The following is a 60,948-nucleotide window of genomic DNA, read 5'->3' on the forward strand; positions in this document are numbered from 1 at the left end:
CAGCCTTCCAGCGCTTGCCTAATTACACCCCTTTCTCTCACTCTGAGTCCCGCACGCACCCCAGCACCTTATCTCCCTCCCCCCAAATAAAAAGCGATGAAGGAGCCCCCAAACCCAGGCAAAGACCCTTAAACTCTTATATACACGCTGAGCGATTAACAAGGGTCTGGCCTCTCCCACAGAACATCCAAAGTGCTTGTTCAGCAAACAGGGGCAGAATATGCAATTTCCTCAAGTTAAGGCTCCAGTAAATTGATATTTTTTTTTTTTTGCTCTGCCTGACACTGTTCATCCTGAAAAGAGGCCAGATTATCTAGTGGTCTTTCTTCTCCTTCCCCAAGATCATCACGAGTCAAACGCAGAAGTCCAGGCCAGTTAGAGGGACGACAAACAGGGGCTTTACTCACCTCTCTATTCTCCAGTTATGCCTAAAGTGGCAGACAAAAGAGTCAGATCTGCAAAAACATGTATTATTATCATAGATTCGCTTGTACTTTCTACACTATGCCTGGTCTTCTCAGCGCAATCCAGATCAATGTGATTGTTCTGAGGAAATGGCTTAAGAAAGTAAGATTGGGGGGAGGCTGAAAGTATAAATGCCAGTCGCATTAATGACGAGGGGGGGGGCAAAGTTATATAAATGCTTGTTGGATTTGCCACTGTGAAATCTGGGAAACAGCTAGGATGTGATTGACAGCTGAGACAGAAATGACAGTCAGATTGGGAATGGAACATCGGGACAGGGATGACAGTCGGATTGGGAATGGAACATCGGGACAGGGATGACAGCTAGGGTGGGAATGACAGGACCGGGAATAACAGCTGAGGGAGGTAATGACATCTGGGCCAGGAACAGCCAGAACGGGAATGATAGTTGGGGGAGGGAGTGACTGCTGGGACAGGAATGACAGCCGGATTGGGAATGGAACATTGGGATGGGAATGACAGCCAGGATGGGAGTGACAGTGAGGGCAAGACTGGGAAACATGTGTCAGCTCAGGCCTCAGTGCATTTTTTTGAGCTGTTGCTACAGAATTCTGTGGAATAAATTATCTGACGTTCTTTGCACTGTTACCATTTAATGTCATATATTAATTATTGTTGTTGTCTATTAAGTCTGGGTATCTTTTTCACTGTTTGATTTGAATGAATCAGCACTTGTTTTTCCCCTTTTTCCTGTTATCAATTTACATACTTACAATATATGCATGTGTATAAATTCCCCATCCATCCATCCATCCATCCATCCATCCATCTTCCAACCATTTCACTGAGACATGGTCATGGAGGGCCTGGAGCCTATTTCAGGCAACACAGGGCACAAGTCCAGGGGACAGTATACTAATTGAATTATCTAAAGTATATTTCACTCATAATTACAATTACTATAATTACTGGAACCAAATAAATAAGTAAAGTACCACTGCAATAGTTATGTGATGTGAAGATGATTAAAATAAAAATATTAAGTGTGTGTATGTGTGTGTGAGATTAGGTTTATATATATATTTGGTCCCCACAATGTAAGAAAAATCTGTCATTTTGACATTGTGGGGACCATTTCTCAGGTCCCCACAAAAATCTGTGAATGCGATCAAAAAAGCAAAAATGTCAAAAGTCTCGTATTTGGTTTGGTTATTTATGGTTAAGGTTAGGGCTGGGTGGGGGTTAAGGTCGTCATGTTGGGATTAGAGTTCTCCCCAAAGTAACGAATAGAGAGTCCCCACAAAGATGCGTGTGTGTGTGTGTGTGTGTGGTGGAGGTTGAGGTGTGTATGGGGTAGCCTGAGTCTGGGGGTCTGGAGGATTCTGGGAATTACAATCTCTTTCTCTCAGTGTAATGCTTCAAATTGTACATCCACTTTAAACATTTATGTCATTATAAGCCAAGAAAAGCCTATTCATCAGTTTAATTTCTCATCCTCTCCTACAACAGTACAATTAAGGAGATAGCAGATTAGCATCAGAAAGTGATACAGATTGAAATATCGTGCCTCTCTCTCCTGGTGCTAAGAGAACTCTCCCCGGTTTGTTTCGTCATTTCAGACCCATTTGGGGAGCGTGTGGACCCACAAGACACACGCTGCGTTTCCCAGCAGTAACTGTACCCATTTTAAAATCACTCACTAATATTGCAGAGCCAAGAAATAATACAGGCCCAGCACTGGAGTGTGAATGTAAATGTAGGTCACTCTCCAGGTTAGCCCAGGGATCTCTGATTGAGTGTGAATCCCGTTAGAATGTAAAAATGTGGATATTCAGAGGAGGTGTGTTTGAAGGTGTTTTACCGCCTTGCAGGAGATGAGAATAAAGGTAGTTAAAAAACCTGGGGTCCAGCTTTGGAATGACTTAAATATCTCCGACGTCAGCATTATGTAAACTTTCCTGAATAATGTGCACTTTCAAGTCTTCTCCTTCATAATGACTTTCCTCTAAGTGAAACAAAAAAATAGCAATTTAAGGCCTTTGTAAGAGAATGATATGTTTGTAGGAAGAGTTGTAGGCAGGATTTAAATTAAGCTCCCGACTTTACATATAACAGGATGGATTTTATTTTATTCTGGGGTGTTTATAGTCCTTAGGAAATTAGGCAGACGCGTTTTCCCTGGGAAGTCTGCAATACTAACAATATCTCCGAACGGCTATTTCTGATTTCCATGTGGGACAGTTTTTATATCCTTTGATCTCTTATTGATTTTAAAGCTCCATGTTTAGTTGAATTTACACGTCCATGGCAGTGAAGAAGCATCATTTCATTTATAGTCACACCTTTTGTTTACGTGAATCACGGCACATTTTACTGATACTGTAAAAACACCAGAAAATGTCCGAGCAGAACCGCTGCAGTAACCCTTCTAACAATTAACTCCCTTTCTATGGCAGACATATAAATCTGGGACATGCTGCCTCCTATTGATAAACCTGACGAAAATTTGTCGCTCTAAAGTGATTATTACTAGTGGAGGGTCCTGGGAAAAAATAACCAATGTGAAACAGGCCTTACAGCAGTTTAAAGGAGGGAGGGATTAATTAATCATGCTGCAGAAAGATGGGGCCTGCGCTGGCTTTATTTTTTAATATTACTTCTGCACCGTCCTTTGAACAAAAGAACAAAACTCCCCTTTAATAAGATCACTAATTAAGATCACCAATTTCAAGGGATAGCGATTGCATGTTTTCATTGGGACCAAAATGTAATTTTTCCCTATGACATGTGACTTTAGCTATATTTACGGATGGCAGAACTCTGTATTGGGCTATTTTGGGTCTTAGAATAATCCTTCCCTTTAAATATGATCGTCATAAGAGACCCTCGTACAGCTGCAGAGCCTTAGGAAATGTGTGAAAAGGCAGATAGGGTCCACTGCGATCGTGAACGGTCCGGTGCACAGACACTACCCAACAGTACGCTGCTCCCAGCCACAGAGGAGGTGATCCAACATGCTTAATGACTCACTTTCTGCTTGTGAGTTTGAATCCCAGCCAAGCTGACTAAGGAATCGCTTGCGTTTGAATTAAAAAAAAGTTCAAAATGTGTCATCTACGAAATAACCATCTGTACTTTATTTCTGCAGAGTTCCGTTTATATATCCCGGCTTCGTTGTTAAAACGCAACAAGATTTCCAGCTTCGGAAATTCACAAATCCACTCTTCTCCGTTTATGGGACGGCGGCAGTGATGCCAGTATTCCAGTAGGTGATGGCCATGCTCTCTGATCCCAAATGTGTGACTGTATCACTGAGGGCACAGAGGACTTAATGGAGCGACTCTGTAAATCGCCAGAGTGGTGAAGTGACTCTCTGTAGGTTGGGACAGCAGGAAATCAGAGGCTGTCAATGAAAGCTCATTTGACAGGGAATAAATGATGCCTTGTAAACAAATTGCATTATTGCTTTAATTCATACGAGCTAATTAGATTTGTCAGGAGGGAAATGTGAATGTCAGGGAATGGAGTCTATCGGACACAGAGGTTCAGGATAAATCTGTATAGACGGAGGGGGCTGATGTCTGATGTCTATGACGTACCTGTAACCAGATTATACGTCTCTATTATAACTGGGGATAATGTGCTCTGCACCGAAGCTCATCAACATTTTCTTAACGTTCTGCACATAAATCGAATAACCAATTAAAATCAAGTTTGTCTACCATATTGGTTTGACTTTTCCTGCTGTAATGCAGACAGGGGCAGGTCGAAAAGCAAAAGAGACACATTGAAAGACAGGAGATGTTTAGCTGCCAGCAGAGGGCAGCACTGAGGCTTACTCTCACTACAGTGCCTCTTATCAGAGGTCAGACAGCTTCCAGTAAAACAGAACCATACTAGATCAAAATTGTAATCTTCTGTGGGTAAAATAACCATTTCAGAAATAATGTGATAACAGGTAACATTTTCAGGTCTTTCCATTTGAGCACAGGCTGCCAAAAATGGGACAAGTACCTTGGTTGAAAAAGATTTCAAACACGAGCGAAATAAGTTTGGCAGGAGAAACTAGTAGCAGAATGTTGTGGAAGGAAGGGAAAAAGGATGACCCATAATGCACCAGCCACATCCTCATTAAGCTACAGGCTTAAATGCTTTAAAGCATGAAATTACCTCCATCACAGATTAACCTGGTTTTCAAATGAATGATCCATACCAAGCCATGAGGTGTAGATTATGAAAATAATAGCGAGCATTGAAATGTGCCTGTGCTTGAGTACAATATGAAAGACGCGTGCGTGTCTCAGTGATGGGTTAAGGCTGAGCTTTTTCCCTCACTGTCCCCGATTATTTCCCGGAACCTCACAACTGGGCCTTAAACGTCCATCCCCGGTGCTGTTGAACAATCCCCACTCTCCAGGCTGTCAGACCCATAGCAGCACATTGCTGCCGTTAATCCTGGGTTTGCGGCTGTTTTTGGAGAGACCCTCACATTCACAGCTAGAGTGAATTAAAGGCTGATGGAGAGACTCCATGTGCAGCTCGATTTCTGAGCGCCCGTCTGATCCAATACGCTCTGTCAGAACTCGACTCTTTCAAACAGAGAGGAAAGTGTCTAGGAATTAGGAAAGTTTGGCCCAAATGGCAACTGTCCCCTCCTCTGTCTGCCCAAGTGGAGATGGATGCCCATGGCATTGCTGAGGGCCATTTAATCTTTGACTTACAGGGTTTATCTGAAATTCAAATGGCTGCTTTGGAGAGCTTGGCCACCTCAGTGACGGGGTCATAACTGTCCATCAGGACATTCACAGCTTCTTCTGGGCAATTACACTGGGGGAGGGGGGGGGGGGGCACGCCCTCACCAAGGAACAACAGCGAGACAAAATGAACACCAATCAGAGGCGTTCTTCACTGTGCACAACCAATCATTATAAAGAGCATCGTTTTCAGTTAATTGGATTTTCAGTTAGTGGATTTCTGGGATATTCATACCCTAATTCAGTAGTCAATTTCAATTCTCTTACGAAATTCAGTTGCTTAATTGGTTGTATGCAGGGTGACCCATAATTAGCGGCTACACCTGTTTGATCTTGGGGGTAAATGCAGATGTGTGACAGCTCATGCTGGATTGTTGGTTTATGGCTCAGGGAGTCTCTGATCAATTTAATGATATGATGCTTTAATTATCATTTGTACAAGCACATTGGAATGTGTCAGATTTCATAAATCCCCTCTTTCACCCATCCCATCACAAACAGAGGGTGTTATTGTGCTACGCCAATACCACACCCCCATAAGGGATTATCCTTTGGTTTGAACCCTGAACCTCCAATTATGTAGCCAGCATCTTGCCCACTGCACCACTCTGCCACGGTCAGTGTGTCGCTAGGGTAACCGACAGCTGCCCCACGCTGCCTGGGACGGGCTCCAGGGGCCCCCTGACTCTGAGCAGGATAAGTGGTTGGAAGGTGGGGGTGGCAGCCTGCTACTGCAGGGAGGAGCAGCCAGGAAGTGCTGTGGAGGCAGGTCAGCTAGGAGCAAGGCTGCCTGCAGACAGGCATTGCATGGGGCAGCACATTCTGGGGCCTTCACTCCCCAGGAGGGGGCCCAGTACCACCATTCACTGATGGAAGGTTCTCATTGGTCTTCCTTTTGATTGACACCCACTCGTTGTTTTCTTAATATGATTACGAATAATACTTTTATCGCTTGTGTTACGTTCAGATTTTCGCATATACTGGACTCTAGGAATAGTTCTCAATTATGATTAAAAGTCAGTTTCAGGTTTTAAAATGTGTATCAAACAATGTGCATAGCAAGAAAGAAGGTGGATGTAAAAATGTGTGTGAAGCATTAATCACATCCTCAGCTATCGGGCAACCATATGGCCGAGCAGCATGTGATCCCAGTAAACCTGCTGATTCTCAGTCACTGGGGGCCATTACTAGTAATTCCTGCCTCTCTCTTCATCTCACCTTTGCATTGAAACCAGAAAAGTGCACTGGGGCAGAATCCTTTTTCTGTTTAGTTGAAAATACTGCAAAATTTGAGAAATGAGTGGGAAGTTTTCTTAGCAGCTCTGGGAAGGGAACTTCAGCAAAGAGACCATGAATCCAGCTGTAACCACCTCAGAGAGAACATCTACAAACATCTCTGAAGCCATCAGTACCGGGAAACTCCCACCTTCCACCCGCCTACTTTGGACATTTACGCTACACACACGCACAAAGTCAAACATAGTTTATACACACATACACACACACATATATAAATTTATATGTTGAATTTATATTTATGTGTAGCACCATGGGGTACAGTAGAAACAGCATTTGTATGCTTGAACATGAGTGTGTTGACAATAAAGAACTTTTGAGTCTTATCCATCAGCACTAATGGTCACAGTTTATCTCTGAGTCAAACTGAAGGGCTTCTGCCCTTGTAATGATGAAAAGCTTCCATATTAGCTGAAGTGCAGCATTCACTCTTCTAAATCACCTTTCTGCCTTCGTCTCTACATGCCTGCAGTGCTGCCCTCTCCTAGGTCGGTGCCCCTTTACATTCCCTGAATGTTTTTATGTTGCACTGGGCTTTCAATGGAAGCTCAGCCTAGCTGCACTTATCTCCAGTCGACTCCTTGACAGCCTTATGTTTATACTGTGCTATTTGCCTCATTTGTACGTCCCTTTGGACAAAAGCGTCTGCTAAATATGTAAAATGTATTGTTTGTTTCCTTTTGTTTTTTTTTTTCCCCATTAGAAGCTCCGCCTCCAGCTCACCCCACACCCTTTGGATTTATAATACTGACAGGACTGCATTAATCGTGGAAGGTGGCAGGAACAGCATTTTGGCTTTGCATGTACAGCCCTCTCCATAATGTTTGGGACAAAGACACATTTTTCCTAGATTTACCCCTCAGTTTACCCACAGTTCAAAATTCAGACAATTCTGACGTGATTATAGTGCACATTTCAGACCTTAATTTAAAGCTATTTCCATACATTTTGGTTTCACCATGTAGAAATGGCAACACTTTTTATACATTGTCCTCACATTGCAGGGCACCATGACGTTTGACATGTTACTTTATTTTATACTTTCATCATTATTTTGTTTCTATTTATTATACTATCTCTTTTTTATCCTCCTTTTACATCCCACCATTTATACTTTCATTTTGTAGTTACTTGCACTTCTTCTCATCCCTTATTTATCTTAATCACATTCATTTATCCATCATAACTTTATCTTTTCCTTTTCATTAATTCACCATCGATAATTTTACTCACTACATTTTAACCTGCCTCTGACGTTTCCTCACGCAAAGTTCTGAGATCCATGATAACTTTTCTAAGCTCCCATTTTTGTTGTCAGTTCCGGTTTATATTGTTGCGTCTATTCTTTTATTATTTACTAATTAATCTATTTTTGAACTTATTTATAATTTTCTTTCATGTCCCTTCATTTTACATAGATTGGGTGGGCGTGGCAGTAGGGGAGGGTTGACATTTTGTTATTATGCAAAGTACTTTGTGTTACGTTGTGTTTGTAGGAAAAGTGCTATATAAATAAAGTCTGATTGATTGCTTTATTAGTGCAGGGATAAGACCTAAGCTTGCTTCTACCATTTGGAGTTTGTAGTTGCCGTTGTTAAATATGACAAGAAGAGCTGAAAGTCACAGAAGCCACTATGAGGCTGAAAAACAAGAATAAAGTCATCATAGATATCAGTGAGGATTACCAAAATCACCTGCCCGGGATATCATTAAATAAAGGAAGAATGCACTGGTGAGCTCAGTGATCACAAAGGGACTGGTAGGCTGAGGAAGAAATCCACTGCTGCTGAGCGAGGGATCCTCAAAAAAAACAAAATCCCCAAACACCTGTCCAGCAGATCAGAGGCAGGTCTTCATGCGGCAGGCGGGTCTTTGTCAGAGACTAATACCTGCAGAAGGCTTCATGAACGTAAATATCTGAATCCTTCATGTCACTTTGCCTGCCTCTGCCCCCCTGGTTCCAAGCTCCCCGAGATGCCCGTCAAACCACATAACAGCATAACCTCCTGGCGCCTTGAATCTGCCTCACCATGGCAATAGTGCACAGATGATCGCACCATAGGTCATTACGTGCGATAACTCATCATGACACGATGTTAATGGCTGGCTGATCCCCCCCCCCCCCCCGTGTAATGAGCCGACGCGATTAACTTTATCGCTCGGCTTCAAGCGATATGTACAGACGATTATAAATGACAGGTATGTATCCAGTGCAGTCAAGAACAGGGGGCAATGCAGTGGTGCAGTGGTTAGCACTATTGCCTCACACCTCTGGGACCTGGGTTTGAGTCTCCACCATGGCTTCATGTGTGTGGAGTTTGCAGGTTCTCTCCATGATGTTGTAGATCGATGGATGGATGGATGGATGGATGGTTTAGAACAGGCAACCCCTAGCTCATATATTGGCAATTACAGTTTCTCACTTCATGGTACCCGTGTCTATCCTACAATGATAGAACATAAGATTAATGCAAGAAAAGAAATTGAGTGGTTAAAAGAGAATGCAGACCATAATTATTACTGCATGTGGCTGTATCCAGAGGAATCTCCAGTTAAAATATGATGTCCAAACAAAAGCCTGTCAGGAAAGCAGAGGCCATACTGCCGGAATGGCGAGATGAGCCCCGCAGGCTGCTGCTGCAGTGCATCGAAGGTACTGCGGCTACCTGGGTGCCTGATCGATCGATCGATTGGCTGATCGACGGGTGATCAGGCCCTGGGAGCTGGGAGGATGCCGCTTTCTCATGATGGGGATCAATTGCTTTCGTATCTAACGGCGAAGAGAGTTGAGCTCATTATGCAGGCAGGGCGAAGTGGGGATCTCACCCTGCACCTCCATCGCTCCCGCCAAGGGGCCTCTGGGAATCGGGGGGGGGGGGGGGGGGGGGATGCTCTTTGATGTATCTGTCACTCCTGTCAGCGGCACCTAAATAAGCACGTTTAATAAGGCATCCATCATTTCATTTCCAGCTGTTTTGTTCTTTGCTCTCAGCAATGATACATTTACTTAAATAAACCGCCACATTTCATGCACTTCCATGAATATTTTTTTACGCAGTCAAGCATACCTAAAAATAACTCAACTGAAAATTATTTTCCGCTCTCTCCGAGGCACACGATGGACTCCCAACCAAACGTGTACAGCACTGGAAGGGCAGTGAAGATGTGAACTTTTTGTACATCCGCCTGCTGAATCTGTGACTACAGCAACATGATGCCGTAACTTGACGTTTAATCGAGACCCAGCGCCTCTGACTGTGTTGACGTTCACTATCGCAGTCCATACTCAGTATCTGCTCACACTAAAACTGCGGCCTGGTGTAACTTCCAGCATTTGCAACCCTCCAGTTACAGCTCCCTGGTGTGTGAGTGTGAATGTGTGAGTGTGAGTTTGTGCCTGGTCCAGGAACGTTTCTGTAAGTCAGCAATCAATGCAGATGAGAGCCCAGTTCAAACAGGATAAGGGGCACTGTCTTTAAGATAGGAAAGAAGTCCTAATCGTCCAATTGCACTGTTTTTCAATTGTGTATGAAGAATAATTAATGGTGAAATGTTAATTAAACACCCAGAGTAATTAATTGGAGGATGTAATTAGTATCAAGTGGTTGAATTATTATGAAGGAAGTGGTCCAGGAGACTCGACATGCTGTCCTTCATGAATCCTGTGAGCACGTTAATCACTATAGGGGAGGACACACGGCATTCGACTGGGAAACGTGCTCTGATGGTACTGGTGTGAAGCAAAACTGCTTCACATTTTTAGGCACGTCTACGAACAGCTTGTGAAAACGCCTTACTTAAAAGAACCAACACACATCATGAACACCTATACCACACACACACACGATAAAGTGAAGTTGTATGGGACAACAATGACAGGCGGCTGTTGTTAATGAAGCAGTAACCACTGTGGCAGCTCACCAGACTTGTAGAGAAACATCCCGGGCTGGTCATCCAGGGCCAAGAGTGGGAGTAGCGACAAGATGGTGACCTTCAGCTGCCCAGCAGATCTAAAACTAAATAAACAGAAGAAGCACTGAAGGTTTCAGCCATGGCGGTGTCCCGAACTGCATGGAAATGTTCAATTCAATTTCAATTTCAATGATTACTATTCATCCATTTCCTGAAACTGCTTATCCTATTCAGGGAGACAGAGGGCCTGGGGTCTATAAGTAAAAGGCAAAAAACAACCCAGGATGGGGTAGCAACTCATCACAGAGCACATTCACATACACACACACACACACACACACACACACACACCACATTCAGTCACACAGGCACACCTAGGGGCAATTTGGTAACTCCAATTAATCTCAGTAGGTTTTTGGAATGTAGGGGCAAACTGGAGTATGCAGAGGAGACCCCACAACGACACAGGAAGAACATACTGTACAAACTCCAGTGTTACTTGTTATTACTGCTTACCAAAAAAATAAAATCATAAAAAATTGAATGGCATCATTTGTATAATTATTTACATAGAGGATTAAACAATGTAACAAAGCAGATTTACTGTAACAGGGTCTAGGTGTGTGATGTTAGTACTGATAAAGTTATTCAGTGCTTTATTACATACGAAACACTCTGAATGTACATAACAGAACATATACGCGTCTGACACTAATGTGTAAGATCATCGCTGTAACATCAGTAATTCCATAATAATTTATCTTGTAACAAAATGCAGTTTATGGGGTTTTTACATAGAAGACAGACATTGGCTCAAAGCCCTTCAGCCAGTAAAGTGTCCCCTGAATATTCTGGCTAAGCACATCTTTTTGCTGGCCTGCCAGAGCCAGTGCTGCCCCCTGCAGGCCACTGCCTGGGTTTGTGCCATCACGACGTCAATCCCACAAGTGTAGCTTCTTGGCCCCCGATGACACATCAGGCCACTGCTCTCCAAACAATTTAAAGAGTAACGCCTCCCGGTGGCAGAGGGGAAATCAGCCTGCTCCGCATTTTCTGCTGACGGCAGTGGGGCGGGGGGGCCTCTGCTCAGCTAGCGGCAGCATGCTAATGGGTTGCACCCCCCCGCCTCCCTTTAAACCGCCCATTCCTGGTATATCAAATGTATGTGGAGATATGGCCGCGTACTAGCACTGCAGGGGGCGTATTGCCTTTGGCGAGTCATGATTCCTCTCTGGTGTGCGATTAGGTCACTCTGCTGACGCGGGAAATGCTGACAGCCGCGGAGAGAGACGCGGCGGTATTACGGCAACTGTATTAGACAAGCCATAAGTCTAATATGATGTCTAATATGATGTCTAATATGATGTCCGCGTCCAAACGGCAGAAGCTGTACAGACGGTGCAAGAAACTGCAAATGGGTAACAACGGGTTGCAGTCGGCTGGGAAAACGCGCTCTGATTGTACTGCTGTGAAGCAAAACTGGTTCATATTTTCAGGCACGAACAGCTGGCTAAAATTACTTCCTTAAAAAAAGCTATACCGCACACATGCGGTAACCAATACTGCATGGAAACAGACCTTGCAAAGGCAGTGGAAACTCGCAGTGGAATACTGCATGTGCCATGGAATCTGGTACCACACACAAAAAAACCGTATCGCATATGCGCTGAAACCCACATCACGAATGCTACAAAAACCCGTACCGCACTCAACATGGAAACCTGTACCACACAACGCAGAAAGCCGCACTGCACACCTCAGAAAGCCGTACTGCACACCTCAGAAAGCCGCACTGCACACCTCAGAAAGCCGCACTGCACACCTCAGAAAGTCGCACTGCACACCTCAGAAAGCCGCACTGCACACCTCAGAAAGCCGCACTGCACACCTCAGAAAGCCGCACTGCACACCTCAGAAAGCTACACTGCACGCGCCACAGCAGTACCCTAAGGCAGAACAAGCTGGACAATATTTCACATATGGGGAGCATGTGTTACAGAGGCTAGTGTCAGACTGTCTAATTTTACACGCAGAGCAAGATAACCAGGCCAATATTCACATGATACAGCAACATACAGCACAGCAGTTCATCAAAGGTTCAGTGTAGCACCTGACTTCCATACGGTCCAGATAAATGCTTTTTAAAATCTTTCTCTGTGCTGTTCGTGTTAAAGCTCCACAAACAAAGCCGGTGTATTAATTAGAGGCATCACAGAGGCACATGTCTCCAGCCATGAATATGTAACGCTTTAAAATGAGCCACACTCAGACACAAGGAACCCAGCCACGAATAAATACTCACTATCCATCACGTGTGAAAAATTAATGAGACCCTGGAGCTGCAACTATGGCTTCGGCAGCCAAAGGGCACCGAGAAATGATTATGCTTTATTTTAAGAAGTAGGTCAGAGAGTTCATAAGTTTGTTGGTTAGGAAAAAAGGGCATGGGGGTGGCGCTCTCTCTCCTTCAGAAGAAGGGTGTGGGGTCGGTGCTCTGTCTCATTTAGAGGAAGGGTGTGGTGAAAGGGCTCTCTCCTTCAGAAGAGGGGTGTAGGGTTGGTGCTCTCTCTCCTTCAGAGGAAGGATGTGGGGGCTGCTCTCTCTCCTTCAGAAGAGGGGTGTAGGGTCGGTGCTCTCTCTCCTTCAGAGGAAGGTTGTGGGGTCGGCGTTCTCTCTCCTTCAGAGGAAGGATGTGGGGGCTGCTCTCTCTCCTTCAGAAGAGGGGTGTAGGGTCGGTGCTCTCTCTCCTTCAGAGGAAGGTTGTGGGGTTGGTGCTCTCTCTCCTTCAGAGGAAGGGTGCAGGGGCTGCGCTCTCTCCTTCAGAAGAAGGGTGTAGGGTCGGTGCTCTCTCTCCTTCAGAGGAAGGATGTGGGGGCTGCTCTCTCTCCTTCAGAAGAGGGGTGTAGGGTTGGTGCTCTCTCTCCTTCAGAGGAAGGTTGTGGGGTCGGCGTTCTCTCTCCTTCAGAGGAAGGGTGTGGGGTTGGTGCTCTCTCTCCTTCAGCAAACGAGTATGGGGGCAACGCTCTCTCCTTGAGAGGAATGGTGAGGGAGCGGCACTCTCTCTACTGATAGCATGCAATCAAAGTATACTGCATAGTATACTACAAAATATACTGCAAATTACAGTATTGCATATACTGAAAAAGTATACAGAGCATACTACAAAACAAATATTACAAAGTATAATACAGAGTATAATGCAAAGTATACTACAGATTATGAACTACATAGAATAATATAGATTATTCTCATTTGCAAACTAACCACTGAATGTGAAGTCCAGGATAGAGTCCCCTAGCTCATCACATCAACACATGCACTGTTACAGGCTTCCATCCAGCATGTGTGCATATGGACATGGAGATGACTTTCAGGAAATAATTTAGGAAAACCCTTCATAATATTTATCAAAATTATACACATAATGGCTATATTCTTGATCAGACAACTGCGGTTACGCTGTGTGTGACAGGTACAGTGATACACAGAATGTATACAGATTGATATGAAGCTCACATGGATGCACTGAACTCTATACGCACACTTGACACATTGCCGGCTCTGCATCTTAACTGTGTCTTCAAATAATTTTCAAAATAAGTTTTTATTATACATTTTCAAAACTGGAAAGGTAGGAAGACTGGAATAATTTTACCATAACTTCACTGAGACTTTCAGGGACGACCACACAACTGAGACTTCTGGCCGATGCCAAAAGACATACGCAAAGCCTCCGAAGAAGATCTATCAGATTTCCACCAGAAGGGCAACCTTCCTGTTATCCCTGCCTGATTACATTTTCACAACTTTCAAAACAAAGGGGCTTGGATAAGCAAAGAGATCATAACATATCATAACTTGCGTTTATCTTCTGCACTGTGCCCCTCTCTTTGTTATTTAATCCGAATGTGTCAACTTCCTTCAAGAAAAATCTCACCCAACGTGAGGTGCCACTCCCTTAAATGTATATTATTCCAAGAGTTTTCTTTAAAATGTGATGTTTTTAGATACTCATGTTTCTTCCAGTGTTTATCCACTAGGCCAAGGCATTCGGAGGGCAGCCATAAGACATGTTTGAGATTGAAGCAAACGCAATATTCAGCTCAGACTGGAAACCTGGTGAGAACATAGAAACTCCCCACGCAGAGCAGGGAAGGTTGGATTCCCACCCCTTGGTTCTACTGCATCGCCAGTGAGATGGGTTACCTTTACTGTGCGAGGGAGTGAGGCAGGACCTGCCGTACCCTGTGTCTTCATCACCACGACCACAGTCTACTCAATTAAGTGCAACTGTCCAGGGGATTAAATCCCCCCCCCCCCTCGCACCCATATAAAGGGGCACAATGGTTAGTACTGTTGCCTCACACCTCTGCCCCCACTTTGCAATAATACCACTTACAGCTGACCGTGGAATATCTAGCAGGGAAGAAATTTCACAAACTAACTTATTGCAGAGGTGGCATCCTATGACAGCACCATGCTTAAATTCATTGAGCTCTTCAGAAAGGTACATCCTTTCACAAATATTTGTACACATGACGGCATGGCTAGCTGTTGGATATTATATACCTGTCGTCCATATAGTGTATAAGTCCATTGATGTGGCTCTTTTAATGCATCCTATGTTTGCTGTGTCAAAACCTGAGTGTAATTTTCTAAGTGTTCATTGCATGCAGATATTTAATGTGGATAATAAAAATAATGCGGACACACCTGATTAATAGCAGAATACCAGCGTCAGGCTAAACGAAGCCTCAGGCTTAACGAGTCTCCATGAGGCCTGGCACAGCACCCAGAACCCAGGCTTTCAGATTTATTTCTTCAAGCTATCCGGAAAACCTTTCAACAAATAAAGTTTTGAATGATGTTTTCTTGACTCTGAGAAGAAATACAAATAATCAGTGTGATGAGCTTTTTTATTTTTGGCATTAAAATTTTTCTTAAATACAATACTGCACTCCGTTCCACTGCTACCCTGTGCAGCATATGCATTCAGTCATTTCCGGAAAGACCTTTGTTAAAGCTCGTCTAGGTGTGTTGGTCACAATCTCATCCTCATTCCCCACATCTAATGAGCAGAAGCGTAAAGTAACAGAACATAAATACTTCCTTAATACTTAAGTAGTTTTTTTTTTCATATTTGTATTATATTGTTTTAATTTTTACTTTTATTTCACTAATAATGACATTTTTCTCTGATGCATGCGACCATCATTACCCACCCAATAAATGGAATATTATTTGTGAAAAACCTGAGGCTCACCTATAGGGCCGCACAATTCTGAGAAAAATAGGGATCAAGATTCTCTCTCAATTCTTGATCAATATATTTCAATCTTCATTATTATTTTGCATTACAAATTGTCTTTATGGAGAAGGAACAACCAATATGAGATGCACGATATATCGGTTAACATTAACTGATATTGCTGCCTGATATTTAAACGAAATGAAAATACGTAGTTAGCAGCAGTAGTACTAAAGACACAACTACTGAAATAATGGAGATTATTACATAGGATTACGGAGATGATTACATTGGATTACGGAGATGATTACATTGGATTACGGAGATGATTACATTGAATTGCAGGTTTAAAAACCTCTCATTCTGTGGATCAGAACAGGTCCATGGTCCAGTATTCCAGGGGGGCACCGAACACTGTGGTTTTGTGAAAGGACGAGTTAACTTCCAAAAACAAACTATACATTTGCAATTATGACCCTTAACATTCATGCATTCCGTTTGCATTTGGAAAAAAGTGGAAATGATTAAACTTATGACCCCCCCGCCCACCCCGATTGCCATTTTCCACAGGCATCAAATGTTAGGAACCCTGTGGACAGTCAGCCATTTTCCATAGAGGGTTTTCTTCACCTCATCCCCCGTTCGACCACGGTCTCTCCCCCCACTTACATCCACCCCTGTCACAGAACAGGAAGCAATGTAACATCATTCCTCTAATTTGCTCCAGCAAGCTTGGCAAGTTTCACCGCTTTTTCTAAAGGAAAAGAAAATATCCAGTCTTCCTCTTGTGAATCACTTTTCCTTATTGTACTGCACTGTGACTTTCAGTGCTACAGTATATTCAAACCTGTCTTGAGTTCATTTAAAAGGAGTTAAAAAGGATTTTAACATGTAACACTTCTTACTTTCGATACTTGAGTGCTTTGTTATTTTTTGCAGGCCATTGGAGCTTGGAGACGTATTACAGATGTGTTAAGCAGAGACTCGGATTTAGATATTTATTCACTGGGATGATGGTTTATAATTCTTTGTTTTTTGTAAATAGATGTTGAGTTCATGACTGAGTTAATGGCATCTTCTCACATCTCAGAGATGGAGTTTGGCTGGGTGAGGAGGCAGGGTCCCGTTCTCACATGAGGAGAGGTGTCTTCACTCTGGAACGTCCAGGTGCTCTGACCATCACCTGACACCACGACACCCATCCTAACGTTCTTCATGCACAGGTTCTCCATGAATGTGATTGAAAAGTATCTTCAGCTGTGGTACAGAGCTTAGATATCATCGACCCATTATGTCAATGCTTATCTTAGTGAGGGTCACAACAGAGTTCTATTACACATTTATTGCTTAAATATTAATTATTAACTATGATTTTTGTTCATAAAACCAATCACTTTCCAATATGCTTTCTAACGAACAGCAGACACCCTATTAATAATAATAATAATAACTGCATAATAATAATAATATCACAGATAGATTGTGGATACAGGATGTCTGGACTCAGCCTTAGAGATGTGGTGATGAGCTCAGACATCTGGGAAGAGCTGAAAGCCGAGCTGCTGCTCCTCTGCACCGAAAGGACCCAGCTGAGGTGGTTTGGGGATCTATCTACAGTAAAACGTTTCCTGGACGCCTCCCTGAGGAGGCCCGGGGACAGACCCAAGACATGCTGGAGAGAAAATATCTGTCATCTGGCCTGGAGGTGCCCGGGTATCCCCCCCCCCCCCCAGAGGAGCTGGAGGAGGTGGCTGGGGAGAGTGAGGTCTGCTGTCGCAACCCAGAGCTAGAGAAGCAGTGGAGGATTGATAGATAGATGAGAGGTGTGTATGGAGGCTGCGGGAAGCTGCCATTCCAAGTCAGCTGAGCAGCTTCACCTTTTAGAGGCTGCACGTACTTTTCTCTCATTTCCTCTATGCGTTTATCGATCAGACAAAGACAGAAGCACACAGGCATAGACGCCCAAAGAAGTCCCAGATCTGCACACACACGGACACAGGCTCTGGTACAGAAGAAAGACACAGATAGAGACTCGCTCTGCAGTCGGAATGCCAGACTCTCAAGTTATCTGTTGTATCGTACTCAGGGATGGGGGATCACATGATTCATTGATGTGACAGCAGGAACAGTACAGTGACACTGCTGTAGTTGATGTGGATGCTGTAGAGCTACAGGACGCAACACGCCGCCTGACTCGGAGATTTAGGGCATCACCCGCTGCACTGAGGAGTAACCCTCCATATGCCGAGTCACAGAGGAGTAATCATGGACTCCCAGGCCCCCCGTTCTCTCCGGATGGCTTCGCCTCCTTTGCCTCCAGCTGCTTGCCCTCTGGGGGTTGTTGGCTGTGCAGGATCCCGTTCCTGAGACATTCGGTTCTTCCAGACTTTCTACTGAATGTTTCTCCTGCTGTTTGTGGGGCCTTGAGCCAGCTGGCAAGTCACTGTGCTCAAGTAAAACAATTATAATGACTCAGGCACAGAGCAGAAATTTACAAATACTGCAATTAATTAAATAAGCAAAGTGGAACCACAGCTTTCAGAAAATGCAACGCTAGCACAGGCCTAGTAAACATCCAGCACAGAGCCGGCACAGAGTCAGCACAGGCCTAGTAAACATCCAGCACAGAGTCAGCACAGAGTATGCACAGAGCTAGCACAGAGTCGGTACAGAGTCAACACAGAGTTGGCACAGAGCTGAAAAATATCCTGCATAGAGCATACACAGAGCTTACACAGAGTGATCACAGAGCAAGCACACATTTGGCACAGAGCTTGCACAGAAGCAGCACAGAGTCAGCACAGAGCCGGCACAAAACTAGCACAGAGCAAGCACACAGCTGGCACAGAGCCAGTGTCTCTCCCATAATGCAATGTTTAGAGGCAGCACAGTGATTTTAATAGAATGAATGAAGAACTAGAGAATCTTATATCAACCATGATGAAATGTTAAAATAATGGCTGTAACAGCTTGATTTGCCTTCCAGTAGTCAGTGATGGCAACCTCTCCATGTAATAAACCATAAATATAAAAGTGCAGCTGATGATGTCACAGGCAGAGGTGAGATCATAAGGCCTTTCTGAAGCGACCTACCCTTCACCTACCCCCCCATCACATCCCGGGCGGCGCAGGGCAGGGGTCTCTCCAGATGGGACAGCGGGTTTTTTTGTCTTCTTACTTGGAAGAGGCTTCATTATGGAGCCCCTGGCATTAAGTGGCACGCTCCAGCAGAACGACAAGATAAAGAGCGGCGCAGGTTGGACCTCCGCATGCGAGAAGGGAGGCAGGAAAACCTTAAGCTTGATCGGGATTCATTGCTCATTCAGAGTCAGCCGACGGAAGGCAGTAAGGATGATCTCGAGAGACCCGTACTGTTGAGGGCGGCACGCTGGAGATGGCAACGTGTAACGCAGTGGAGGGGGCACCGTGCCCATCCTGCCGCGACCGCGCGCATCTCCCTGGCCTGACTTAATGTCGTTATCTGAGCCAGCGCCGCCGAGCTCCTCCCACGAGCCTCTAGGGGACGCTAATTGGCTCCAGAGCTCCCCCTAACAACGTGGCAGCCGGTACCACCGCTCGTCCCACTAACACCCTAAACAGCAGTTTGCAAACAACACCAGGGCGGTAATAAGCGGCTAGGTGGGCAATTAATATACTTACAAGGTGCCTCGCTTGCATTGTTATGTAAAAAAATGCCCGTTTGGTGAAAATAAAATACTAGGAGTCATTAATATATTCCGTTAAGCGGGGAGGTGGGAGCCTGACTAAGTAATTAAAGTCTTTAGGGGTTTAGTGATACGGCCCCTTTGGGGGGGAATTAAAGGGATTTTAAAAGGGAATCGAGGCAAAATGAAATATAAAATAATATATACACACGGTCACGGCTCCAGTCATTAGCTGTCAACTTAGACTGCCCTTATTACACAAAAAACACGCCCCCTTCCCGGGGGGGCCCAAGCCGTGTCCTGTCAGAGAAGATGGCACCCCCCACCCCCCATGATGAGACCTGGATCTTAAAGCAACGAGGGCCGTGTGCTGATGTTGAGGGAGCCTGAAGACAGAACCAGTGAGGTACTGTAAGGGCCCTGAACACGGTATTCAAACCCTGACATGCAGGCATATGCGGGGACTGAACACGGTATAGCCCTGTCATCATTATTACGTTATCACGCAATACCTGAACATAAGCTTAACATAAGCGAGTTGTGTTTACAAACCTGTTTGCTAGCATAAGAATGAATACTAGCTACACTTTCGCCAGCCGCACTGACTCCGCCCTCTCATCTGCTCTCTGTGCTGCAAGTCTTGACCTCAGGCAGATGTGTGAATGCATGCAAAAGTACCGTAACAACCTAAAATACCTTAGCAGCTTTAATATACACTGCCTGACCAAAAGACTTTGCAGACTTTAATATTTCGTTGGACCTCCTTTAACTTAAACATTTCAACATTTTTTCCATCCAGATTTGCATTCATTTCTTGATGAATTTTGCATTGATAATAGATGAATTGAACCACTCTGTAAACTCTTCTTCAGAAAAGACTTTCAGTGGGGTTAAGGTCAAGACCCTGTGGCGGCCAATTCCTCATGCTCCCTGAACCACTCTTTGACAGTTCGAGCCCGATGAATCTTAACTTTATCGTCCTGGAATATTCCCATGCCGTTAGGAAAAAAAAAATCAATTGATAGGATAACCTGGTCATTCAGTAGTCCTATGTGTATAAGCAGAAGGTCACAGGGTTGCAGAGTAACGTTACCTTTGGGTATGAGAGAAAGATTCTTGAGCCTTATTACAAAATAAGTAAAATGTAATTAAAATGTTTTTAAAATGTGATTTTGGAGGTAATTAATTTTCCCAGCTTTCCCAGTCTGCCCTCTCTGTGCAGCCAGGTCTGCCTGTGTCTGTCTGTGACTGTGGAGGGGTTGTGCTCACAGGGCCTGTCCTCTCTGTGCAGCCAGCTGTGCATGAGTCTATCTGTGTCTGTGGAGAGATTGTGCTCACAGAAAATGGAGTTAGGATTCAAACCCACAACCCTGGAGGTATAAGGCAACAAAGCTACAGGTAACTTATAACCTCCTCTAAACAAGAAATCTGCTCGGAGCACTCAAGAATAAGATTAATTCAAAATGATGCCATTTAATTAACAGTTTCTCGAAGACTGTGCTTAATTTATAGAGCAAACATGGGCCTGGGGGTGGGGCACCCGAAGCCTGCCCACTGAAGAAGAGAAAGCACAGTGCCCCAGCTGAGGCGGGGGGCTTCACGCAGGCTTTTAAGCCTATTAGGTGGTGTGAAAGGGTCATTCTTCTCTCCTGGACTGTCAATACATTATTATCTTCCTCATGGCTGCTTCAGGGCACACTTTCTGCTCCGGTGTACATTTATACTGGATGATTCCTTCCTGATTAGTATAACGAAACACTGCAGATCTCTCACTACCTCCAGTGTCTGCACATGTCTGCTCTAGCAGAGTCTAGCTAATAAGTGAAATTTTGGCAAAAATGCAAAATCACAGGACCAAAATTAGAAATCGATGTCTGTTCAGAGCTGTCATATTCCAACAGTGAGGGAGGTGGGGTCAGGCGTGAGGGTAAACCAAAAGGGGGCTTAATTACGCGATGGGAATATGGTAAACAAAAGCTGACCACATGGGGTCAAACGCAAGACGAATGCAGAAAAAAGGAGAAACCACTGTAGCACGCACTGGAGCAACATCAGTGACTGGGGAGCAGAGGACTTGGACGCACTCTTATATAGCACTGATGCGGAGCAAACGAGAGGCATCTGGTGTGAATCACCCGAGGACTGAAACAGGAGGTAAAACAAATTAGTAACAGGTGTGGCTCATTAGAGTCTTTTAACTAAATCTTGGGACATTACGAAAAAAGGTTAACATTTAAGGAGGCAGAGATGCACTTTGGCAAGGTACGATTTGGACATAAGGAGGTGGAGTTGGGCTCTGTCTATATTTAAACCCTGGATGTATGTATGTATGTATGGATGGATGGATGGATGGATGGATGGATGAGGTATGTAAAGTCATTTAGCCCCTCTGGCTCACTGCAAACTCCTATCCATCAGTGCCTGTTCTGCCTCAGGGTCACCTATCAGAGATAGACCTCGTGTTTTGTGTCACAAACAAACCACAGCTCATGCAGCAGCAGGATGTAGCTGGGACAACACATAACTCTTATATGGAACGCATGCAGCTCTCGGCTAAAGCATCACTGTCCGAGGGACCTGCGGAAATCCTGCAAGCATTAGCATCAATCGCGGTGCAAAGCGACATCGGCCTCTGCAACCAGACAAATGGACAGCACATCTGTTAACGTCTGTTAAAGTCTCCCACATGCGTTTATTTGTTGAGGTGTCCCCTTCACTTAAAAATCACCGAATGTCCATGATTAGCAGCAGAACTGGATACCAGACTAGATGAGTACAAATAAACAGCCGTCACAGAATCTAAAATTCATTATTCTAACCTGAGCACTGAAGTGTATACTGTATAAAATACACTTCCCATTACCGAAAAGTATGTTAAGTATTCCTGGGTGGATGGTAGGACTGTCTGCTCCGGCTCAGGGAGAAGCATATTCCTGTTCCTCCGGGCTGAAAAGCTGCCGATTTGTTGGATCTCTAAGCGCCTGTAATTACTCAGTCAGTTCCTCCTCATTATTTCCAAGTAATCGCTCCTTTTCTGCTTCGGTACCTTTTGTTTTGTTCGTTTATCTTCGCAGTCATGAGTCTGCCAGAGTGTGGTTATGTTACCCCAGTAATCGGGGGTTAATTATCACCCCACCCATACACACTTTAAGTATAAACCAGTAGCTACATGATCCCCCCCCCCCCCCCCCGGTGTCCAGCCCAAATGTACACCTGGGAGAGTGTATAAGGAAACGAGTCTTTGACAAAGTCAACGCATCACGCATGTAATAAATTAACTGTTTAAAAAGATGAGATTACAAGGTTTCTTTTTGAGTGTCAGAGCGTAAAGGAGAATGGAATTTATTCATTTTATTTATTATGTTAAGAGCTCAAATGAATACTGTCAGAGGTGCAGGGTGAGGGGGGTGTCCTGCGGAGGTGCAGGGTGAGGGGGTGTCCCGCGGAGGCGCAGGGTGAGGGGGTGTCCCGCGGAGGCGCAGGGTGAGGGGGTGTCCCGCGGAGGTGCAGGGTGAGGGGGTGTCCCGCGGAGGTGCAGGGTGAGGGGGTGTCCCGCGGAGGTGCAGGGTGAGGGGGTGTCCCGCGGAGGTGCAGGGTGAGGGGGTGTCCCGCGGAGGTGCAGAGTGAGGGGGTGTCCCGCGGAGGTGCAGGGTGAGGGGTGTCCCGCGGAGGTGCAGGGTGAGGGGGTGTCCCGCGGAGGTGCAGAGTGAGGGGGTGTCCCGCGGAGGTGCAGAGTGAGGGGGTGTCCCGCGGAGGTGCAGGGTGAGGGGTGTCCCGCGGAGGTGCAGGGTGAGGGGGTGTCCCGCGGAGGTGCAGGGTGAGGGGTGTCCCGCGGAGGTGCAGGGTGAGGGGTGTCCCGCGGAGGTGCAGGGTGAGGGGGTGTCCCGCGGAGGTGCAGAGTGAGGGGGTGTCCCGCGGAGGTGCAGAGTGAGGGGGTGTCCCGCGGAGGTGCAGGGTGAGGGGTGTCCCGCGGAGGTGCAGGGTGAGGGGGTGTCCCGCGGAGGTGCAGGGTGAGGGGGTGTCCCGCGGAGGTGCAGGGTGAGGGGTGTCCCGCGGAGGTGCAGGGTGAGGGGGCGTCCCGCGGAGGTGCAGGGTGAGCGGGTGTCGTCCCGCGGAGGCGCAGGGTGAGCGGGTGTCGTCCCGCGGAGGCGCAGGGTGAGCGGGTGTCCCGCGGAGGTGCAGGGTGAGGGGGTGTCCCGCGGAGGTGCAGGGTGAGGGGGTGTCCCGCGGAGGTGCAGAGTGAGGGGGTGTCCCGCGGAGGTGCAGAGTGAGGGGGTGTCCCGCGGAGGTGCAGGGTGAGGGGGTGTCCCGCGGAGGTGCAGGGTGAGGGGGCGTCCCGCGGAGGTGCAGGGTGAGCGGGTGTCGTCCCGCGGAGGCGCAGGGTGAGCGGGTGTCGTCCCGCGGAGGCGCAGGGTGAGCGGGTGTCCCGCGGAGGTGCAGGGTGAGGGGGTGTCCCGCGGAGGTGCAGGGTGAGGGGGCGTCCCGCGGAGGTGCAGGGTGAGCGGGTGTCGTCCCGCGGAGGCGCAGGGTGAGCGGGTGTCGTCCCGCGGAGGCGCAGGGTGAGCGGGTGTCCCGCGGAGGTGCAGGGTGAGGGGGGTGTCCCGCGGAGGCGCAGGGTGAGGGGGTGTCCCGCGGAGGTGCAGGGTGAGGGGGTGTCCCGCGGAGGCGCAGGGTGAGGGGGGTGTCGTCCCGCGGAGGTGCAGGGTGAGCGGGTGTCGTCCCGCGGAGGTGCAGGGTGAGGGGGTGTCGTCCCGCGGAGGCGCAGGGTGAGCGGGTGTCGTCCCGCGGAGGCGCAGGGTGAGCGGGTGTCCCGCGGAGGTGCAGGGTGAGGGGGTGTCCCGCGGAGGTGCAGGGTGAGGGGGTGTCCCGCGGAGGTGCAGGGTGAGGGGGGTGTCGTCCCGCGGAGGCGCAGGGTGAGCGGGTGTCGTCCCGCGGAGGCGCAGGGTGAGGGGGTGTCCCGCGGAGGTGCAGGGTGAGGGGGTGTCCCGCGGAGGCGCAGGGTGAGGGGGTGTCGTCCCGCGGAGGTGCAGGGTGAGCGGGTGTCGTCCCGCGGAGGTGCAGGGTGAGGGGGTGTCGTCCCGCGGAGGTGCAGGGTGAGGGGGTGTCCTGCGGAGGTGCAGGGTGAGGGGGTGTCCCGCGGAGGTGCAGGGTGAGGGGGTGTCGTCCCGCGGAGGTGCAGGGTGAGGGGGTGTCCTGCGGAGGTGCAGGGTGAGGGGGTGTCCCGCGGAGGTGCAGGGTGAGGGGGTGTCGTCCCGCGGAGGTGCAGGGTGAGGGGGTGTCCTGCGGAGGTGCAGGGTGAGGGGTGTCCCGCGGAGGTGCAGGGTGAGGGGGTGTCGTCCCGCGGAGGTGCAGGGTGAGGGGGTGTCCTGCGGAGGTGCAGGGTGAGGGGGGTGTCCCGCGGAGGTGCAGAGTGAGGGGGTGTCCCGCAGAGGTGCTGCCTTCATCTGCATGTGAAGGCGAGCTGTGATGACGCAGTGAATCTGCTTCACAAAAATGAATTCAGAAAATAAGCAGCATCAGTAGCCAAGGACAGCGGGGGGAGGGGGGGGGTGAGGTGCTGCCTTTCCGATGAGCCCAGAAGGAGCTGGTCCTCCACCGGTAATGACGGGGAGGGATGGTGTCGCCCCAAAGTGAAATGTACTGTTAGTGATTACGAGTGTCCAGTGAGCACTGTTCCACTTGAAACAGCTGGCTGAATTCGATTACTCAAACCCCCTCCCTGTCAGCTCCCCCCCCCCACCACCGCCAGGCCACTCTGAGGTGCCCCACTGGTCCATATCTCTGACCTCCGTGCTCACATCTTAGGTTCCACTTTAATTTGTCACGATGCCTTAAGAGTGTGGGGTCACCACAGCCCCATCCGCTCTGCCATGTCTCTTCAGCCCCATCCTCACGCTCTCCTCTTATCTCCCGCACCCCGGACCTGTCACCCTCTCTGTACCCCTCTTTATATAGCGCCTTTCCCAGTGCAGTTGCCTGAAAGAGCTTAACACAGAATCAAACAACACCGGCCTGTCCTTCCAGAACCTGGAGGCTGGATGGAGAATGATGCTCAGTATGTTTTGGGTCGTTGTCATGGTGAATAAGTGCCCAGTGACTCAGGGCACAGAGAGATGGTACCATCGTCTCTTTCAGCATATCTGTGAACTCGTGATGCCTTCACACCTGACACCTGCAGCACTCATACACCCCCACAGAAGAACACTGCCACCACCATGCTTTACTGTGGGTACCATACATTTTTCATCATACTCCTCTCCCTCGTGACGTCACACAGTTTGGACGCCATCCGTTCCGAAAACATTTACCTTCATCACTCCAAAGTGTAGAGTCCCAATAGTCTTCACCTTCATCACCAGGCCCCTGGCACATACTAAACCATCTTTTTGTGCATTGGCTTGAGCAGTGGCTCCCTTCATAGACAGCACTCCTCTGCAGTGTATGTCGTATTATATCACGGGAAACAATCACCCTAGTTTGACTTTCTATTGCTTTAGCTAACTGTGACAAATTTGCATGGCGAATTTCCTGAACTCTTCACATCACAGGCGCTCATGACAAGGTGTTAGCCTCCATAGAGGGCCTGGACGATACAGGGAGCTCGACGCAAGTTCATCCATTTCTGAATCACTTTTGCTACTGTAGTATGACTGCTTAGCAATCCTTTACTAATTTTCTTGTAGTCTTAACCTTTTTTGTGCAAAGAAATTACTTTCATTCTCGAATCTTGTGACATTTATCTTCCATGTGGTGCCATTATTGTCAGCGTTGAATGAGAGGAGATTTTATTTGTTAAATACCCCCATTAATTATCTAGCGGCCACCTATGTGATGACTTAGTGGGCTCATCTATTGTTGAGTTCCTCTCAATTAGCATTTTATCAAGTTTTATTCCTAAGGCATTCACTCGAGTGTACTCATTTTTGCATTTTTGATCTTAAATCATTTTGTTTAAAAAAATCCCAGTTTTGTAGGGAAAAAAATCAATGAACCAGATTTGCTGGAATAGTTTTAGAATTTAGTAATCAGTGTTGGCACACCACAGCAACGAAATGTGTCCTCTACAATTAATCTATATGTTACATCATGACATAGAAGGGGACAACTAATTCAGCGGCCGGGAAACAGTGCTTGGGGGCAGTACCTTGCTGTTCGGGGATTCAAACCAGCAATCTTTCAATTACATGTGTGCTTCCTTAACCATTATGGCACAGGCTCCCATAGAAACTGTTAGTTCTAAAGAGAGACAGATGATTTTCTAAGGAATCTTTTGGGGTGTGCTTATTTATGCTGGGCACTGTATCTAGAAATGGCTGATCTGGGCAGCAGGGAGGCTGGGAGACTAAGAGACGCACATGTGGTGGTACACATTTATAAGAGGGTGCAGAGCTGTCAGGCACGACCTTCAAGCTGGTCCCACTCCCCATCATACTTCCCCAATCAAGATGTTTTCAAAAACAGAGCATTCATAAATCCCTGCAGAGTGTCCCGATTTAAACTGTGAGAGTCCATGTTATGATATCTATCTTAATGCTGTTGTTGTCCATTTACTGAGCAGCTCATTTTGATCCTGTTCTGTCTCAGGAAGAGTCTGAGCAGCCGTGAGAGGATTCCTCGTCAAAAACCGCGGGGTGATCATACGCACAGCTCCCATTCTGCAAACAGCCATGTGTTATTCTCTCTACAATAGATGTTTTTGCTTCAAGACAGACTGAGCTAACTTATTTAGCAACGATTAAGACAGACGTGGGATGCAGGGCAGACTTTCTCAATCTGTGCTGTAAAATTACCGTGTCAGGGGGTCATGCTGACATTTGCTCTCCTTTCAGCCACCTGGTTAATCTACCTGCCATTTATGGTGTAACAGCCCCACCAAGTGGTCAAACAACAAACGATGATATCGCAATTAGAAGTGCCACACTCCAACATTAAGTATTTTTAGGAACAGCAGAGCAGATGCCCCTTTCCCGGTTAAGCAGTTTGCAAGCTGTGTGTTGGTAGGTGAAAACATCACCCTCTCTACCTTCTCGCCTTCGATCAGTTCCTTGATATTACCCATGTGACACAGTTTATGGGTAACCTCAGTCCATCCCAGTCATCTGTGATTCGCTCTGAATACAGTGTAGATATGAATATAGCAAGATCAATTCCATCAGACAATGCAAGAGTTTCTCCAGCAAGGCGACTGTGAATAACCTCCTTATACTCTATGACTCTGATCTGGTTAGAACTTTCCATCCTGCCCCACGGGCATGATGATGTGCCCGACTTGTGTGCCTCCATCTGGTTTCAGTGATGCATCGCTGAAAAGAACAAGCTTCGGTTTATCAGATTCACCCAAAAACTGTAATTTCAGTTTCTCATGGTTAGTTTTCAAATTTCTCACAATTTTATTGGCTTCATGCAGGTTTTGTACTTCTGCATGATTCATAGATGAAGCCAGGTAACACACATCGAACATGACATCGGGCCGACAATGTCTTGCTGTCCACAGAAGTTGACCAAGCTTAGACCCAAGCTGATGTACTTCATGGCTGGGGGGGTGGTTAGCTTCTAGGGCTCCTACCTGGAATGTTTTCTCTAAAGCCCTGAATCTTTAAGGTTTTTAATATGGATTCCGCTTTGTGACATTTCCCGTCGGCTACACTTGTCTAAACCGGCAAATCAATGGAACAAAGGTTCTGTTACTGGGGAAATATCTCCAACTATGGGTGCCTTCACATTGTCATTGGGGAGTTGTCTTGTATGCGTCGTGTTTCATTCAGTCAAGCCTGCTCACTAGGTAGCTAACTAGCTTAGGGACTATAAGAAACATGAACCTCCATCCATCCATCCATTTTCCAAACTGCTTGTCCTACTGGGTCGCGGGGGGTCTGGAGCCTATCCCGGAAGCAATGGGCATGAGGCAGGGAACAACCCAGGATGGGGGGCCAGCCCATCACAGGGCACACTCACACACCATTCACTCTCACATGCATTCCTATGGGCAATTTAGCATGTCCAATCAGCCTCAGCATGTTTTTGGCCTATGGGGGAGAAACCGGAGTACCCAGAGGAAACCCCACGACGACATGGGGAGAACATGCAAACTCCACACACATGTGACCCAGGCGGAGACTCGAACCCGGGTCCCAGAGGTGTGAGGCAACAGTGCTAACCACTGCACCACCATGCCGCCCCAACATCAGCCAGGATGGATAAATTGGTTCGGGTTCGCAAGGCTGCCAACTTTGCTCAGCTGGCTGGAGTCAGATTTTCAATTTGAGACAAGTCTGTACACGCATTTAAATGTATGCAATAGTTTTATTACCTTGTAAATAGTCTGTAAGGTTTGCAAAGTAACCCAACGCTTTGGATATAGCTATTTTTAGGTTTATAATGGAATAATATAGATTTGCCATGAGACTTCATGCATGAGTGTCGGAATCTGAAAGTGTGAGTGTCACGCCAGATGCGTGAGATTTGGCAACTCTGGGTTTGTGACACTTAAACCGGCAGCAGTGAGCAGGTTGCTCCTTTGCTAACTAGCTAATATGACTGTGTTTCAGCATAGACACGTGCAGTATAAGACACTGTAAATTTAGAATATTTTATTGCTACGAAAGTGATAAATTATTGAATGTATTAATAAGACAGTGAAAGTGATATTTATGAAACATTATCAGCCTTTTTCTAGTTTTGAGATTACAGTTTGAGATTTGCTTGAGATTAGAGCTACATTTGTATTGTTAATCACTCTTGTATAAACATGCAGGCCAAATCATTTCCCTGATGCTTTTATTGTGAGTTGTACAAAATTGTAAGATTGGTTTATCACAGTTGAATTTCCAGTGTACATGTCACATCTTTTATATTTAAACAATACTAAATGAATTAGCACAATATCTCTAGCATGGGCTAACTACGCACTAAGAACGCGATGTTATGCCATCCTTCATAAATGAGGTACTTAAACATACTTTAAATGTAGAACTTAAATCATAAACATATAATAAATTATTACAGTAAAGGGAACAAACGTTAACTAGACACAAACTTAAAGCTCTTTGGAAGCACACGCTTCCTGAACTGAACGAGCTGCACTGAATTATGACAACAAACTACAGATACCGCCTGGGGCCAAAACTAAAAAAAAAACTGCAGTTCCTAGACCGTCCGCAAGGTGGCACTCGCCGCCCACGCTCCCTCCAACAGTCGTCTTTATTCTTCATGACAGTATGTCATGTCAAAAGTGCGTGCGTGTGCCCTGCAATGGGTTGGCACCCCATCCTCGGTTATACCCTGCCTTGTGCCCATAGCTTCTGAGATAGACTCTGGACCCTGAATTGGACAAGAGCAAGGCCATAGATTTGGGTGTGGTGACATGTCCTTTCCAATATTTTGGGAGTACTGTCTGTGTTCAGAGGGGCGGGAGATTCGGGACTGATTTGGGCCCCTGTGGGAGAAATACCACATAACATTAGCTTACTCATGGCCACCATAATTGAAGTGGAGAAATTTGAAGATTGACTGAGAGATATAAGAAGCCGTCAAGCTAAATATAACATGGTAACAGTTCGAGTCTCCGCCTGGGTCACATGTGTGTGGAGTTTGCATGTTCTCCCCATGTCGTCGTGGGGTTTCCTCCGGGTACTCCGGTTTCCCCCCACAGTCCAAAAACATGCTGAGGCTAATTGGAGTTGCTTTTGACTTTGCACTGAAAACTCATTGCTGCCAGTTCCTGACTTTAAGTCTTTCTTAAGTTCAATCCACATGCACTTTACATGTTGTTCACTGATTACATACTGTTTACTACCTACATATTGTTTACTGCTACAATCCATGCACTTTACATGCTGTTTACCGTTTACTCACTGTTTACTGTACATACATGTTTTCTGTTGTGCTGTACTTATACTGCTGTGCTGTACTTGGACACTTGTTTGTCTGTCCTGTCTTGTCTGTCCACTGTATTTTTAGTGTTTAGAAATAGCGTTAGAATTTGGTATAACACAGGCTACGTTGTTGTTATGTTGTTGTTCTGTGCACTTTATAGTTCGTCCCGTCCTGTATTGTTTGTCTAATGTACGCAAGGGACAGTGGGAAACGTAATCTCGATATCTTTATATGGCTAGTACATGTAAAGGAACTGACAATAAAACTCTCTGACTCTGACTAAATTGCCCGTAGGTGTGCATGTGTGAGTGAATGGTGTGTGAGTGTGCCCTGCGATGGGCTGGCCCCCCATCCTGGGTTGTTCCCTGCCTCGTGCCTATTGCTTCCGGGATAGGCTCCGGACCCCCCGCGACCCAGTAGGATAAGCGGTTTGGAAAATGGATGGATAGATGGATGGATGGATGGATGGATGGATGGAAGGAAAAGAGGTGATTGAAACGTCTCAAAACAGTGACATTTCACATTCCAGTAGCTGTACACCAAAGTGGTGAGCTGATTCACTTCATCCTGGAGCTGCTGCCTGGTCTCTGCGGGCTCCATTTTTCTATGGCAAAGAGTATTCAGTCACACCAAGCAGGAAGGGAAGGAAGGCAGGAGACCCAATGGCAGTAGAGAGGTCAGGAGTTTTGCAGACCGGCTTGATATTATTCTTCATGATTTCGCACAAATCAGAAAAAAATGCACCGATATTTCTGTGAAACTGTAAATTCACAGTATTATGAATGAATTGTGGTTTATTTCGTAGCATTTCGTAGTATTGCTTTCTTTTTACTAATTGCATTATACTGTACAAAGTCAGAGGTGAGGTAGACTTATTTAATACACTTCCTACACCTTCCCATCTCGTAGTTCTGCGCGATACCCTGCTTATCTCAGTATAATCAGGGCGCCCACTCCGACACGGTTAATTGACGGTGACATGACGTGCAAATAAGCTTTATGACACAGATCGCGAAAATGTCATCGTTGCAATATACAGTCATATATATGAAGGTGCTGCCACTTTAGTGGCTTCAGATAGTACAGTTACGGGTTTAAAATGCGCCCCGGACACCCCAAGAAATTTATTTCTGCGTGTGGTCTTGGGCTGGAGCTCTGGCTTTTTGGCCTTGATCTGCAGATCGCCGAAAGCTGCCATGATGCCGGGGGAAGGGAATGGAAGGGAAGGGAGGGCTGTCATGTGGAGATGCCGCCTTCTGCCGGTATTTCATTACGGTCAGCGCTGTGAAACGGACCTGCAGCTGGAAGAGCAGCAATGGGGAACGGCATGAACAAGGTAGCCTAACCCTAATACCCTAACTGTCGTATTCCCCAAAGAGGCGCTCCACCATCCTCGTACGGCGCTTTCTCCTCGTTCGGTTTGATTTGGCGTCTCCATGCCTCTGTAATACCTGCCCAAACTACGCGTGCTGTGCCGTATATAACGCGCTGCGTTTCGTGTGTTCAGAGCACTTATGCGTGTACGTGGCTGGCTTTTTCCCAGCTCTGTTCCGTGTACTCAAAAATTAAATGGGTTTGCAACAAATGCTAAGTCCCTAAGTACTGAGTTGCATTACAAATACGTAAGAATATATATATATGAGCGATAGCTGTTATTTTTGTCTGAATGTAGTTTCCCTTTTGTTTGTTGCCTCCTGACTGCTCCTTGATGCAGCTTCAGCGTCTATTTTTACCCCTCATATATGGAGGATATAAAAATTGCGCTGAACGATCGGCTGCTTTTCTCCTCACTGTTTATATATCAGATAATATAAATATCACAGTCTCATCCCCCCCCCCCCCCAGGTCGTTGATGGGCTATATCTTGGAAATATAAGAGGTAGGATTTATTTTTTTTCTGAATAATGTGCAATGACATCTATAAATTGCCTCTGAATATCCTTGCGTTACATTGAACTCGATTTTTTTAGCCTACTTTAGCTCGAAGTACTCTTTGAAGCGTGGCAGCTGCAGACGTCCCATCCGCACTGCACACGGAATTTCCTCCACTAGTCGGAGTCAAAGCACCACCTTTCTCATACACGATTCGCAATTTGGTGCAGAATAAGGTCCCTTTTGATTGGATATGACTCATTTCCAGATGAAACCCGCCCCACACGAATGGTTCAGTGCTGACACATGCGGTCCGTTTCTGTCTGTGACGGATCAGGTTTTCACAACGCAGGACCGTAATAACTCGGGTCAGCGGCTGAAAATAGAGGAAAGGATCAGCCTTGCTATCCGGAGCTGAATAGACGAAGGTCTGTGACCAAGGTCGTGGGTTTGGTTTCAAGGCTGGACACACGCAGGACTCCCCCAGTAGTGGTAGGGACACTGCAATGTAATATATCCTGTCAGTCTTGAAGCCTTTTCCATTTTCCCCCGTCCAATACTTCGCAGTTCGTGGCATTACACCATTTTTAAATAAACCACCCTGCCCACCGCCATGTGAAAATAATAGTGCTGCTTACGTGTTTGTTTACTGGTATCATGTTTGACCAGTGCTCATCCACAGTGTGTTTATAGTGACTGGTAGATATCATTGTATATTTAAGTTTTATGCGTGCGTCTGTCAACATGTCTGCGTATTAAATCTGAAACCCAGTAATTACTAATGAAATGTATTTTACATTCACAGACTCTGAAAACACAGAGAGCTTATCTGATAATGGAATCACCCACATCCTGTCTGTGTACAACAGTGCCAAACCAGTGATAGAGGTGAGAAGAAAGTCCACCCCCCACACCCCTTGCAGTAGAGGGCGCTGTTGTGTTGCTGTCCAGCTGCTAATCTTCTCTGTGAGGAATAATGATGAATTAAGTTCATTAGAAACAATGTAACCCTATTTTACATGGGAAATGCATACAGACCATTAAGTTAAATTCTGCACATCGATGGCAGAGAAATGTTTTGTGTTACACACTTAAGTTCACATAATTAGTTAATCTTAACAAAGTACAGTGGGGGGACGGGGGAGAGTATACCTATGCCAGGAAACATGGGGTACAAGTTGGGGTATAGGTATAGATTCTGGCCCCCCTGACAAAATGCCACCATGGATCCCCTTCCAATACAAAGGAATACAGGTCCCACTGGGGGTGGTGCAGGGTGTCATTCAGTTTTACCCCAGGAGGTAAATTCTAGGGGCCCTGTATAGTGTTGGGCCCCTGAATGTTCCAGGGTAGAGGGCGGGGGCACATGCTGGGTGAGATTCCACTCCATTACAGGTCTATTTGAAACTTGTGTCAGGAAACAGGATCTCCACAAATGCTCTTATTTATCTAATGTAACTTGTAGGCCTGGCCACAAGGGGGCAGTAAATTCATATTTAATCCTTTAAAATAATGGATTTGTAGGAGAGTTCATAGGGGAAGACTTAATCACACAAAAGAGTAATTCAGTCTGTACTTAAAACCCACAACAATGAAAAGAGGGTTCCACCATGATGGTGATTCTGACTTTGTCGCCATGGTTACACCTGGATACGGATACCTGCTGAATGATATATTCGGTCCCCATGGCTAAGGTTCCCCTGTCTTCTCCTCTAACAGGGTATGACCTACCTCTGCATACAGGCCTCAGACTCATCCAGTCAGAACCTGTGAGTGTCTGTCGGGGCGGGATGGGGGGGGGGTACACATAAATATTTCAGTTTAGTTATCGGTCTTTATATCTTTGAACTGGAAATTATTTCAGTTTGTTTCCTAAGATCCCTGTATCTCACATCCACCTGGTTGTATGTTGAAGACCCACATGCTGGTGCAGTTTAACTTCCGCATCAGTCAGTAGCAGCCTGTGAGTGACCCTTCAGCTGGGGGGTGTCAGATGGGCATCTCCAGCACTGGAAGCCGCTGATAATGTGGGGGGGGCACCTTACAGATCTGTAAATGACAGAGTTACATCTGGTCAGCTTGTCAGCAGTTTGTAGATGGATTATTTCTTCTTCCTTGTCAGACGCTGCCCTCTAGTGGACTGAGGATGGCCAGCAGTGTCATCATTCATAGGTGTCCCCACCATATGCCTTTTTGCTGAAATACCTTATGCCCCAAAGTGACAGAAAAGAGTAAGGGGTGGGGGATGACCAACTTCTGGCCCTGATGCCCCCTAGGTTACACATTGCTCCCCACCCCTCACCCACCTCCCCGGGACAGCGCCCCCTACTGGGTTGCACATTTGGAACTCATGATGCTTCCCCTCAGGAACAGCACCCCCCTGCAGTGTGGTGCCCCTCACTCTGCCCAGTTACCCCCAGGTGTGAGTGGCCGTGCCACCCTGCTATACTCTGTACCTGTTTATTAGCGTACCAGCTCTCCACCTCGGCCTCTTTCTCTCCTGCCATTTTTAATATTTAATTCCTTTTTAAATTCTTTATGTGCGCAGCTGAACTGGAATGTTTTGCACGCATTTCGCAATCACAGCATGGCGCTTAAATCCCTCCAGGGCGGATGCAGTGCGTTTCCTCAGACCTCTCTAAATCACTGTAGCGTGCTCTGTGTCCATGGCAGCGTAGTAAACTGTGCAACCGTTCACCACACTGCCGTTGTGCAAGAACTTCCTAATGACATGTGAAACTTCAGCCCTGGGCAGGATTACAGCGCCCCCCCCCTCCCTCACCCCTCATCGACAGACAGACATGTTTTGTGTGCTCTTTTTATGTCTGTACTTTAGTAATAATTATGTTTTCTGCTAATGAATTCTTTCATTGATGAGACTAACAGTGAGCCTGTTTACTGAGACATGCAGAGGTCAGTAGGGGGCGCCATTCCCACCACCCTTCATAGCCTGGCAGTAAGCAGTGCCGTGCCCGCCGCCCTTTCACAGCCCGGATATAGGGGGCGCCGTGCCCACTGCCTAGCAGTAAGCGGTCCCATGCTCGCTGTCCCTCACTGCCTGGATATAAGGGGCGTCATGCCCAGTGCCCTTCGCAGTTGCGCAGTAGGGGGTCCCTTTCCAGCCAGGCAGTAGGGGCTGCTGTGCCTACAGTACCTCCCTTCACGGTTGTGCAGTAGGTCGCTGTTCCCACCGCTATTCACAGCCTGCCATATTTCACGTTCATCCACACCTTTTCTTTTGACAGACTGCAGCATTTCAAAGAGTGCATCACCTTCATCCACGAGAGCCGGCTGAGCGGAGGGGCCTGTCTGGTCCACTGGTGAGGTTCTGCAGATGCCTGTGTGGCCTCCATGACGCAGACATAACCAGGGACACTGATACCATAGGGACACTGATACCCCACACTCCCCTCCCCAGTGCACATGCAGCACACACCCCCCAGACCTACCTTAATCATCTTGTGATGGTTACCATTGAGATGATCCTGTGACCTCACAGTCTCAAATTGGGGCTTGTGGGTAATGCAGTGAGACCGGGGACACACCAGAGTGAAGTATGGGGCCGCATTAGTGGGTACAGAGAATAGTGCAGGTTTAAGGCAACCCATAGTGTCGAGTCACCCTGGATTAAACCAGTATAACAAGCAGCATTCCCGACAATTGCAGTGCAGGATGTTCAGCGCAGTTTTTAACATGTTAAAGCATGCTAAAGGCGCCATGCGCGCTGCCTGATCCGCCGCCCTGCTCCTGGGCCGCAGCCTGGCCGGGGTTTCCCGCAGCACCACGCTGGTGGTGGCCTACCTCATGACGGTGACCTCCTATGGCTGGGAGGACTGTCTGTGCGCCGTCAAGGCTGTGCGCTCCTTTGTCGGACCCAACTACGGCTTCCAGCAGCAGCTGCAGGAGTTCCAGAGGGGCCTGCTGTCTCAGGTACAGCCCAATCTCCAACGAACTATGCCCTGAGCTATGCCACATCTCCAAACCTGCCCCTGAAGTATGCCCCATCTCTCCCAAACCACACCCTTTTTGTAAATACCCCCCAAACCATGCCCCTGAGGTACACCTGTTTGGCCCCGCCCCTGAGCTAGACCACACCTTCCCCCCCCCCCCCCCCCCTTCGAGGTACACCGCATCCAACCGTGCATCCCATCTCCTGACAAGTGGATCCATTAATTGATCCCAAGGATAAATGATATAAGCAGAAATCTCAGAACTTGCCACACTGTTGTAGCATGTCCAAGGTGATCGTCGTTCGACAGGAGTCCCCGAAAGCGGACATGATGTTCTCGCTGCACGTCCTGCGTTGAGGCTTTGCCGGCAGCGTCACAGTCAGTGTGAGGTTTGCGTTTCCAGGCTGAAGATATGCTGCAGTCCTGCTTTGTAAGGAGGCATCTGAGAGAATTCCCTGGCTTTTGGAGTGTGTAAAGCTGGCATCCTATGCGGTCAGATGAGGTCACCGGAGGATGCTGATGGGGTAACACCAGCCAGGGCTCCTCGAACCTGTGGCAGGATGTGTGCCTAAATCTGCGAAGTCCCAGGGAGCAAACATAAACCGTAACCTTTCCCTCTGCTATAACTTCCTGTGGATAAAAGTGTCCGATAAATGAATAACTGTAACTGTATGTTCAGTTGGATTCAAAGCAATTTAGTTCAAACGTACGAAGAAGCACCAGTGAGCTGCTCGTTAACCATCCGTGTGCCAGGGTCCTGCGTCTGGGCTGCATTGCTGATTCTGGTCATTCAAGTCATTCCTGAAAACCACTGAAGAGTTTTTTTCTTCCTCTCTGCTTCCTTCATAGTGAAAAAGCCTTTTTCACTCACTGCCTTCCCTGACTCATTCATTCATACACTGTGAAGCTGCCGTCCGCCTCCATCTCCTCCTTTGGCCCCCTGCCTGTCCTCGGAGCCGGTTATCCCCCAGCTGTGTGCCAAAACCTGTCCTCTCTAACATTAAAAATACCCCAGGATCCAAGGGAGTTTCCAGAGATTACCGTCAAAAGGCGGCGGCTGGTTTATTGCAAATGTAATAATTCTGCAAACTTTGCTTAAAACCAGGTTTATACTGAGGTACCAGAGGTCAGATTAGCCTAGAATTTGATGTGACCCAATAATCAGGATGGGAGAAAACGCACTAACGTTCATTGTCACTGTCCAGATGAGTTTGTGTAGAGGCCCTGAAATGACTTAGAAAAGGAAAACACTTTGACAGAAAGTTAACTGTTAATCATCAGTATCTGCCCTAGTGTGGGCTTTAATATTGCTGTGGGTGTGAACTAGAAGCATATTCCTGGAAAGGACAGTGGGTTTTCTTAGGAACGCAGTGGAATTCCCCTGGATGGAATGCAGTGCACCCTCCCCACTCTGTCAGTGGCCTGTCTGAGCGGGGGTGGGAGGGGGCAGTGTTCGTCCAGATGGAGAGTTTTCTATGGCAAAGAAGCACTAGCACTTTCCGGAAAGGAAATTTGGCATCCAAATATTTAAAAAATGATGCAGACACAGCAGAGAGCAGTACTGGGATTAAACGACGCATGCAGTGCCCACGGAGCGTCTTGGGACTCTTGCGTTTTTCTGTAGAAATGCTGCAGGTTTATTTGTCGCATTCGGTTCTGTTCTTGCCGTTTTGCTAATAGCAATAATTTGCGGTTAATTGTGATTGTAGTCACTGGCTCTCAAAGGGTTACTGGACACAAATGTCCGATGTTTTATGTTGTGGCAAAGGCATTACTAATTAAATACAACCCAGTCAGATGCTTGTCAATTAACTTTTTTATTATTACTTGAATTTCATAAAACTCGAGTTTTACACAGCCACTCTGTGAAGGTGTACAGGGAGGAGAGGAGAGGAGTGGAGAAGAGAGAGAGACACATCTTTGTGGGGCACCAGTGCTGTTGAAGATGTGATCTGAAGTGTAGTTTCATATCTTCATGATCTGTTTTCTGCTGGTCAGGAAGCCATGGACCTGGTAGCAGAGAGAGTTGATGAGTTTGAGAGTTGATGTTGAGATGAGGTTGAGAGTCTTGAGGGTTGATAATATTAAAGGCAGAGCTGAAGTCCACAAACGGGATGCAGGCTTGAGACTCAGGGAAGTCCAGGTGCTGCAGAATGTGGTGCAGGGTCACGTTGATGGCATCGTCAACAGATATTTGACCTGTAAGTGAACTGTAGAGTGTCCTGGAGAGCTTCAGTTGTGATTTTGAGAGTCTACCAGTCAAACAAATGAAAATCGAGCAATTCGGTGCAGAGGCTCCTTTCCCATCTGTTTGTGTCTTTGTGGGTGATGACCTTCTGCCGTCTCCCCCTGCGATATTTACCCATTTCTCATTACAGAGCTGTTCAGGCTCAGCTGAAAATGAACCCACAGGTATACAGTGAGACTGGGCTTGCACTGGGTCCATCACAGACCTGTTTATTATTTACTCACAACCCAGGCACAGTGAAAAGTTAAACATCCCTGAAAGTTAAACATCCATTTTCCATTGTACAGAACTTGTGACACTGTTGTAGCATGCCCAAGGTGATCGTCGTTTGACAGGAGTCCCTGAAAGTGGACATGATGTCCTCACTGGCCTCCCCGATCTGTCTCCTAATCAAATTTTAGAGGATGCCCTATTCCACAGTAGGCCAGGTCTTGAAGGTATCTCAGGTTGTTTATTTCTCAACAGTGTTCTTCAGTGTTCCAAGGGCTGTGTAAGGCCTCTTAAATCCACCCATCATCTGATCTGAAGCTCTCCACAACGTCAGTCCAAAGATCTGAAACTTTCTGGTTGCCCATTGCTAGGTTTGAATTTTATGACGTACTCACTCATGCAGGAAGCTTACAGGAGCCGCTGCTTTGGATTTACACCAAGGAAAGCAGTTGGACTTTAGCTGGTTTCTTGCTTTAGGTAGAAGGAAATCAATCATCCCTGAGCTTATTAACCATGTCTACTGTAGAAGGGCCATCAAACCATGGTGTCACACTTTGTTTACGCTGAGGTCACTGACAGGACGGCATAAGAAAAGCAATAAGATTGCCCCTAAGTGTGTATGTGTGAGTTACTGGTGTGTGAGTGTGCCCTGTGACAGGTTAATAGCCCATCCTGGGTCGTTCCCTGCCTCCTGAATAGGAAAAGCAATTACAGAAAATGGTTGGGTTGGTGATTGGGTGGGAGTTCATGAACTTGACCATAATGTATAAATGAATACAAAAAATCCATTGTTTCAGGCACCAAAAGAGGGTGTGGGCCGTTTTATGGTGACCTGTGTGTGCTGTAATGTCAGAGTGCATCATTCACAACCAAAGAGCTTCTTGTCATGTTTGCACTTGAGCTCAGGTGTCCTTGGGCACCCCTTCACTCACCTCCCTGATTCCGTCCCCCAGTACCGTAGTTGGCTGCGGTCCAGTTACAGCCATAACTCCTTCAAGGACCAGGAGAGGGTAGAGGAGCTGCTGAGGCAGTTCAAGGAGCAGCAGCAGCTGGAGCGACAGAGGAACGGACAGCAAAACTGGATGAGCCAGGTTCCCGGCTTGTACCCGCTGCCCTACTAGGCCTTTGGTAGCAGCAGTAATTTCTGAAACGCCTGAACGAGGAGTAGGCTGACAGCCCCAGCCTGACGAGAACCTCCAGAGGTTCTCCAACAAGACGGAAGCTTCCAGAGACTGATTTGTGCGGCACAGATCCTGGTCTCATCACCCACATACACCGGCGTCCTGTCAGCACCCTTTGCCACCTTCGTTCCAGGTTTAGCAATTTTAGTAGCGAACCCTGAGCCAACGCTGTGTGTCTTTATGGAAGCAGCATATTTGCAGTGCGGCTGACTAGATAAGGCTCAGTCAGGAGCCATTAAAAGCAACAAAGTACCTTGAGTGTGACAGATTTACCCAGCAAATTCTGCCTTTTTTTGTTATTAAGCGATACGCAGCGCTACAGACTGTCAGTCAGAGCGATAATCATTCATACAGAAGTACATAACTCTAATATGCCACATTCAGAATGAAATGCTAGTGGTGTACTTCAGTCAGATGTGTGTAAAAATACATGTTGAGTATTTTAACACTGATCTGTATAAATAATTAAAAATAAATGATAAATTTATATATGTGATGTGTCGGCTGTAATTGATTTAAAGGATGTCTTCCACATTGCAGCATCTTTCAGCTACAGCGGAGAGCTGACGTAGCAAGATCTGAGGCAAACATTTGGTGCTGTAGTCTTCTGGATACTGTAGCTTTACCATAAGGTTACTCCAGCTTTACTGTCAAGTTACTGCAGCTTTACTGTCAAGTTACTTCAACTTTACTGCTATGTTACTATTAGGCTACTCTGACTTTACTACCAGGTTACTGTCAGGCTACTTCAACTTTACTGCCAGTTTACTGTAACTTTATTACTGCATTAATAGCAACTTCACCCCTGCGGGTGGGGTGCGGCTCAGCAGGTTAACCCTCTGTGCCTGTGATCAGGGTGCCAATTCACACCCAGCCCCCCAGCTTCCTGCCCCTTCGCTGTGACTGCCAAACTTGCCCTTGTCTGTACTGAGAGAAAGACAGGGCACAGCAAAAAGAGAATTTCCCTACAGGAATGAATAAAACACCATTACTCTATTGTTCTGCTATAGCAGTGGTTCTCAGACTCGGTCCTCGGGCCCCACTGCCCTGTTTGTTTTCCTGCTATCCCTGCCCCACACACACGTCCCAGCTGTCTTTCAGCTTCTGATTGACTGAACACACCTGATCCAGGTAATCACCTCCAAGGCTATCTTACCTATGAATCTGCTTCTTTTATTCATGTAATTCCACATATTGGTATTAACGGAGGTGGGGGGTACTTCAATAAAACCCTACGTCTGCTTTCTGAAATCTTCTTCATCACCCACTCCATCTCCTAACATAATGGACGTTTTGAGGAAGTCAGATTTAAGCTCCTGATTGAGCAACAAGCGATCGTGATGTGCTGAATACTGTAAAATTCACACCAAGCCAACCACATGAGCACTAAATATTGGTTTGTTGATAAATAAAATAAAGACGAAAGCAAGCATGCGAAGTTTAACATGGTAAAGGTACGAGTGCAGCTGTTCACTGATGTGTAAATCTCAGGCAGACGCTATAGGAGACACAATATTAATGTTAAGTTAATTCAAAATAACTTTCTACATTTTTATGTGTCTGATGGTATTAGCAAAAACATGTAGTGCTGATCCAAAAAAACATGTAATTTATATATAAATATATTTTTATATATTATTAATATAGAAATGTTACGACTGGGAGGTTGTTCCCAAACATGGTTTAACAGATGTATACAAAGGTTTTGAAAATAATCAAGAATCACTGATTCAATAATTTACTATGATATACTGCGGAAATAAATTAATACTTCGCATGTGGTCGGTTCATACAGTGTGTTTGTGCTTCAGGGAAAAACTGTAATTCAGATTTCGCTTTAGCGGCGAATGTGTGGGAGGCTGTGTAATGTTGCGGTATATATATGAAGTCATAAGAAAAACATACAATAATTTTGTACAAATGTCTGATTGTACGCTCTCTGCATGACTAAAAGATGATTTTAACTGGTGAAAATATCAGAAAACCTGGAAATGCAGCGGAAATATGTTTTTTTTAAAGAGAGAGAATAATGAATGCAACATACTTAATCACATTTCTTGGAAGAGCGGTGGTTTAGCGGAAAGCCGTACGTCCTCCGGGGCCGGCAGACGCTCCACCTCCCACCCCCCTCCGCTGTGATTTCAGCACTATAAATGAATGACAGCGAGGGGGAGTCCATGCAATGCAGCGGAGTCTGGAGCAGGTTATGGTAATACGATCATCATTATGAAAACATCGACTCTCGCTATGTTACATGCCTATGTCTGTGTGTCGCATGTCACCTAAAACGCTGCCATGTGCATGTCGCCGCGGAATACAGGTTACTGTGAGACCGGGCTCACGCCGCCTCCGTCAGTGGCTCATCGAGCAGGTCCACAGCCGCTCGTACCCGGGTCTTTCCTGGGAAGATGAAGCCGCAACCATGTTCCGCATACCCTGGAAGCATGCCGGAAAGCAGGATTATAACCAAGACGTGGACGCCTCCATATTCAAGGTAAGGAAACTTGTTAGTGGTAAGGTATCGGTGTGAGACGTACTTCGTTAACATGAAGCGCATCATCCCTCATTTCTATTATTATTAAACAATTAAAGTTTTCTTTCTTGTTCTTTTAAATTCTTGTTGTGTTGTTTTGTCATTTGTGTTGTTTTTTTATTGTTTATCGCCTGTATATCACTTTGGGTTCAACTTCTGTTGTTTAAAAGTGCTCTATAAATAAATAAATTGATGATAATAATAATGTCCGAATCTTATTTAGTGCACCAACTCGTCGTCTGCCACGTGTTCCTTTATAACATTATCCTTAAATAAAGTTTTACTAATAATTCAATTTTGCCCACCATCACCATAATTACAGCAAGCGAAAGCTGCTTAATTTTCTACCAAGGTAACTTCTACCAAGTGGCACAATTTTAACAATATAACTATTGTCAGTTCCTCCTTTAGCACATAAATATCCATGCAAACAATGTAGGAGATGTTTCACTGCCAGGAGGCGATCAGTTTTTGCGCACAGCTTTTCTGCTAATTAAAAATTATTACTGCTAATGATTGTTGTTATAATTTCTAGTGGAAAGTTTTGTGTGTTTTTATGGACTAAATAATTGAGATCGTGTTGTTCAGTCTCAGCCTGTTACTTTCGTCCAAATGGACCCAATGTGAAATATTATTGGGAAATTATTTTGGGGGGGGGGTCACGTTTGGTACATTGTGCCCAAAAGGATCAGGATGACGGAAGTTTGAACATGTTACATCAGTCAGAAATGAGTGGTACTGCAGCGTTTCATATTTCTATAACATCAGGGCAGCTGGTCTGTTTAGTTGTGCAGAAACACAGGTCACCTTTTGGGGGTGCTGTTGAGCTGAAAGTCTGGTCTCTGTGCTCCTATCCAGGCTTGGGCCATGTACAAAGGTAAGTTTAAGGAGGGGGACAAGGCTGAGCCAGCTACCTGGAAGACCAGGCTGCGCTGTGCCTTGAACAAAAGCCCCGACTTTGAAGAGGTGAGCGACCGGACTCAGCTGGACATATCGGAGCCCTACAAGGTGTACAGGATCATCTCAGAAGAGGAGCAACGATGTGAGTGAAGACAGGAGAGAGCACACTTATGCTGTCACACATCCATCCATCCATCCATCCATACTCCTAAACTGCTAACCCAGTCCTCAGCTGTCCCATAAACACACAAATAAGTATTCATACATATGAATATAACTGCCCTACGTTGACATTCATTTCATCAAACTACATTATATTCTCTAATACGCTCAACTTACAGTTGTAATGTAAATGGCCATTTGGGCCTTAAAGGTCAAGTGGTCGCCATGTACAGCCCGAGCACAAGGAATTCGTTAAAGTAAAATAAAGCAAATTACAAAGACAACGTAACAGAGTATGACCTTGGAGAGAGAACCAACCAGCAACACAGTACACACCAATAAACAAAGTGAGATATTTGGATAAGGATCAATGGGACAAACCGCGGTCAGAGCTTGGTGCAGAAGACACAGTACAGACACACGGTGTTAACGGGACAGCAAAGGGCTGAGAATGAATATTACAGCTAGAAACAGCCGTATGAAGTAAATAGTAAACCAGAATTGGGCCTTGGTGTCATGTGGACGTTGGATCTGTGCTTGCAATTTACAGAAGACGTGCCCATTCCCTGCAGGCAGAAACTCGGCTAATCTGAGGGACGGCTTGTGTGCGGAGGTTACGGAGGTTACGGAGGTTACAGACATGCAGCGCAGCCCATCAGAGCTGCAGGAGCTCATGGAGGAGGTGAGGTCCACGTTCTGGCCCGAACCGGCTCATCAAGGACGTTCGTTAGAGCTCATGTGGCTGTTGAAGCTGTCCGTTATGTGTCTGACATGCACTAATTATGGGGGCACAGCAGGTTGGTGCTGGTTCAAATCCCAGGATCAGTAGAGGGGCAAGGCCCTTAAACCCGAGTTGCTCCAGTGACTTTCTGAGCCTGCTTTGTCAAAGATGTATTTAGCTTTGGATAAAAGAGTGATTTGTGACTGTAAAAAAATGTATTGACACAATTATGGTCCTTAATGTCATCCCCCCCCCCCCATATAGTCTTCTGAGGATTATGTGGGCATCCTGACAGGGAGCCCCTCACCAGCCTGGGACTCAAGTGCCATCCTGCCCAGTGAAGACCGCAGCCCACCTCACTTGTGTAAGTACATCGCTGAGTCCAAGCCACAGCCTGTCATTTCATTTATGTGCATGTTCACTTTTTATGGGTGTTAATCGAGCCGTTGTGCTATTGTTAGCATGAGGAGTGGCTCAGCCCGAAAGGGGAAGTACAGGGCATTCTCAGAAGACCTGCTTTGTAGCTTGAAAATCAGATGTGTTGACCTCAGCTTGGGGTTTCTTGTCATAGCAATGTTGGCTAATCTCCTTGGCTGATTTGCTGACACCAGCTGTTTTGATTTGGCTTTTGCAACATTTTGTGTCAGTTTCACAAAAAATAAGCTTAATGTGGAATTAGCCTGTCAGTGACAAATTGCTTCATGACACTTTTTGGTTGTCCTTACAGCCCTACTACCTCCTATCTCCATGCCACCTTTTGATGAAGGTGGGTATAGTTCTATCATAATCATCCTGCAGGGGGCGCTCCCGAGTTCCAAGCCTGCCCCCCCCTCACTCATGCCCTCTCTGTCCTGTCCGCAGCCTCATCAGCAGTCACCATCACCTTCTTCTATGGGGGGCGGGTGGCAGGCAGGACGTTGTGCAGCCACCCGGAGGGCTGCCGCATCACCCCCACGCTGGAGAAGCCACCCCTGAGTTCTGGCAGCCTGCAGAATATTAGCTTCCCCCCCGTCGACGGCATCGAGGTCGAGCGGCAGCGCCGCCTCACCCAGAAGCTCTTCGGGTACCTGGAGCAGGGCGTGTTGCTGCAGGCCTGTAAGGGGGGCATCTTCATCAAGCGTCTGTGCCTCAGCCGCATCTTCTGGAGCAGCGCTTACGCACAGGGGGACCCCGGGCCTGGCAAGCTGAAGCGGGACACCGTGCTCAAGATCTTCGACACCAACCAGTTTCTGCAAGGTAAGGGGCTGGGGAAGGCCGCTGCACTGTGATGGCAGAACCGGAGCCAGGACCTCGGCACTCAGGCCCAGATCCGCGTTCCCTTGCAGCATTGCAGGCCTTCCGGGACGGCCTGTACCCCCCGCCGGACCCCACCGTCACCCTGTGCTTTGGAGAAGAGCTTCATGATGTCAGCAGTGCCAAGAGCAAGCTGATTGTGATTCAGGTGAGGAATGAGGTTGGGGATCCTTTGGAATTTTTCCGATACCAGTGCTAGAAGGATACTTTTAAAACGCCGCCTGAACTGACAGTTATGGAAAAAATAAAGTAGAGAGCAAAGGTTATTGACATCAAAGAATGGTGTATTTCTAAGGCAAATTTTAACAATATATTAACAGCCCTCCATTCCCGTAACCGCTTAATCCCAACTGGGGTCACGAGGGGGAACCAGAACCTATCCCAGGAACCTTGGGCACAGGCAGGAACCAACCCTGGACAGTCGCCAAAACAGTGCAGGGCACGCTCACTCACACACACACACACACACACACACACACACACACACCAACCAACTTTGGACCGTGGGAGGAAACTGGAGCCTCCCTCAGAAACCCATGTGAACACAGAGAGCGTGCAAACTCCACACAGAAAGGATCCCAGGACCAAACCCGGGACCAAACCCAGGACCAAACCCAGGACCAAACCCAGGACCAAACCCGGTACCAAACCCAGGACCAAACCCAGGACCTTCTTGCTGTGAGGCAGCAGCACTAACCACATAAAAAATAACCCCCCCCCCCTCCGTGCCGCCCTATATATTAATGTATCAGCTTAAATATAAATACATACAAAACACTTAACTAATTCACATAAAAAATAACCCTCCCCCGCTTGTTATTAAACAATTGTTACACATCCCTGTGTTGGTATTCTTTCCAGTGAATTACAGCCAGACATTAGACCATTCTTAGCTTTTGCCATACTAGAACCATCCCTGGGCAATCTTCTCCAGCTTGTATACTTTTGGCTGCAACTCCCTAACTAGATTATTAATTAGAGGACTGATTGGCTGAAGAGTCCTCACACCTGGGTTTGAACAGCTGCCCTTTGCGGAAAAGATTGCCCACCCCTTTACTAGAACCATCATTAAAACTGGAAAGCTTTTTAGTCAAAATGTTTTAGTACAACTTATTGATGATTTGAACCCAAAAGAGTATCGCAGTTCTTGCCATGTGTGAAATGCTGAATCCATATTAAGACCACACGTGTAGTCACATGCATGACTTTTCGGTGGATATATTGTAAATTTATGATTACTCAATGAATCGTCAGATTAATCGGTTTATTATTTAATTATTGATATCAATAGTGGCAGCTCCAGTAAAAACACAGAGTACCTGAAATAAGCGTAACTTATTTTTGTCAGATATTCATACGTGACATTACTAGGCTATGGCTTGGATGAAGCTGTCTGGCCCACCAGCAGATACTGAGATCTTTCAGGAAAAGCTCCTCACACGCAATGCCTTTGCTGCCCCATGCAGATCACGCCCATGAACTGCCAACAGCTACTGGACGCTGTCAGCAGCCACAGGTCCTTACAGGGCAGCGGAAACCCAGAGCTTCCACCAGAGATCCATAGTGAGCAGAACGCACACATCTTCCAAGACCTGTGTGCCTACGGCGTGCCGCAGCCGTGCATCTGGGAGCACCAGCCAATCACAGTGTGAGCGTGGCGTAACCTGCCAGAAGACGCCAGGGTGACCCAGGAGCTCCACAAGACTCTTCTCCCTCAACCTGTAATTAAAGCTATTGATAAAACTAATATATTGTGAAAAGCTTAATACAATTGTCAAAAGATTGTGTAATGACCAGCCACACATGTTACAATAAAACCTTTATTTTCTTTAGCGTGTTTGACGTAATTTTGAAGATTTCAGTGTTTACATGCTTGATCGCCTCCATTTAACTTTACAGGCTGTGATTTTCATTCTGCTGTGAAATAACCTTTACGAGGCCCAGTCCCACAGCTATTGGACAATGAAACTGAAACACTGGCCGATAGTGTTTCAGGATTTGCACCTACTGTATATATGTGCAGCCTGGTGGCCAATCTTCACTGATTGCACATTCCAACAGGAAGAACAGAGTGTTGATTTGCCAAGGCAACAGCACAGCTGTAAATAAAATGTTGTAATCTTCATAACATAATGGGAGGCATATGAGGATTCAAAAGAAGATAAATTGTTGGAGCGTGTCTTGCTGGTGCATCTCTGACCAGGAAAACAAGTCTTTGTGCGTCGAGAGCCACAGTATCCAGGGTAATGTGGACAACAGATGGACCACATCCGACAGGAGTATCTATGAATGCAAGAGGAATTTGTCTGAAAGGCATGTCCGAGTACTAATCCTGATTGTATCCAAAAACCATAAAATCACATCTGCCCAACTCACAGCCAATTGTGCACCTTGACTCTCCTGTTTCCACCAAAAGTATTCTTCAGGAGTTTCACGGGCTCAGTATTCATGGCTAGGCTGCAATAGCCAAACCTTTGGTCACTTGTGCCAATGTCTGCTTCCGTGGTGCAAATCTTGTGCTGTAGACAATGTGAAACGTGTTGATGTCCACCTTCCCCGCTGTTCCCACATCTAGGAGAGTTACGGTGTGGAGAAGCACCAAGGTGACCCCCATGCTGCACTCTGTGTACCCAGAGTGGATCACTGATGGTTTGGGCTGGAATATCATGGCATTCCCTAGGCCCACTACTCTAAAATGGCCAATCACTGCCAAGGACTACCGAACCATTCTGGTGGACCATGTTCATCCAATAGTTCAAACATTGTACCCTGAAGGTGGTGCTGTGTATTAGGTTGATAATGCACCAATACACACAGCAAGACAGAGAGATTTGATGAAAATGAAAGTGAGGCTGAACATCTCCCATGGCCTGCACAGTCACCAAATCTGATTACACTATTTAACAAAAAGTTTACTTTTTCTTGTTCTTGGGCAGAAAGGGTTATTTCTCAATTGCTTATACCTTAAGTACGTGGAAAAGACCTATTTTTTCTCTTCAAACTTTTCTTTTGTGACCTGGGTAATGACATTTTCAAATGTACCCATTTTCAGAACATTCCAGGTAGATTCCATGCTATGGAGCCCCTAGAGGGACATTGGCAAACACAAAAAAAAATCCTTCACAGTGTCGTGTGAGCACCAGAACATTTCAAAGGATTTATTTGTTTGCCAATGTCCTTTAAGGGACTCCATACAGTGCTGAGAAGCTGATAAAGAATTTTTTTAACTTTCCATAGTAATATATATATATATATATATATATATATATATATATATATATATATATATATATATATATATATATATATATATATACACTGTTCTGTAAAAGAAATGGCTCAAAATCTCTCTGGCCACTGTGCAAGACAATACCTGTCATTCCTAAGATGAATTGACGCAGTATTGGCCACAAATGGAGGCCCTACACCATACTAATTAATTATTGCTGTCTAAAACCAAGTGTCTCGGTTTCATTGTCCACTCCCTCTATATCTACTATGTGCACAGTAATGCCACATAACCACAGCAACCTCTGTGGACTATGTTGCACAGTCAACATTTTGTTAGCAGAAGTCAGGTTTGCTGGACCAGTGACCTTTGAAGTATTAATGAGCATGAAAACGTGATGGAGCATCATGGCTGCACCAGCTTGCAGGCCGTGTCCAAATTCAGGGGCTGCTTCCTTCTAAGGCTACATTCGAAGACTGAATGTGTCACAGCGGTGTAAAAGGCTGCCCCTTTTTGACAGGCTGTCCCGAGGCTTTTGGCGAGCTGTAATGGTTCCATGATATCCCCAGATTCATTGGGCAGACATAAAGTGGGTGTGTCCTGACTAGGTAATAGGAATTATGCTTCGTGACTGAAGGGCAAAGGCAGGAACAGCTAACTAAGATCATTGCTTCCTATGAGGCTCTGTGGGTGGGAGAAATGCAGAGCACAGGCTTTTCGGGCGCTGATACTATACTTCACTGCAAGGATACTGTACCTCACTGCACGGATACTGTACCTCACTGCATTAATATTGCGCCACACTGCATGGACACCGTACCTCACTGCAGTGCCAGTCAGAGAGGGAATAACAGTCTATTCTGTCCTGTTACTGTAATTTAGTAGGGCTGTGTATTGGTTTTCAAAATATATATAAAAAAATGTATTAAAAATCTCTATCACATTTGAAAGTCACTCAGGCTGCCTGCGGACATGCAGCCAGATAAATGGTTTGGCCCTCACTGGCCCTGCCTAGCACCGGTCGCTCCATTTGCTGTGACCCATATGTGCTCAGGGGCCAGGCCATTGCTCACACTGGGCTCTTTGTCTCTCAGCTTCTGCGTCAGCCATAATGGACCGACCCAAAGGTAGGGTCTGGTCTCCTAGAGCAGCGTGGCCACAGTCTCTTGCAGGCCCACTAATTAGGCCACATCTGGGGTTGGTTAGAGGGCCACCTGACCTCTGGGACGTTGCTCCTCTGCTAGCCGGGGCTCTGACTCTCACGTTGGGAGCCCCCAAAGCCCAGCAGGGTACTACGCTTCCCCTGCCCAGCAGGAGGTAGGAAGGGCGAGACCGGAAGAAGAGCAAGCACCTTTCTTATGTCCCATTTGGGGAGAAAGGAGCCATTATAATACAAGCCAGTCCTGAGGCAACAGGAAATCTAGGGCACCCTGGTCAGAGGGGCCGCCGCTCCTGCATCCATCCTCTTATCCCGGCATGGAGACACAGAAACACTCACACACACTCATCTATATCTTTGTGGGGACTCTCCATTCACTTCTAAGGGCATAACCCTAACCCTAACTGTGACGACCCTAACCTTAACCCAGCCCTAACCCTAACCCTAACCCTAACCCTACACAGCCACCACCTTAACCGTAATTAACCAGGCGAAATACAAGACTTTTGGCTATTGTAGGTTTTTTGATTGCATTCACAGGTTTTTAGAATTTAGAGGTTTGCATAGTGGGGACCTAAAAAGTGTCCCCACAAGCTAATAGTTTTTGGAAAATACACCCCCCCCCACACACACACACACACATACACATTACTATGCATTAATTTGATTTTGTAACTAGACAATGAACTTAAATATAACCAAAAGATGCTAAACGAAAAGATGTTTCATACCACAATAAGATAAAATGTGGGGTGGGGGGGGACAGGACACCCCAACCACATCCATCAACCTGAGCCCCTGAGGGTATCACCCTCAGCAGCATCATGCCCCCCTGACCTGGAGGTCACCCCCGCGGCCGGAGTGACGAAGACGGACGAGTCACTGGGCGAATCCTCCAAATGCAACACAGGCTTATTATGGGATGCCGTTTAGCATTATCAATTATTATGGAAAAAGTAAGACCATCTTCTATCTGCACGAGTGAGGCGTCAGCTGTGATTACTCTGAAATGAAATCCATCACACAGTCTGCTTCCATGCCAATTTGCACAATCCTTCCCCACCGATAAACTCTTTTGTCTTAATGTTCACGTCTTGAAATGTCATGCCTACATGTCTGAGCATTTTTATTCTGTTTGTTACTTTCACATTTGCACTATGGCCACTGAAACCAAAGTGTCACTTCAGTGTCTGACCCATGCATTATATATCTGAAGTTGACAGGCAAAGATGCTCAGACTTTGACTTTTTAACATACGGTATTAACAGAACCCTCATCTAGTATATTCCCCTTACGGCCCCAGCTTGCTGTCACCTGATGTTGCAGTTCTGAACACTCTTCTCCCGTGTTTGACTGTCCTGAACACGCCTCTCTCATGTCCGGCTGCCCTTAACACGCCTCTCCCATGTTTAACTGCTCTGAACACGCCTCTCCCATGTCCGGCTGCCCTGAACACACCCCTTCCACATTCAGCTGCCCTGAACAGGCCTCTCTCATGTTCAGCTGTCCTTAACAGGCTCCTCCCACATACGGCTGCCCTGAACAGGCCCCTCCCACATACAGCTGTCCCGAACACGCCTCTCTCATGTCTGACTGCCCTGAACACGCCTCTCTCATGTCTGACTGCCCTGAACACACCTCTCTCATTTCTGACTGCCCTGAACAGGCCTCTCCTACGTTCAGCTGTCCTTAACAGGCCCCTCCCACATACAGCTGTCCCGAACACAGCTCTCTCATGTCTGACTACCCTGAACACACCTCTCTCATGTCTGACTGCCCTGAACATGCCTCTATCACTTTCGAGTGCCCTGAACAGGCCTCTCCTATGTTCAGCTCCCTGAAAAGGCCTCTGCTATGTGCGGCTGTACTGAACACATGTCTCCTATGTTTGGCTTCCTTGAACATGCCTCGCACGTGCTCAGCTGCCATGCAGACGTCTCTCCCACGTTTAGCTACAGGCTTCAGCGGTTCCTTCAAGCTCAAACTTCTTTAATATCGTGCGTCTGCTCGGCCCAGCCTCTCGACTGCTCTCAGCTCCAGGTCACCTCCATCTCAGTTGTAAGGCTGGAGAAATGAGCCTCAAGGCAAAAAGGGTTTGTTTCATGGAACAGATGCTAAAGACAAGGTCCAAGCTGTCCGCTGATGGAGGAGAAGTATGCTGGAACATTCCCGAGATGTTTACTAATGCGCCTGGTCAGCTTAGACAAGAATACTACATAAAAGGTGCATCAGAGACTGAAGCGGTTATCTACCAGTCCAGTCATCCAAAACAATAGCAGTTACAGATAAAGCCTTACACAAAGTCATTCAAAGTGCAATTATGCCACTAGGGGGCACTGTAAAGCCTCCTTAGACGGCTTTTTGTCTGTCTGACCTCCACATTATTACTTTACAAGAAATGTTTATGTTTTAGCAAAGACACAAATATGTTGAAACCCTACATCAGACCAAAAAGCCAGCAAGAAAAGATGGTCAGCTCTCCATGACTTTGGAATCCATCTAAATGTTAGTGTAACTCAAGCATCTCTTGACATATTATACCAAGTAATTACCTCCCAAACTTCGGGGCAGCACACACATACCAAAATAATCAGCTATATTCAATCAAACGCAGAACCGCTATAGTATGTTTTGGAAAATTCTGGATAATTTTCACCCCATTTCTTGGTGTGTGGTAAGCCGTTCCAAGGCTCCTGGTAAATATTGTGCTTCCTGTCTCCCCCTTAACCATTTTGGTAATTGGCTTATGTTAACCGTGTGACCTCTGACAACCTGTGAGTCCCCCCCCCCCCCCCCCCCCAGCTGTGCATAGAGGATGATTCCGGAAGCTTCACAATGCCCAGTGTTGTTTCCCTGGCCGCGGAACCACGTCCGACAGCAGCGAGCCCCGGGGGACATGCTTGACCACTGCCACTGGCATGGTTCACATTAACACCAGTAATTAATCCCTGTACCCACTGGGGGCTCCGCCTCAATTCCTGTGGCTGGATCCGTCAGTGTCGCCATGGCAATGTCTAGTCTATCTCTGCTACTAAAAGAAAGGCATTTAGGGCTCACATCTCAAATAGTTAACAAAAATGACTGAGGTGTGTTTCAAAACAAAAACGGACTCGGCGAGCCAGGGAGTATGGGGCCTCCTAGGGAACACAGGACAGGGCGACAGGAGGGCAGCAGGACAGAACAGGGGAGCATGAGAACCAGTCACTGGATAAAGGGAATCGCGGTGGGATCTGCGGGGTATATAAAGGCATTCTTCAAAAACACGCATCCCACTGGGGTGTTGTCTCTAAGCGACACCCTTCCTACGCCACACATGAGTCTCCCCCCAGTGTCCCAGGGCTCTGGTTACCCGGGGAGGGGGGGGGTGCCCTTCTTCCAGCAGACAAATTACAGGCAATTAGGCACAGAAATGATAACATTTTAAAAGTCAAAGGGACTTCTTGTAGAGAGCAGCCGATCGCAGCAGCAGTAACCCCCCCCCCCCCCCCCCCCCGCCCATCCCCGGTATGAGGCTGGTGCCCTGGGGCCCCTGTTTCCTCCCCGACCTAGAGGGCATTACCAGAGAGCCCCCTTGTGACCCCAGTGTGGACAGAAGCAGCGCCACCGGCAAAGAGATAATGACCCACATTATTTCATCAGAGTCCCATAGGGGCATGGGTGGTGGGGGTGGGGGGAGAGGAGCGACTGGGACACAGGGGGCGCCGTCTGCTCACCTGCCGGTATTATTTCACTGTGTGAGCTGAGGGGGCTTCCTGAGGGTTCTTCCTTTCTTTGTTATCACTCATTCCTACGGACCCCACCCTGAATAAGAGATTGGATGGATGGATGGATGGATGGACGGACGGACGGATGGATGGACGGATGGATGGATGGATGGATGGAAGAACCCGGGAGCTGAGGAGCCCGGGAATTTAGGAGTTATGGAGCTGAGGATTCCAGGAACTGAGGAGCCCTGGAGCTGAGGAGCCGAGGAACTGAGGAGCCTTAGAGCTGAGGAACTGAGGAACTTGGCTTCTGAGGAACTCAGGGGCTGAGGAGCTGAGGAACCCTGGAGCTGACCGGCACAGTGCCACAGGAGCTCAGCCAGGGAGCAGAGGCTGTCAGAGCACGCCAGGCCCACTTATGGCCGTCTGAGTGGGACGCGGAGCAGCTGTGTGTTCCTGTTGGGGTCAGTGGGGGGGAAGCGGGGCTGCTTTAGATTAGCTACACATCCTGTTCATTTCAACAGGAGAGACATGAACCCCCGTGGCAGCAGTGGTTGGGGGGGAAGGGGGTACAGTGACAGCCATGACACTCAGCAGAGCCGAGGGGGGGATATTGGCCACCCTCAGCGCCGATGGCAGCGTGCATTTATGTGAACCAAACCTGGTAATCATAAATGAAATAACTGTCTTATCAAATCGAATCAGTCTTCAAATGAGTGTAGCCCATGTTAGCAGTATTGAATTGATATATATATATATATACACGTGTGTGTGTGTGTGTGTGTGTGTGTGTGTGTGTGTGTGTGTGTGTGTGTGTGTGTGTGTGTGTGAAACACGTGACAGGCTTCTTTCTGCTGACACTACACAGGCATGTTGCAGACAGAGATTTTAATTCCCAGAATCGGCATATGGAAACTGGAGCAACTCTGTAAACAGAGAGGACAGAATTGTCCACAGAGCTGGTGGCATCCAGTAGTAAGAACAAGCCAAATCCGTCTGTGGCTGCATGTTTATTTTATAAAAACGGGAAAACGGGTCTCTAGGCTGGGGCAGCTGGATTTTTCTGGAGTGGTACTGCTGAGCTGTTATAGCTGACTATAGCACCCCCTAGAGGCCAGCCTGGTCCTGGCATGCAAAGGGGGTGAGTCCCTCTGTAGCACCCCCAGAGGCCAGACTCATACTGTCTCACGAAGGCGAAGCAGCCTTCTTACTTTTGTGGGATTTGCATGACCCGCTTCTCCCCCAGAGCGTTTGCAGTGAGGGGAGCCCCCGGGAGACGCCCAGCCACGTCCTCACCTCGCACCTTCCAGTTCCTGTGCTACTGCTTTCATACACCAGCTCCCAGTAGCCCAGCAGTGCTGGAGGCAGTGAAGTCTCTCCACCCACAGGCATCTATGTAGCTGCCATCCTCTGGAATAATCAGACGAAAATGAAATTATGCAGTTTTTTCTGTCTACAAGTATGACTTGTGATACATGGGAATGCTTATTCTCGCGTATCCCATCATGCTCTCCTTTGACACATACACGCACACAGTAGAGCAGCGATTTGCACAGAGCTTACATGCGGACTGACTAGTAAAACATCGCTGTCATACCTTTCTGATGTAGATGCAAGGCTTCAAGCTCTGAAACCCACAGTCCATTTTCAGACAGGAATTAGTACATATTTTCAGAGCACACGTATGGCACAGCTATGTGTAAATTAATAAACTAGTAGCATAAACAAACAGCCATCACCGCAGGAACTCTGCGGCACTGAACTAACTTCCGGAGATACCTGCTGACAGTCCCTCGGCTGTCCGCGGCTGAACCAGACCTTTCCTGTCTAGACTGGTAGAGACGCTTAAATGACAAGCAGCACTCCTGAAGGTATCTGTACCATTTGTCTTGACGCCTGACTTTCACCTCACAGCCTGTTTTGTTTTTTCCAGGGAAAAATCAACTGTTTGTATGATTTTGGGTGATTTTCCCAGTCACTCAAAAGGTGCTCATCATGCATCAAATGCACATGCAGAAATCTCCATTCATCCAGGAATTAAATTTTATGGTGGTAAGCACAACCAGGAATGGATGTGGAAGATGTTACTCAGAAGATTATACCGGCACTTTCGAGGTGAGCGAACATCTGCCTGTTCGCATGAAGCCCAAGAACAGATTCCAGTCACAGGACTTGGCAACGGGACACAGTAATGCAACACAGTAATGCAACTCCAAACAGAAAACAGTAACAGAGTAACACAGTAATACAACACAGTAATGGACAGAGTAAGACAATAATGCAACTAATAACTGGACAATGTAACATGATTCAATAATGGGACACAGTAATACGACTGAGTAACGGGATGTAGGACAACGTAACAGGACACAGAGTGATATGGTGAGATGTGGACGGACAGGGGAACACGGCACAGGTGACACAGGGTGACATGGTGGGACACAGTGGGATGTGGCACTACACAGGGGAACATGGTGGGACGTGGTAGGATACAGGCCAAGATGGTGGGATGTGGGGGACACAACAGGACATAGTGGGACACAGGGAGGCCTGGTGAAATGCGGCGGGATGTGGCAGAACATAGGGCAGGACACTGCAGAATGAGGTGGAACACAGGGGTACATGGCAGGACATAAGGGGATGTGGCAGGACACAGGCCAGGACACTACAGGATGTGGCAGGACACAACGAATACAGCAGGACATGGCGGGAAACAACAGAATGGGCAGGACACAGCAGCATGTGGCAGGACACAGGGGAATGGGCAGGACACAGCGGGATGTGGTGGGACACAGGGGGACACAGCAGGGTGTGGAAGGACACAGGGGAATGGGCAGGACACTGTGGGATGTGGTGGGACACAGGGGGACACAGCAGGGTGTGGAAGGACACAGCGGAATGGGCAGGACACTGCGGGATGTGGTGGGACACAGGGGAACACAGCAGGGTGTGGAAGGACACAGCGGAATGGGCAGGACACTGTGGGATGTGGTGGGACACAGGGGGACACAGCAGGGTGTGGAAGGACACAGCGGAATGGGCAGGACACTGCGGGATGTGGTGGGACACAGGGGAACACAGCAGGATGTGGAAGGACACAGGGGAATGGGCAGGACACTGTGGGATGTGGTGGGACACAGGGGGACACAGCAGGGTGTGGAAGGACACAGCGGAATGGGCAGGACACTGTGGGATGTGGTGGGACACAGGGGGACACAGCAGGGTGTGGAAGGACACAGCGGAATGGGCAGGACACTGCGGGATGTGGTGGGACACAGGGGAACACAGCAGGATGTGGAAGGACACAGGGGAATGGGCAGGACACTGTGGGATGTGGTGGGACACAGGGGGACACAGCAGGGTGTGGAAGGACACAGCGGAATGGGCAGGACACTGCGGGATGTGGTGGGACACAGGGGGACACAGCAGGGTGTGGAAGGACACAGGGGAATGGGCAGGACACTGCGGGATGTGGTGGGACACAGGGGACACAGCAGGATGCAGTGAGATGTGTCTGAATGTGGCAGGATACAGGACAATGGGTAGGATACATGGGTACATAGTGGGACGTAACAGGACGTGGTGCCCACAGTCCTGTCTACTCCTGTTATTCTTGGATGGATGTGAGCACTCCGCCCAACAAAAGGCCTATTTAGGGCAGACCTTCTCCACATTGCCTAGTTTCACTGGTAAATGGGGTGTGTAACAGTGGCCAGTCTGGGTGAGAGCTGGACATGTGGGCAGCAGACCAGGATAGGGGGCTTGGGGGTCACACAGGAGCCTGGACACCCACTGGAGCAGACTAGAAACAGATTGGACGGAACACACACATATATAGATATACACACATAAGGAGAGAAAATACATTGATGATAAAAATTACAATAAAGTAGATAAATGTGTAAAATACATGTTTATTACTGTATCATTGGTATTATGGGTTATTGGAGCTATAAAAGTACATACTGTACCATTATATTGCAGACCAGTCACTTTGCTTTAAACCGGCTACAGGCAGTGCATGTTCCCTTACGTCTGATGTCCTACTCTGACCAGAATCTTACCTTATGGGACCTTGGACTTCGGGTGTATATGTGCCTGGATATTGTGACGTTAAGCGGTGCGTAACTTTATATCGTTATTAATACTATTATATGCTGTATGATACAGCCTTATTATTACAATGTTACACTATGGAATGTATAAACTGTCAAAATACAACCGAAACAATATAACTTTCCCTTGCCTATATTTTCTGATCAGACTGTGCTACTTGTTTTCAGTCTGCGCTCTCTCTCTCTCTCTCTCTCTCTCTCTCTCCTCCGCTCTGCCGTTGTCTTCCTGTCACATCATCACAAGCTGGCGGAGCACAAATACCCGCCCAGCTCAGCGACGAGGAAGACCAGCTATTCGCTGTTTGGTGCCAGCAGTGTGAACCTTGGGCTGTGGACGATGTGAAACACGTGTTGTTCTCTGATCAGTCCACTTTCACTGCGTTCCCCACATCCGGGAGAGTTACAGTGAGGAGAAGCTCCAAAGAGGCTTTCCACCCACACCACTGCGTACACAGAGTGCAGCACGGGGGAGGATCAGTGATGATTTGGGCTGCATTGTTATGCTATTCCCTAGGTCCAACTGCTTATCCTAGATGGGCACTTCACTGCCAAGGACGACTGAACCATTCTGGTGGACCACGTTCATTCAGTGGTTCGAACATTGTACCCTGAAAGTGGTGCCGTACATCAGGTGACAGAGTGATGTGATGAACAAGACAGTGAAGTGGGACAGTCTGCACAGTAACCAGATATGAATATTATTGAGCCACTTTGTGGTGTTTTAGAGGAGGGAGTCGGGAAACGGTTTCCCCCACCAGCAACGCATAGTTACCTGACTAATGTTCTGCAAGAGAAATGACTCACAATCCTTCTAGTCACCAGGGAGGATTAGTATCTATTGTTCCCAAGACAAATTGATTCTATATTGGCTGCAAAGGGATTTTGAATCGAATGAATTTCGCACTAATGAATCGAATTTGAACCAGAAAAGTATCTTTTAAAATTTCCCTTTTCGAAAGGTGATTACGTTCATCGATACATTTATTTTCCATAAAGGACGCTTTAAAATTCTCTGAAATTTGAAAACCATCAGATTATGCATCACAAAAGCAGAATCCATTAGGCAAAAACTTATTGAGCATATTTACAGAAATAAAAAGACAAATTAAAACTCCATGTTAGCGGACTGCTCACATGCTTCACATTTAATTCATGCGACAGCCTTACAAACCTCAGGAATTTCAGCTGTGGTGGAATGTAGCCTAGACTCACCCGCAGGGTCCAAACTCAGGGGTTAAAGGTCAACTTGGCCCGCCCTCTGGGCTGCCCTGGCGTCTGCCAGCACAGAAATCAATTTGTCAAAAGCAAACACTGAGATCCAGCAGCTTCCTGCATGATGGGCAGCTTAAAGTCCAGCAGCAGCCCTGTGGCTGAGGGGAGGGGCCCTCCGAGCTGGGAGTGAGGGTCACGGTTAGAGTTAGGGTCAGCGTTAGGGTTACCATGGGTCTGCGTAATGTGCTTCAGTTTGTTACCCAAACTGGAAATTAATATGGTGTAAAATATTCTTTCCAACAAAAAACATTGATCTTGGTAATTGTTACTGTCAAAAATCAGATTAAGTTTCTGGGAAGGTGGTCCATGACCATACCATATCACACTGAGGACTGATAGCGTGCAGATAGTCTGGGTCCTTGTGTAGCTCAGCAGGTTGAGGGATCTGTGGCCGTATCTAGAATGCTGTGGGTTCATTGCTGGCAGACAGTAATCATATCTCCATCAGGCCTTTGAGAAAGACCCCTAACCCCATCTGCTGCAGTGACGCCAGCTGGCCTTGCTCCCGGATCCTCACTGTACATCACTTTGGACAAAAGCATAAAATGATGAAAATGAATGTAAATGGCAGCATGAACACAGCAGCTGGACCACACATGCGGTCCCGGACGGACCACACAGGGAAGGGGCCCCGGGGCCCTCACATGAAAGCACGCCCACCCCGGGCTCCTGTCTCCTGGGGCCCCACGGCCCTGCGGATGGCGCCTTGAGTGAAGAGCACAGGGGCCCCGCCGCGATGTTTACAAGCAGAGTCAGCTCTAATCTTACACTGTAATGTAAAGGCATAATTCTCCTGACGGGGTTTCCCACGGGTCATGTGTGACTGTAACAGTGACAAGGCCAATCGGGGGGGGGGGGCATTATAATAACATATTCAAATAAACAGTCCAGGACCGCAACCCTCCAGAACCTGAAACATTTCAAGAGAAGGTTTATGATCTGAAAAATCCAATAAGCAGAGCTATTGAGAAATACCTGGGAATAGATGTGCGTGTGTGGGGGGGGGTTGTGGTTAGACTTTGAAATAAGATCACTACAGAGTCACCTTCACTCTCCAAAGGTCTAACATCATGACCCACAGCAGACAGTCCTCTTTGCTTGTCTGTTAATCTTCCCAGGAATAAATTACTGCGTTTACAAACTACTGAAGAAGAAAAGTGATGTCCCAGATTATCGGGTCAAGACGTCAAAAGTCAGGACGGGAAGTTCGGGACTGATCTGAGTCTCAGTTACATGGGAAGATGTACACAGACAGCTCAGAAAGGGCTAAAGTCTGCTTTTGACATCTTATTTATAAACATTGCAGGGCCAGAGACCCCAGGCGGAGATGCACTCTGGCTGTCGCTCACCCTCTGCTCGCGGCTCCACATCCTTCATCACCAGTCCAATCCGACTGGACTGGTCTAAATGTCACAGAGCTTCATGAAGACGAGATTTACTCCCGATTTACGGATCCCAGAAACATCAGCATCCCAGAAAAATAGCACTGTAAAGAAAATATGCTTCATTTGCATAAAAATATACTTCGTTTACATTAACTTCACAGCACGAACATCCACTCCAGTCAGGAATGATCATTCAGCTGTATCATTCGAAATGCAGTTTGTATACGGTGATAAATGTTTTTCTGTAATAAAAATTTGATCACAAAAAAAGGATGCATTTTGTAATGAATGCAATTTATTTTAACATGATCAAAGCACAGTGATATGCATTTATCTTAGTACAATACGTTTGTGGTTATTTTGTCTTGAATGCATGACAAACTACTTACATTTTTCTGCCAGTATGAAACAAAATCTATAATATCTACACATTTTGTTTTTGGAACTGGGAAAAAAACAGTGGATCTTTTCCAGTACTGAGATTTTATGAATGATCACTGCAGCTTCTCACAGGGAGGATATCATCTCCCGATGATCAGGGACCTAATCATGAAAGTATGTCTGTTTGGTTTGACTGCCAGTTTGAAAGGAAGAGACGCTCGTCCTGTGACAAGCCCCGCCTGCTACAATCCAGTCAGCAACGAGCCTGGTCAGCGACGGCAAGCCCAGTTAGCAATAAATCCAGTCAGTGAAAAGCCCAACCAGCGATGACAAGCCCAGTCAGTAAGGAGACTGTCCAGCAGTGAGCCCGGCCAGCGATGATACTTGCTGCAATTTCGATTTTGATTTTACCTACAACCTGTATGCCTCACTGTGGATCTGGGGAAGTCTTATTTCG

At 46.9% G+C, this 60,948-nt stretch overlaps 3 protein-coding genes across 5 annotated transcripts; 2 read left to right on the forward strand and 1 right to left on the reverse strand.

The window, feature by feature from the left end:
* Window positions 1-22,672: 22,672 nt before the first annotated feature.
* On the reverse strand, window positions 22,673-24,751 carry LOC125706786 (basic proline-rich protein-like). Its single transcript, XM_048973606.1, has one exon. It carries the CDS (start codon window positions 24,749-24,751, stop codon window positions 22,673-22,675), a length of 2,079 nt encoding a protein of 692 aa, XP_048829563.1.
* Window positions 24,752-31,119: 6,368 nt separating this feature from the next.
* Window positions 31,120-40,128, forward strand: dusp22a (dual specificity phosphatase 22a). 2 transcript variants are annotated; one of them, XM_048972976.1, is made up of 7 exons: window positions 31,362-31,512; window positions 32,022-32,055; window positions 32,854-32,936; window positions 33,768-33,817; window positions 35,294-35,368; window positions 35,807-35,978; window positions 39,410-40,128. In XM_048972976.1, exons 1-7 carry the CDS (start codon window positions 31,492-31,494, stop codon window positions 39,575-39,577), a joined length of 603 nt encoding a protein of 200 aa, XP_048828933.1. In that variant the 5' UTR covers window positions 31,362-31,491; the 3' UTR covers window positions 39,578-40,128. The 2 variants fall into 2 exon arrangements, with proteins under 2 accessions (XP_048828932.1, XP_048828933.1); XM_048972975.1 differs by lacking the exon at window positions 32,022-32,055 and having other exon boundaries at window positions 31,120-31,512.
* A 1,634-nt stretch (window positions 40,129-41,762) lies between these two features.
* Window positions 41,763-47,078, forward strand: LOC125706321 (interferon regulatory factor 8-like). Of its 2 annotated transcripts, XM_048972974.1 has the most exons (9): window positions 41,763-41,846; window positions 41,958-42,131; window positions 43,029-43,212; window positions 43,805-43,914; window positions 44,218-44,317; window positions 44,681-44,719; window positions 44,815-45,189; window positions 45,279-45,394; window positions 46,713-47,078. In XM_048972974.1, exons 1-9 carry the CDS (start codon window positions 41,820-41,822, stop codon window positions 46,896-46,898), a joined length of 1,311 nt encoding a protein of 436 aa, XP_048828931.1. In that variant the 5' UTR covers window positions 41,763-41,819; the 3' UTR covers window positions 46,899-47,078. The 2 variants fall into 2 exon arrangements, with proteins under 2 accessions (XP_048828931.1, XP_048828930.1); XM_048972973.1 differs by lacking the exon at window positions 41,763-41,846 and having other exon boundaries at window positions 41,855-42,131.
* The last annotated feature ends 13,870 nt before the right edge of the window (window positions 47,079-60,948 follow it).

Source organism: Brienomyrus brachyistius, chromosome 13 (genome assembly GCF_023856365.1).
Source record: "Brienomyrus brachyistius isolate T26 chromosome 13, BBRACH_0.4, whole genome shotgun sequence".
Taxonomy (NCBI): domain Eukaryota; kingdom Metazoa; phylum Chordata; class Actinopteri; order Osteoglossiformes; family Mormyridae; genus Brienomyrus; species Brienomyrus brachyistius.

What these genes read in the sequence shown, in the direction of transcription:
- LOC125706321 (XM_048972973.1), top strand. Translation starts at nt 41,892, where the DNA reads ATGCCTATGTCTGTGTGTCGCATGTCACCTAAAACGCTGCCATGTGCA. An exon ending in TGCAGGAGCTCATGGAGGAG is followed by an intron (nt 43,915 to 44,217) that starts GTGAGGTCCACG and finishes CCCCCCATATAG; the next exon opens with TCTTCTGAGGATTATGTGGG. An exon ending in CATGCCACCTTTTGATGAAG is followed by an intron (nt 44,720 to 44,814) that starts GTGGGTATAGTT and finishes TCCTGTCCGCAG; the next exon opens with CCTCATCAGCAGTCACCATC.
- dusp22a (XM_048972975.1), top strand. Translation starts at nt 31,392, where the DNA reads ATGGAAGGGAAGGGAGGGCTGTCATGTGGAGATGCCGCCTTCTGCCGG. An exon ending in GTGCCAAACCAGTGATAGAG is followed by an intron (nt 32,937 to 33,767) that starts GTGAGAAGAAAG and finishes CTCCTCTAACAG; the next exon opens with GGTATGACCTACCTCTGCAT. An exon ending in GACTCATCCAGTCAGAACCT is followed by an intron (nt 33,818 to 35,293) that starts GTGAGTGTCTGT and finishes TTCTTTTGACAG; the next exon opens with ACTGCAGCATTTCAAAGAGT.
- LOC125706786 (XM_048973606.1), bottom strand. Translation starts at nt 24,751, where the DNA reads ATGCAGATGAAGGCAGCACCTCTGCGGGACACCCCCTCACTCTGCACC.